The 72,089-nt window shown below is 47.7% G+C and overlaps 1 protein-coding gene, 1 non-coding gene and 1 pseudogene across 2 annotated transcripts; 1 reads left to right on the top strand and 2 right to left on the bottom strand.

Annotated features, from left to right (window-relative positions):
- LOC140218824 (uncharacterized) overlaps positions 1–11,890 on the top strand; it is a 24,525-nt pseudogene extending 12,635 nt beyond the window's left edge.
- Positions 11,891–17,193: 5,303 nt separating this feature from the next.
- On the bottom strand, positions 17,194–71,308 carry LOC126548246 (cocaine esterase-like). Its single transcript, XM_050196398.2, has 10 exons — positions 69,718–71,308; positions 38,907–39,047; positions 38,433–38,577; positions 37,176–37,361; positions 34,116–34,309; positions 33,027–33,192; positions 32,088–32,281; positions 23,326–23,482; positions 21,999–22,128; positions 17,194–20,882 (listed from the first exon to the last, which is right to left on the bottom strand). Exons 1-10 carry the CDS (start codon positions 70,078–70,080, stop codon positions 20,489–20,491), a joined length of 2,070 nt encoding a protein of 689 aa, XP_050052355.1. The 5' UTR covers positions 70,081–71,308; the 3' UTR covers positions 17,194–20,488.
- On the bottom strand, positions 45,198–45,270 carry TRNAA-CGC (transfer RNA alanine (anticodon CGC)). The gene has a single exon. It is a non-coding gene; the product is annotated as a tRNA-Ala (tRNA).
- Positions 71,309–72,089: the final 781 nt, after the last annotated feature.

Raw genomic sequence — 72,089 nt, 5'->3', positions numbered from 1 at the left:
GCATGCATCGTCGTTGGCGACGAGGAATCGCCGGAATTTGAGACGGGTCCGTCCGGCACGCCGCAAGGATCCGTCATATCACCATTACTCTTTAATTTAGTTCTACTTGGTCTACCTGAGAAATTAACAGAAGTAGAAGGATTGCATCATAGTCTATACGCGGGTGACATCACCCTCTGGGTTCCCGGGGGAGGATGTGACGGTCGCGTCGAGTGAACGCTACAGGCAGGAGTAGATGCGGTCCAGAATTACTTGCGTGGAACGGGCCTCGAGTGCTCGGCTACCAAGTCCGAACTGTTAATCTACGAACCCACAAGGAGAGGTCGTAAAATCCTGCGCGACGAAGAACGGGAATACTCCAAAATACGTATTATATCGGCAGATGGTACTCCCGTACCGCACGTAGACAAAATTAGAATCCTGGGGTTACACCTGCAGGCAAATGGCCATAACGGAGAGACGGTGCGAAGACTTCGTCGTTCGGTAGATGACACGATCCGACTCTTGCGTCGCATCACGAATAGACGCAATGGTATGCGTGAAGACTGCGCGATCCGTCTCGTGCAGGCGTACGCGATAAGCCGCATAACGTATGTTGCCCCCTACCTTAAGTATATAGGGTGCGAAAAAAACAAGGTCGAATGCATGATACGAAAGGCTTTTAAGAGGGCGGTCGGCGTTCCACTCAACGCTAGCACCGACAAGTTTCTGGAGCTCGGGCTTCACAACTCACTTGACGAGTTAATCGAGGCGCACGACATTGCGCAGTACGAACGATTATCGAGGTCAAAGGCAGGTCGATGCATCGTCGAGTCGCTCGGCATCGCGTACCACACTCAGCATGGAGAAAAGACGGCGGTTCCCGCCTCTGTTTGCGACCGCCTGATCATCCCGCCGCTTCCCAAGAACATGCACCCGATGCACCACGCCGGGAGACGCAACAAAAGAGCAAGCGACCTTCAGAAGAAGTTTGGTATGAGCAACGAGGCGGTGTACGTAGACGAGGCGCGATATGGTGGAGGGAGAAGCGCACACGCGATAGCGGTTGTAGACCGCACGGGTAAGTGCCTCGCGAGCGCTACAGTGACCACGGGACACACGGAGGCGGCCGAAGAAGCCGCAATAGCCCTAGCACTGGCCCCGGTGCCTAGCGCTGCGATCGTGATCAGCGACTCGCAGGCGGCAATCCGCAGCTTCGCGCGCGGTCGCGTCTCGCGGGAAGCGGTCCGCATACTCCAAATTTGTGACGACGGCGACTCGTCATCGCCCTCGCATCCCCAAAATTCTACAGTCTTCCTCCTCTAGACCCCGGCACACACCGATGTCCCGCTCGCGGGCAACGAGGCGGCCCACGCCACGGCTCGAGGTTTCACACGCCGAGCCGCCGCAGATTATGGCCGCCGCCCCCGCCCCCGAGAGCGGGGCATCGGATCTGCCTGATCGGGACACTACAACAGAAATGCGGCAACAAGAATCACAATGGTCGTTGAGCGATCGCCTGACCACGTTCAGAGACCTCACCCAACACTACAGACTCCAAAGACGCACATTCCCACCACCACACGACAAGTTAAACAGGAATGAGGCCGTAACTTTACGCTTGCTCCAGACACACAGCTACCCTAGCCCCGCGGTCCTACATCACTTCTACCCAGGTTTATATCCAACAGATGCCTGTAAAGCTTGCGGACAACGAGCAACGCTGCGACACATGCTCTGGGAATGTGCCGGCAACCACGGTAATGGGACCACATCCGTTCGCGACGCGTCCGTAATCGCGGCCGTTACCACACTACGGGAAGCCTCGAGCTCGCTTCTCCCCGACGCCGCCCCAGCTGCGGGGGCCGCCGGGGACCTTCTCCATCGGCGTCGCCGCCGCTGGGAGGCGGCTCTCAAAAGTTCAGAGTTGGCAGACCAGCTCTGGGCCGTCCGGCAAGCCAAAGGTGCCGCCCGAGTCCAAGGACTTCGAGCCGCCACCTGAGGCCACCACAACGAAACTGCCGGCCATTCATTAATAAAGTTTCTTCTCTCTCTCTCTCTTAAAGCGCCAAGTAGGAAGGTTACATATGTTTTTCCCTCTGTGTTTCGCAAGACCTATTGATGGAGAACTATATGCGCAAAAATACACACGAGATATATATGTTGCTCGAAGAACAAGAAAAATATTTGTTCTCCAAAGGGAACCGTACAATAACATAGTAGTATGAAAGCCGACACTGCGGCCGCAATGCACACGCAATCACCGAGCGGCATCAAACAAAAAAATAATAATGAAATAGTGAAGGTATCTATTCCTAAGGCATAAATATATGTCATACGCAATTATGAATATCGTTTGAGAGGTCTGAACGCATATACCAGCGCGCGAAGTAGTGCGAATGACCCTTCAGAGAAGTATCGCCTGCAGCTTCCAACGGCGCGACCTTGATGCGGCCCAATCCACTTTGATCGCAGTGCTACCACAGTATTTTTCGTCGCCGCGCGTCTCACTGCAAAGCTCATCTGCAAAGCATGCGCCCGCCCAGCCACTCGTCCCACTCAACCTTATTCTATTACACTCTAGCACGCACCGACATAATCGTCTCTAATGTGCAATCCAGTGAGTCCCTCATTAAACAGTTGCAAGATATTGGCATTTCAGCCAATTAAGCACTTCGCTTGTGCTAGACGTCTTCACCTGCTGTCTTCGAAGCCTTGCAATCGTCTTCTGATACTTGCAAATTTGCCCTTGAATATGTATGATGTCCTTTGGCTGTAGAGTATGTTCAGGAAGGAGTAGCAGAGATTCCTGCAATACGTAGTATGACAGAGGTAGAAGGTAAGCAATATTAGAGCCTCCGAAGCTTTTGATTGCAGATGCCAGGTTCCATCGCGTAATGCGTATTTTTTATATAACGCAGTGAGGCTGCTTCTGGTATTAATGTGTTTCATCAAAAAGATGGCTGTCAAGGAAGCACTGTTATAACTGCTGTTACGATCGGCCAGCAGGGGTAGTCACCTTCTAGCCTCTCTTCCTCTGCGACGAATCGCATCGTGAAACTGACAATGCGTCCCCCTCGGACAGTCCTGCGGCGCCAGCAAGGCGAGACACGTTTGGCGGATTGAGTGTTGTTTGTTGGTTTACTGTCGCCGTCACGGACCAATGGGAGCAAGAAACTCTTGGAAAAGGGTGTTCTATGGAGTTCCCCCACGGACTTTGGTAACCGCCACGGTCGTTTGACAGACGCCCCAGCTAACTGCTGGGTTATCCAAGGAACCAAGACGCGCCAGCTTGAGTCAAGTGCGACAATCCCTGACTACGAAACTCCCCTCCTTTCTGTGTGTTCGGTGAACAAAGGCGCGGGAGTGAATGTGTGAACCCTCGCCCACAAAGGGCGAGGGTCCGATTAGACGAAGGTGGGGCAGCAGATTTCCCTGAACTAGGAATCTACGAAGGACGCAAGGTGTTTAAGCAGACTTTTTCGGCTCCTCAGTGTGCTTCAATTCAGTCATGCTAGACCGATGAGACGTAACGTCCTCCACCCTTCATGTAGATATTGTTAATAAACCCAGTACTCCTCGTTCTCGATGAGAACATGTTCCTCCCTTCAACAACGTCCTCAGCGTGGCTGAGTCGGACGACGGCATGGGCCAGCTACCGCTTTTTACATGCCCGACCTCAACTCTTACACTGCTAAGAAAAAGAAGCTTTCGGCGGTAAGGACTCCATATACAATTATAAAACATGAAAATACGTACCTTCACCACAATGCAAAACGGCTAACAACGCTCAAGCACACATAGCATGGTAGAGAGGTTGAGAGAGTGGACATTTTTGCCATGCTGCATATATTGCACGTGTACGGCTTTACACTCTTAAGCAAAATGACACTCTTTTGCCACAACAATATTCGTCATCTGTCTTGTCCGCATTTCCTTTCTTTAACGCGACGAGCCCGGTACTTCCCAGTAATGAACGGCATATGCGTTATCAGCATGGCATAGCATTCCCGACAGGAAAGTAGCGTGCGCGGCGTTTTGAAGAAAAGCGCAAGCAAGGCAGATGACGATTATTGTTCTGTGGCAGAGATACACCCCAAAGGGTGCAACTTTGTTTAAGAATGTACACTCTTGGGCAAAAAAGTACACCCTTTGGGGTGTATATCTGCCACACGACAATAATCTTCATCTGCCTTCCTTGCGTTTCCTTTCTTGAAAACGCCGCGCCCCCTACTTTCCTGTCGGGAATGCTATGTCATGCTGATAACGCGCATGCCGTTCATTACTGGGAAGTACCGGGCTCGCCGTGTTAAAGAAAGGAAATGCGGGCAAGACAGATGACGATTATTGTTGTGTGGCAAAAGGGGGCAATTTTGATTAAGAGTGTACGGCTTGAGAAATAGCAATATTTCTTTTTGAAAAACTGGCACACCATACTTTTTTCAGAAGCCGTTGCGCGCAACCTTCTCGAATAAACTAAAAGCCATCTGCACCGAACGGCATATGTTCATATGACGCATTTCTTAACGAACCATTTCACTTTCCTTTCTTTTCGAACTTCGTCATTGTTTCGAACGTGCCTCGCAGCTCGGATGCTGCGGCGGCGCTGTTATATAACTGGCATCACCACTCATTGCTGCGCATGATAAAGGAAAAAATCAGAAAACAAGAATGCAAAATGAAATCCAACGTTAGAAATGGGCAGCAGCTGTTTATAGCTTCAAGGTCGCCATACCACCCTCCGTCACTCCTTGATGCGGCTAACAGTGACACAACGAAATATAAAGAGAACAAAACGAGTAACAGCGCTGAACAAAGGGACGGGAGTGAGACAGACGGTCTGTCTCAGTCACGTCCGGTTGTTCAGCGCTGTTACTCGTTTTCGGCAGACATGCACCAACCAAGTTAGCACGTTATTGGAGCGAATGAGTCTTTAACAACATGCAAAATAACTTCCTATCTTAACACGGAACGCTCGGGCGCATTTCACAGAGTAACGACGTCGCGAGACCGGCGACGGGGTCTAACGGGGTTTCGCACGTGCTGGGTCGTGCCGCCTCTCAAGCTGTTAGCAATGGCCGCAGCTATGTCATCGGCAAAGATGTAGGGCCACCTGCTGGAAACGGGGAACCTCGAGCTCGGCCGCGAAACGGCTCGACTGGCCACTCTTATCGTTTACTGTGTCTACGCATAGTCTATATAAGTGTGTTTAGAAAAAGTTTACTTTAACAAAGGACAATGCGAACACTTCGTCACAATGACGGCAAAACTTCACCAGGACGATAATGCACACAAAGTACGGAGCATTGTATACACGGCCCGTTTTCAGAGAAGTGTCCGAGTCCTCACTTACTAACACGTAACTGCATAGACTCGCGAAAACGCAGTCACACATAATCTAATTGTCGCATTAGACAACATGATGTTCAGTATATACAGTGTTCGCAATGGTTATGTACAATGATGATGTCACAGAGACACTTTACATAATTTTGTAGTGATGCTATGTGATGAGTATATACAAAAATGATCGTGTATACGACAGCACGCACACACAGAAATCAGAGGCACCTACATTCTATGCACATTCAATGAACACCTTTGATGGCCTGGCTACAAGAACCAAGCTTGTCGAAAATTATGCCATTCGCGTCCATCAGCCACCGACAAGGAACGGCATGACCATTGTCTAAAAACTCTCTGACAGAAACGACAGTAGCTCAGAGTAGATGCATCGAGAAATGGTAGAAACTTCTGGAGAACTTTATGCAAGTTATATTATTCGGTAAGACAAGAGATAGGTCGAACAAATAAATGGAATGCAGCCGCTAGGATCTCATCTCACGCAGCCTGCGTTGTTCTTCTCGTGATTTGCGTATCTCTGGACAAAATATTTGATAAACGCTCAAAGTAATTGCAACAGAAAGCAAATTACGCGTAAATAATTGATTTACTACGTGCATCTTTTATCTTGCCTCTTTATGGCAGCATTCAAAGCTTAACATATATTGTGCTTTTATGATGACAAATTGGAGTCCGCATTCAATCGGCCAGGAAACCCATGTTGCTCGTATTATCGAAGCTCTATAAAAATTCAGAGCCATTCCACTCTGGGAAGGTGGTTGACCAGCGGAGCTGTACATATGTTGATAGACTATATTGATTTAAATAAAGACACATACCACTGTGAATTGATGTTTTTTTTTTCTCCACCCTTTCTATTTTTGCCACTGAGGTGACTACGGCTTTGTGGTCGCTGTGGTAGACGGATATGGGCTCTACGACGACACCGGAAAGGTTATTCGCCAACGTCAAGTCAATACAGGAGCAATGACGCGTGCTAGGCACACCGAAGTATGCATGCCACTAAATTCCGAACCTTTCCAACATAAACGCCAGGAACCACTTTCCGGCCGGCCGAGACACGTCCACGTTGAAATCACCCCCAATTACGATGGTCGTGGAGTCCGTAGGGGTGATCCAACCAAAGCGTCAATCATGGAGTTTTACAGGTCCGCCCTTGGACGTGCCAAGAGAAACGTAGACTGTAGCGACGATTCTGTTCTGAGTCTGCGCGGTACACATGTCGGCACACCCCGCGGCAACGACCTCGTCCGCAGTGGGCAAGACATACGGAGTGACAAAGTCGCAGCCGGTCTTTGCGTATATGGCATTGCCGCCCACTCGCCCGCGATGCCCTGGTGGTGAGTGGCGAGGGTACGCCTTAGCTATAAAGCGAGCGCCGCGAAAACAAAAGGTATCATCCATCACCCGTTTTGACACTTTCCGCTATAGAACGCAGCGGCGGTACATACGGTGATACGCATTGTGTATGCATATCTACACTCTTAGACAAAGGTACACCCTTTGGGGTGTATATCTGCCACACATCGATAATCGTCATCTGCCTTGCTTGCGTTTCCTTTCTTGAAAACGCCGCGCCCGCTACTTTCCTGTCGGGAATGCTATGTCATGCTGATAACACGCATGCCGTTCGTTACTGGGAAGTACCGGGCTCGCAGCGTTAAAGAAAGGAAATGCGGACAAGACAGATAACGTTTGTCGTTGTGTAACAAGATACGACTCAAAGGGTGCAAGCTTTTCTTAGAGTGCAGACGCACGCGCATTCAGTCATATATACATACACACATATATATATATATATATATATATATATATATATATATATATATATATATATATATATATATATATATATATATATGCGCATGCGCCTAGACGCAGACTCATTTTTAAACGAAACTAGGAGTTTCAGGATAACAAACTGTGAGCTCGCTGCAATGTGCAGGGGAACGCGCCGCCACCAGCGGCGAGAAGCGGACGTGGTGCATTCTGGGTGACGAGGCCGGCGCGGAAGGTGGCATGTCGCAGCCGACGGACGCCGGATAGGTCGACCGCGCCTTGCGTAGGACTACGTAGAGTGCTGCGCTTTCGCTGGCGTGGCGTCGCCCTGCCGAGCGTGCACGCGCGTCAACGCTATGTCGGACAGTATAAAGTGGTGGCCGGCGACCTTCCTCTTCGCCCGGTCTCTCCTTCTCCTGGTCTCCTCGCCGCTCGCCCTTTCCCTCGTCGCTCGCTCTCACAGTTCGGTCGTTCACTGCGTTGTGCGCCGGCTTCGCCCACGGACTTACGCGAGGTGAGACATTAAAAACTGTTGTTGGGTGTTTGCGCATGGATTTCCACCGCATTTGAGGCTTGTTTATTGTGTGCTGTGCTTGGAGCGATGGTGCAACGCTATGAAACTGACAGAAGTAGATGTTTTTGCGCTTTTCGGCACAGTATATCTGCGCATTTGTTTTGCCGCTTCGGTTTCGCTGCCGGCTTCCAATTAGAAGTATTTTTACGCTAGTTTCGTGGACTAATTCCTATTAGTGTCGAGTTCTAGCACAATAATCGGAGCTCTCCGTGTCGCCATTAATGTATACGTAATGTACACGATGTTCATATACCTGCCAGAGCTTTATTTGAGTGCTATTTCGTCCACGACCAGCGTACCTCAAAACAATGTCGCAGCTTGCACCGATCAAGCCGCCTCGCGAGTTATTTCTATTGCATTGATTAGATTGTTTATTTGGCGTTCTAGAGACAACTGCCCGGCGTGAAAGGGCGGCGATGAAGTCAAGGTTTCGCCGGTACACGCGAAAGGTGATGCGTTTGCGCGTGTGCAGCACTGTGTAGCTGCTGATTCAACAACTCGGATGTGTTTGCACTGCTCGAAGTGCATACGTGTGTACTCGCGCGCGCACGTAATCGACTGCAGTGTGTCGAGCTTGGCCAGCTTCATAATTTATTATCTTCGTAGCACGATGACCGAACGCAAGGCGCGTGAAATATTCGCCTGAATAACGCCAGCGTCATAAACGTGCGTGATGAACGCGGAGCATCTCAACTATTCTCGTCGTTTCATCATGACGCTGGCATCTCTGTACGCAGTGAAACTGGTCCTACGCCTTTATGACAAACTGGTAAACAAAGCGTGCGCAAGGACGAAAGTTACACATAGAAATGGTTTCCATCAATGAGCACTTTCCCCCTTTGCGTAGTTTCCAAGTCAATATGAGCCAACAAACTCGTGCAATACATTATTCTGCCGAGACAGCGAAGGGGAGAAAGCCTACTCACAATAGCCAAACCCATTTACACTTGGTAATGAACAGCTTATCCTCTCGCGAAGTATATATGCAGCACCCAACAAAAGCATGGACTTAGAGAGCTCTCAATAGCACAACGATAACGCGTGTTACGTTTTTAGCACCATATATGACAGCACACAGCCTACGCACTGCATAGCTTCCTATACTTAATTGTTGATGATAGCGAAATCAGAGAAAAAAAATCTGAACGAGCACCGAGAATAACACCCATGAATAAGCTTACCCATGCCTGAGCTTCGTACCCCGTCAACAAAGGAAAAAACTCCGTTCGTACACGTTTGCACCTTCAGTACCCTTAAAATCAGTCCCTAACATAAAACAAAACAAAAATAGAGTTCTTCAACAAGGAGGCTAGCCACAAAACATGCGAAATGCTTGCGAATGCCTCGTCACGGCCACTCGGCGGCCAACTGCCAGGGTGGCGAGTGTATCAAGACGTGGAAAAGAAGAAAAACACTGAGAAAAGGGCGCGAAACATACCGCGTGACGGCGCTCAACCAATTGGGAGACGCAGTCCTTTTCTCTGAAACCCCTTAAACTTCAAGAATGCCGCGTCCTCCTCGCGCGCTCTGGCCAACGCCGCGTCGCTATTGGCCTGATAGCATCACGTGGGCCCTCGCGCCGTGCTTCAGCGCCATTTTTGCTTAAGAAGCACGCACTGAGTGGGGAGGAGCGCATGTTGGCGCCGTTGCTACGCTCGAGTGGTGTAGGTGGCGCCACGGTCGAGGAGGCAGCGTGAAAGAGGAGAAACGAGGAGGAGTGTAGGCTGAGGAGGAGAGTCGCTACTTTACGAAGTTTAAGGGGCTTTACTTTCCTCCTGCCTCCTCTCATGCTACTCGCCGCAGCTGCGGCGCCAGGATACAAGTATGTCGGTATACCTTTAGTTTTATTCACGGGGTTCAGCCGACTTTGGCTCTCAGCGCATCTAGCGGAATCGGTGAAACGCAGCAGCCTCAAGATTAAAAAAAAATTAAATTGTGGGATTTTACGAGTCACAACCGCGATCTGATTATGAGGCACGTCGTAGTGGGGGACTCCGAAAGTTCGGACCACCTAGGGTTTTTTAACGCACACCTAAATCTAAGTACACGGGTGTTTTCGCATTTTGCTCCCATCGAAATGCGGGCGCCTTGGCCGGGATTCGATCCCGCCAGCTTGTGTTTTAGCAGCCCGACACCCTATAGCCACTAAGCAACCGCGGCGAGTAGCCTCCAAGATGTCCGCCGCATGCCGCCGAATCTATGAGGCCACAACTTTATTTTCGTGTTTTTTTTTTATGTGACCGTTAACATTGCATGCATCATGGAGTGATTTGATGCGGGCGCTTGCGCCGCTGTTTATATGTTGCGACGACGAGCGCACAAAACTGTTTCACTTTATGTTAGTTTTATTTAAATTCATATTTGTTATGTTTCAATATGTAACTTAACGCAACAATCATGCCAACTGTTAATGAGGAAGTAGAACTTTATCGTTTGTGATATTGTACTTCTAATAATTCACACCAAAAGGAGTATCGTAAATAAATGTGTCATTTTACTTCAATATCAATCAGCTTGCTGGACAGCCAAGAAAACGAAAATAGCAGACAAGAATTTATTGCAGCAAGATTGTGAGAAAAGTGGCACACACATGAAACGGGAAAAAACTGCGAAATGCCAGTAATGGAGAATACTCGGAAGTAAATGGCATGGTGGCAATAAACTTTACACATGCATAAACAACACACACAAGACGTGTTGCAAGTATTCAGATAATAAAAAAGGGGGCTACACAAGCAAGCCAACAACAATTTACTCAAAATGGGATTGTTTTGAAAGGAATAAATGTGACGCTGTTTTTTTTTTTTTACTTCTACGAAGGATGGCGAATAAAAGTAACAAAATTATGTGAATGATTGCGTGCTAAAATAGAAGGGCTGCATAAACAATTGAGCACGCACCGACGTAATCGTCTCTAATGTGTGATGCAGTTAGTCCCTCAATAAGCAGCTGCAAGATATTGACATCTCAGCCAATTAAGCACTTCGATTGTGCTGAGGGTGTTCACCTGTTGTTTTCGAAGCCTTGCAGTCGTCTTCTGATACTTGGAAATTTCCCCTTGAATATGTACGACGTCGTTTGGCTGTAGAGTATTTTGACGACCGAATAGCGGAGATTCCGGCAATTCCTAGTATGACAGAGGCAGAAGGTAAGCAATAATGGAGCCTTCAAAGCGTTTGAATGTATAGATGTCACGTGCCTTCGCGTAATGCATGTCTTTTTTCTGATCTAACACAGCGACTGTCTCAGGTATTAATGTATGGCATCAAAAAGAATGGCTCTCAGGGAAGCACTTTATAAAAGCTAAGAGAAGGAATCTTTCGACGCTAACGACTCCATACACAATTTAAACACGAAAATACGCGTCTTCAGCGGAATGGAAAACGGCTAACGCTCGAGCTCACATTGCATGGTAGAGAGGTTGACAAAGCGCGCATTATTGCCATACTGCAAATATTGCACGTGAACGGCTTAGGAAATAGCCATATTTAGTTTGCATAACTGGCGCACCAGAAGCCGCTGCGGGCATCCTTGAATAAATCAACATAAAGCCCTCTGCACCGAACGGCATGTGCTCATAGGCCTCATTTCTCAACCAACCAGTTCCCTTTATTTTCGAACATGTCTCGCAGCTCGGACGCTGCCGCGGCGCTGTTATATCATTGGCATCACCACTCATTGCTGCGCATGATTTAAAAAAAAATTCAGAAAAGAAGAATGCAAAATGACATTCAACGTTAGAAATGGACAGCAGCTGTTTACGGCTTCAAGGCAGCCATATCACACCTCGGTCACTCGTTCATGCCGCTAACTGTGACACAACGAAATGCGAAGAGAATAAAACGAATAACAGCACTGAACAACGGGATGCGAGTCAGTCACGTCGCATTGTTCAGCGCTGTTACTCTTTTTCGCCAGACACATCCAGACAGCCCAAGTCAGCACGTTCTTGAAGCGAATGAGTCTTTAACAACGCGCAAAATAACTTCCTACGGCCTTACCATAAAACGCTCGGGCGCATTTCACAGAGTAACGACGTCGCGAGCCCGGTGACGGGGTCTGACTGGTCTTCGCACCAGCTGGGTCGTGCCGCCTCCCAAGCTGCTAGCAATGGCCGCAGCCATCTCATCGGGAAAGAGGGCCATCTGCCGGAATCGGCGAACCTCGAGCTCGGCCGCGAAACTGCTCGACTAGTCACTCTTATCGTTTACTGTGTTACTGTACGCATAGTCTATATAAGTGCTATGTTACCGAGAAAGGGGACGAGAGAGGTCAAATAAATGAAAGGAAAGCCGCTAAGATCTCATCTCACGCAGCCTGTGTTGTTTTTCTCGTGATTTGCGTATCTCTGGATAAAGCATTTGATAAGCACTCAAATTATACAAAGGGAACAAATTGTGCGTACATAATTGATTTACTACGTGTGTTTTTTATCTTGCCTCTTTATGGCAACATTCAAAGCTTAACGAAATATTGTGCTTTTTTGATGAGAAAAGAATCCACATTCAATCGGCCGGGCAACACATGTTTGCCGTATTATCAGGTTTGTAGGGACGCTTGACGAAAGTGTTGAGGCATGAACAATCGGCAGCAACTTTTCTCCTCGCCTTACCTCTCTTTCTACTTGCCTCGTCGATTGGGCGGCGACTTTCCTTACGCTCTCTCTCCCTCAGTTGTTTCGGTGGCTATGCGAGCGTGATCTCTTTAGAACTCGCGTGCATGGTGCGTCGCGTTGGTGTAATTTATATTAACACATTCTGCGCCTACAGTTTTGTAGAGTGCTTGGCGTTAATGGGACCCTGAAACGAGTGCTCCGCGTAAAGCATGTAATTTATTATAAGCTTTTAAAAATGTACATCGCTACCGATCGCAGCACGCCACTTGGCTGAGTTTTCAGCCGCGCCTGACCAGGAGACGCGAGTACGAGACGATACGACGCCAGTAGGGCGAGCTATCCGATTGACTGCCCAGGGCGCGTCATCAATTTTTGCAACTTTATGACGAACACATGTTATGGGGAATGTTATGGGAAACAAATGTTGCCTCTCACTTGTTATAAGGTTTTAGAAACGTATATCGCTACCGAGCGCAGTACGTCACTTGGCTAAATTTTCAGCCGCCCCTGACCATTTGACACCAGTATATAGTGCGAGCTATCCGATGGGCTGCTCAGGGCGCGTCATCGATAATTTTTCTACCTTTATCGTGAACAACTGTCGTTCGTAATAGTTGGAATGTGAGTTAATTTGTTTCTATAAAAAGAAAGTAATAAAAAGAGAACGCACAAGGACAATTTACCACTATACTCAAGACTTCCTGCACACAGCAAGTGCCGTCTGCTTGTTTTACAACGTGCTCGTGTTGACGAGAGCTCCGCGATCAGTGTTGGTCTCGATCTTTCTTTTGGCGAGCACCATGGTTCGCCCTTGTTACGTTGTGGGCTGCAAACCTAGCGACTGGCTGCGACATCGCGTCCCTCTGCAAGGCAGCAGACGAGCGGAGTGGCTGCAGCGCATCGGACTGTCGCTGTCCGATCGGCGCCAGGATTTGCGCGTTTGCGGACGTCACATTACGCTGGAGGATTGCACCATAATATTGTTTCGCGTGTGCGGTATTCGGGTAAAAGTAAGCGCGAGTGGATTGGGCCTGGGCGTTTGACGGTATGAACGGAAGCGCAAACGAACGGTCTGTACGGTGCAGCCTACTGGTGGCACAAAGCTCAGGCAAACACAGAACTAATAAAGCAGTAACGAAGTGTATTCTGCTTTTCTGCAGATGTAACTTTCTTTACAGAAGCTTAAGCGTGAATACATTCTTTTTCTAAATGTTTAAAGTGTGTTTGGTTAGAGCAATGTTAGCTCTTTGTTTGGCTGGTTAAGCTCTGCGCCTCCAGGTGGCTGGACCGCGCGGCTCACGTTAAGCTCAGGTACGTCTACGCAAAAGCTCCTTCATCACAGTCCAAGTATTATGGAGGGGCTTTCGTTTACGCCTACACCCATCCTCCGAAACGCCCAGCTGGCTTGTGGTTACCGGAATACCGGACCCGCTCGGCGCTGCGACAGAATGCTTGCAACGCACTTCGGTAGTTCTCGCTTGGCATCGACTGCCAGGCGCGGCTAGCGGAGAGGTTGGAGAGGCTTCGCGCGCTGGCTCCATGGCAACCGGAACTAGACACGACGTCTCGTCATGACGTAGAGCCAGGGAAAGCGGAGCTTAGCCGCGATCACTCGGTGAACGAGTTGAGAAGAAAATGCGTGGCTATGGAGGAGGGTAACTTGTAATCGCCCGTAGCTCTCTATGAGGCGCTTCACACAAATGGTGGTGTGTGTGATTTACTCTGGCCTACGCGTCTACAAAATTTCCCGGAACAGTTTCAGGGACCCTTTAAGTGTGTGAAGTACCTATATAGGCCTTGTTGGCCTGCCAGAGGTGCAGAGGTGCAAAAGCTGTTCCTTGTTCTGCAGCAAAAGGGCCAGGGAAATCATGGTCAGCGTTGAAGCAGGCAAACTAGAAGACGGTAGGGTTTAAGAGCGCATCACTTAGGCGCCCGTTCCTGCATTTGGCGTCGGCGTTCCTCGGCGTAACCGAGTGAACGAGCACAACGAATGATGGGAGCAAACGCGGAGCGCAGCGGGCAATGAAAGACGGCGATAGCGAAGAGAGCTCAAGGAGGAAAGCGGAGGAAGTGGGTATGGCAAAAGCGTCAGCAGAAAAGCGTAGGGCCGCGCAAGATGGGCTGTGCAGCGACGACTGCTACGAGATGGCGCCAGGGTAACGCGCCGGGATATGCACCGACGACCGCTACGAGACGGAGCCAGACTGCGCTCTTAGACAAATGTACTCCCTTTGGGATGGATATTTGCCACACAACAATAATCGTCATCTGCCTTGCTTGCGTTTCCTTTCTTGAAAACACTGCGCTCGCTACTTTCCTACCGAGAATGCTCTGTCATGGTGATAATGCGCGTGCTGTTCGTGACTTGGAAGTACCGGGCTCGCAGCGTTAAAGAAACGAAATGCGGACAAGGCAGATGACGATTATTGTTGTGTGGCAAGATACGATCCAAAGGGCGTAATTTTGTTTAAGAGCGTATAGCGCGCCGTCTGCTCACCGATGACATGCGGCGAGCGCGTCCGCGGATATCATATATGGAAACAAAGCGTTGCATGAGCGGAGGTCTGTCTGCGGCGGCAGCTGTGAATTGCGCCCACGCGTCACCCACGCTACGGTGGCTATAGATGGGTAGGTGTGCCGACCGAGCGTCGTTCGTCACTTTTGCGCATCGTGACGCAGAAGTGGCGCTGCGGGCAGTATAACGGTTCAGCTGCGCGCAGCGACGGCAGCGCTCTGTAGACGAGCAGCGTGTTTGATGGGATCGCTGCCTCTGATTTTAGCTTTGAGGCACGCGTTATAATACCGTTCTAAACAGTGCAAGCAAAGGAGAACTTGTTACTGTCATCTAGTCAGAAAAGACGAAATGTTGAAGTCAATTTTCTAGTTTCACGATTGTTGGTCACATTTATTGGTATAAAGGTGGCGCTCCAGCCCATTGCAGTAAAGACGTAGATGCATTTTTTACGCCTAAAACAATGGTTTTAAACGGCATATTGAAACGTGTTTACGCGGTATTTAGCGAGTTCTAATGTTTGAATTTCCAGAAATCCAGCTATTGTGCTTTAGTGCTGCCTCAGTTACGGTATTTAAATTGTTAGTGCATGGGGTTTGCTGTTTGGTAGCAACAAAATAAAGCAATACGCCTTAGATTAAATTCATGAATGTATTTAAAATACAAGAAATGCTCTCGTAACTTGAGTCAGCAGACACACCAACATAAAGAGCCTAGCGCCAGCATGGCCGCAATGCTGGTCCACCACGTCACATTATTCACAGTACACGCCTGTTCCAGGTGCTTCCTCTTCTCCCTGTTGCATTCGCACGCCATGTTCTTGACCTTGACTAGAAAGTAATGGCGTGTAATTGAATACAAAACCCGTCCCGAATCCTCTTTCGGGAAACTTCCTGCACCCTTGCGCAGTTGTGGGTAGGAAGTGAAAGTGAAGTGGAATTGAAAACACGAGTGAAAGAGACACACACGGGCGTTTTTTTTTCGTGTTGCCATTTCAATGAAAGGTTAAGAGCCTCGACCTTGTACCCAGAGTAAATGAACACTTTAATGCAAGTTGTTATGAAGCCTATGTATTTTCGGACATGTTAATAGGGATTTGGTGACTCGTATAAGTTGTTTTATGGCGCACAAAGAATCAGTGTATGTCGATATCCGCTGCTTCTGGCTTGCGAAAAAAATCGTCAGCAGGTGTCGCGCTGGAACGTTTGTGATTGGTCGACTGGAGCCAGTTTCTTCAACTTGGCGCTTCGCCGTCGCTGTTTCTTCCGGTGGTCACTTTGCCGCATTTTGCTAACCATTTGACCCTCAGTATTTCTTCCTCGTTCCTGCTCCCTCTGTATTTTTCGCGCCTCCGTTCAAGCCTTTATTACCATCGAAAAATCAAGTATCCGAAAAACAATAATAGGTTTGTGAAGATGTATGTTGCTATCGGGTTAATTTTGGTTGCAAGATAATTCAACAAACCATTTTTATCTTTCCTCTCACACCACGTTCGTGGCGTAGCAGTTCCAACGCCTGACTCGCGATAGAAATGATTCTTCGCTTATAGTTCTAGCAGAATTCATTTGTACAAAGGCAGAGCCATCGACCCGAACTTATGCGCTATAACCTGCAACTCGCGTCACAAGAAAAAAGAAAGGGCGCACACCGAAATATGTTCATTAGTGAGATAACGTGCAACTCCGCAGCATGAAAGTGGAAAACTGGAACGAAAGAGCAGCATGATACTGGATGTCAACACAGTGACATTCTGAAAACCTTGAGGCCAGTCCTGCGCCGTTCAAAAATTGTAGCGTGGCCCGTACTGTTATTGTCCTTGATTTGACCCGAACTGCTGCTAGCTGCAGTCGAGGCACGCCGCCGAAAGGATTTTATGACGGACGACTGTGATCGAATCACGTCGCTAAAGGTTTCCATGGGACGTAGTACATAAACGGGCCACAGCTTTAGTTGGAGTCAGGCGTGTAAGATATTCGTGTTGAAAACTGCAAAGGGTATCGCTGCTTGCAAGGGGGAGTACTGGAACCTTTGATGCTGTCCTGAGTTACGCACAGCCTAACTGCTGTCGCCCCTTTCCTTTATGGGGTGTATGGCTTCGCGCAGCACATGGCGACTCTTGCGACGCGTTGAGATTGTCATCGTTGGCGGCAATTTCCAGCATAGCAATAGACACAACTGCGCAGTCTGGGCTATTGCGCAATAGCGCAATAGCCCAGACATAATAGCGCAGTTTGCTGCGTATCTGGAGAGAATATCTAGAAGCATGGATATTAGTGGGTGCTCCGGACATTTCATGCTCAGTTCATCTTTGCTGACACTTCTTGTTGGCAGAAAGTGCTAAATACGCTTCAGTAATTCGAAGAGACGTACTTGAAGTAACAATGTCGCTAAATTTTATTTTTCTTTGTTTTTACAAGAGAAAAACGCACAAGAACATGTGGCGCAACAATGATTCGTGGAGTGGCAGTATGAATCACATGTTAAGGATATATGTCCTATGTACAAACATGCGTATGCATAGAGAAACAGTGGCCAAAGGGTTCGTTGTCAGTGTTAGAGCATTCTCTGCGGCTGAGTCGTATGTAGTGCAGTCTTGATGTGCATGACACAGGGCCAGTGACGCCGCGTTTAGTGAAAATAGTAACAATAATAATAACTTGAGATGGATATGCGCAACACGTGCTCTGGGTGCTGCAATCTAAGTACACTGATGAACAACAAAGCTGTAGTTTTCTAATGTAACCACTTCTGAGACCGTCACTTCTTTTTTATAAAAACTGCATTCGTCCCGTGTAGAATGCCACACAGCTAACGTGGTAATACGCTTGCACATCGCTCAGGCTTCTATTAGGTGGCAGTTAGCATTTCCTACTATACAAAGTACTAACCGAGGAAGATAGACTGACGTAACAAAACTTTGTCGACATAGGCCGTCTCGGCGAACTGGTCAAGACTGAAAAGCACGTACGCAAAATCCACAATCGCATTTGTGCTGAATTACAGCTCGTCAAACATTTCGCTTTCATTTTGAAAGGATGGCGCGACCTCTCGCAGGCATCCCACCACATTGGTTCGAGATCTAGCTGACCGACTAACAGTCACCTGGAGAAATCTAACATGACATTGAGGACGTGTAGCTTGTTGGAATGTATACGAATACACATCCGTTTACGTAGGTTGAAGCATGATAAAGGGCATACGTCGCGTAGCGCTTTAGCTTTTTTGTTCACTACGTGGCGTCCCGTTGCGGAAACAAAGCGTGGAGTTGCATTTGCCGACTTGTAGCGACACGGAAGTTTGCAACAGTCATCATGCACAGTACCTGTACGGATGGTGCGTAACTTGTGGGTTGGGCATTGGGGCGACGGGCGATACGAAACCATACTCCTGCGATATTGCTGCTCACGGGTTTTGCTACGGATGTTTACATTTGATTTCATCCCCTCGACACAATCCCAGTTTCATCTCTCATTTAAGCGTGAGGATCGAACCTCTAAGAGGATCTGTTATGAAATGAAACTATAGCGCACAATAACAATGTGATATTGCTTCAAGGATATGTTTAGGTTGCTCTTGCATCGTACCAGGTTCAAGATTCAAGATACCCAGGGGATATACAGGACCTTCTATACATTTAACAACGATACTCTCAGCGGCGTCAGTGCCTCGTTGACCACTTTCAATAATGCCCACCTTCTTTCCGCCTCGGAGCACGTTTACTTGTGACATTTGTGCTGATGAGTTGCCCCTTTAGCTTCTCAGCTCTGAACTTCATTCCACAACAGCATATCTCAGCGAACATATACTATATAATAGATCGTAATTCACTGTAAAGCCATACCAACAGTTGCGGCAGGTCCCTTCATGACACTTGTTGGGATACGTTCGTATGCAGCGAATGTTTAAAATCTTGTGCACAGATCGCACTAATTCTCATGAACAACACCCATGGCGCGTACTAACGGACTTAAATTCTATGTGCTATCCCACTTGAGGTACTCGCTGTAATTTGAAAAGTATGGTTTGACAATGCTGCGGATGCGAATATCATGAGGATGGCGTGTGAACTAAACACATATGACACAAGCTTTCTTAGCTTGCGGTAACAGAACATATTAGGATTCATTTTTACTGTAGACACTACTATAAATTGTTATGCAATCGTGCGCGAAATATACAAGACTATACACGATAAATACAAACGTGTCTCTGCTGTCTTTTTTTTTTTTTCTATATGTGACAACGCGAGCTCTATCCAACACTCCGGCGCCTTACATTACCCGCCGGCGATAGCCTATTATGGCTAAAAATGCATACTCTGTCGTGAAATGCCACATTTTGTCTGCACGCACTTTGTATATAAGGCACTTACATACAAAACAAAACTATGTCTAGCTTGAATGGAAGTGAGAAAGCTGAACAAAATTATACTCACTTCGACAAAAAAAAAAGAGGAAGAAAAACAAGGAAGAGCTGAGAACGTTGGAAGCGAAATGAAAGTTCCCATCATCTGTCCACTGCGAGTCAGCAATAAAAATGCACAATAGCTTTGTTTCGGAACGTTCGCCCCCTCACACAAACAGTTGCTTTTTTCTTAAAGCTGGCCGAATTACACGCTGCGAGGACAACCGCGGTATAGCAGCACCTAAGGTCGTTCGCGCTAAGTCTACCACTTCTCTCGGAGCGAACCTGCAAAAACTACGTGTCACATGCACCCCTGAAATGAAATCCACGCCTTCTTTAGGTCCATGCCTTCTAACTACAATTTCAATTACCCGCCGTGGTTGCTTAGTGGCTATGGTGTTGGGCTCCTAAGCACGAGGTCGCGAGATCGAATCCCGGCCTAGGCGGCCGCATTTCACGGGGCGTTAAATGCCGAAACAACCGTATACTTAGATTTTGGTGCACGTTAAAGAACCCCAGGTGCAGAGCCCCCACTACGGCGTGCCTCATAATCAGATCGTGGTTCTGGCACGTAAAACCCGATAATTAATTTTTTTTTACAATTTCAATTACAGTAAAGTTATATTACGCTTGCAATGATTTTACGCACCGATGAAAATCAGCGATATGCCGCAATAAGAAAAGAGGCGGTGACCGCCGATCTACAGAATTCACGGTTCACTAGGTTTGAGCTGAAGCTGAAGCACATGGACATTGAAGCGTAAAATACAATCTGCCATTCTAAATCCTCACCTTGTGGCCTCGCCCGACGATCGTGCCAGCGCAGCAGAGCTACTTCTACGCGAAACAGCATGCTTTAGGCAGTCTCTTTGCTCTGCTCAGGTAGCATCAATTATACCATTCACAAGCTTCTTCACTCACTTGCATTTGCCAGAAACACTGACCTATAGAGCCTGTAAGTTTGCCTCCAAAGAGTGGTCGCAACAAACGAATGACCCGTTCGCCGCTCCAAGCGCAAAAATATAATGCCCGGGCAAGCCTATATCAGCACGATCCACGCTCAGTTCTGCGCGTTTGCCGTGTGCCGCTCGCCTTTCTTGCCGCGTGTTGGTTACAAGTGCGCGGACGCTTCCCAGTTGGGCTCCGGACCACAAAGCATCGGAGCGAAAGCATGCGGCGATGTCGCAGCAGACTTCTTGTGGCCTTCGAGTCTGTACCGGTGAGCGTGAGATTTAAACAGGGGCGACGTCCCGTGCCATCGTCAGTAGAGTGTCGATCCACCGGCGGACACCCGGGAGTTGTCCAGGTCCGAGCTGGCGCGGAAGCTCTGGCTCTTCTTCTGGTTGTAGAGCACCACGAGGAGCACGACGAGGGCTAGCGCGAGCGCGATGGCCACGGCCACCATGCTCCAGGCCAGAGTCCGGTACAGGGGCTCCACGTAGCCAGGCGGGGTGACCAGGGCGCCCGAGTGCGAGCCGTCGTCGTCGCCCCGCTGGCCGAGCAGCGCGGGCGAGATTCCCGACCAGAAGCGCGTCGCCTCAACCCGGTATTCGGGGCCTGGCTGGAGCGAACGGCCGATGCGGTATGACGACACGTTGCTGGGCGTGGCGCGCGGCCACGCGGGGTACTCGAAGTTCGGGTACTGCGGTGCCGTCCTGCGCAGAAAAGCGGCGTGAGATGGACGTGGCAGATGGTCGGCACATCAATTAGAGACATTGTTCGTAAAGCAGCGCTAAAGACGAAGACGAAAAGAACGCATACGACAGGGCGGGCGCTGATGTATGCGTCGTATGTGTTCTTTTCGTCCACGTCCTTAGCGCTGCTTTATGAACACTGTCAAGATCAACCAACCCACCCAAAAGAAGCTATTATTGCTGCAATTACAGAGTGGGGTCAAAGTGAAACCTACGTGCTGTGCAAGTTAGTTATAGTCGTCATGGTACGACGATGTCACACGCGACACTGCTGTTTCTCAGCTCTGGCTACGGAAAAAAAAGTGAATGGCACCGATACCGGAACTGCCAGCTCGTGAACGCGTATAAGAAGCCACTTAATTAATTGTTGTGATTTCGAGCAAAGTTGGCCCCGCCATCTTTTTCTTAGGTGCGAAACACTTTACTAACTCTATTTTCTTTTTTCTCTCTTTTTTCCTCCTTTCTGCTGAAGCTAGTTCTTTCCTTGAATATTAATGAGGCCCAATGGTTCCAGAACGAGTGAAATATAGATCATGTTGTGTGCCGTATGGGTACAGTTTCCTTGCAGGCTTTTTAGTTGATATAGCCACCGCGAGTTTAAAACAGGAAGATAATGAATTGGCCGTAGAGATATCGGCGCAAATTTAGAGCTTGCCCCTAGATCATTTGTACAAAGCGAACGGACAGCGGTTTGTCCGCGTCAGGTTCACCGTTAGTTTTGCCACGCGTAGAACGAATGAGCGGCCCCGAAGCACACTTGCAATGGTTATGCCGTTGCGTGTCGCCGTATTCTGCCTCACAGGTGTTGTCATGCGCCCGAGTGCCAGTCACAGTTCATATGCTGGCCTGTGGACGCGATAGCTGCAGGGCTGTCTTTGCCTATTGTACTTCCGACAAGAAACATCTTCGTTACTATGCGGAAACCAGAAAAACCTATAGTACTAGCCCCATTTCTTTTTTTTAAGAACCTTCTCGTTTTTAACAGACAAAGACAAGTATAAGCGACTTTCTATGACGCCTTGTGCCTGTATCCGGATGACCTCTGCGAATGGTGAAAAATTTGCATGCAATGTGTACCCGCTCTTGGCGAAGTCTGTCCAGAGGTTGATAATCCTGCTGCTCACGAGCGAGTCGAGGTTGGACAGTGGCCGCAGTCCATCGGCCGTCACGTCGAATAGATAGATGAGCTCGTCGCCGTTGGACACACCTGTGTAAAAAAAAATAATAAATTAGGGCCATTGTTTATTCCTCTATTATTAATACGTATCCTTGCAGAGGGGCTCGCTTTTCATACAGGGACTTGAGCCACACTTTAAAAACATGTAAATGCCACGTAGTTGGGCAACACCAAGGTAATTGTCGTTTGCCGTCGCTTGGATCTCGAGATACTCAGAATATGTATTTGCATTCCGCCTAACTACATAATTAGCTTTAATTTATTAATAAACTTCTCAAATATTATAATTAGATGAAAAGTGTCGATGAGAAAATTGCAGAGCAACATGAAAAACTCCCGATGTAGCTTTCTGTTGCTCAATACTTGCTACATAAGAGTGTTTTTCAAAGCGTGAAAGAAGCCCGCGAATACACGAAAAATTGTCGTGCGACTGGTCGCTCGAGGCACTTTGCGTGTATTCGCTTCTCTCATGTTTGGAAAAACACTTTTTAGTAGCACGCGTATTGAGCAACAGAAAGCTGTATCGGTAGTTTGCAACTGTACATGTATGATATCTATATACATTTTCTAGACGCGGAATTCAGCTACGAAATGGCTAAGCCCCCTTTCTTTCTATGCCCGCGGGCCTCGTACGTGGCATTGACATTCGTGAGGCAGGCAATGTAAAAATCAGCAGCAGACGGTTTTATGTCTTAGCAGGACTCTGGTGCGAGTTAGTTGGTTCATGATCTTGAGGCAAACCTTTACAGGCGCGAAGAAAACGAGACGAAGGACTAGGAACACGAAAAGACACAGACGAGCGCTGAACCAGTGTCCGCTGCGGGACGAAGGTCTTTCCCGGCGATCTCCATTTACTCCCACTTTGTGGCAGCCGACTCTGTCTTATGCCCCCAAATTTCCTAATCACATCACGTCACCCGACTTTGTTATGAGATGTCGGTAGCTAACTTCCCGAACGTTGCTTAAAGACGCCAAATACCGCATATCAACGTGTGAGCGTGTTGACGCTGCCTTGCCTGCACACACGCATGTTTTTCAGGTCGTCTGCGCACGGGCAAAATAGAGAGTTACACGAGAGCAAACTAAACTAAAACCAACCTGAAGACGGAAACAGCACAACACGCGCGAACACAAAAACACTTAGTAATTCATAGCGCCAGTGTCAGGTGCCTGTACCGCGCACGAACATGCCATTGTCGTTTGTGCTTTTCGGGAGCATATACCAACCGAGGTCGTAGGACTGCCTCTGGAAGCCGAGCCGGGCATCCAGCAGGCTGGTGTCTCCCCGGTACTCGAACACGTACATGTAGGTGGGCGCCTCGAAGCGCGAGTACTTGGCCAGCGTCAGCTGGTTGGGCGCCACGAACATTGCATCCGTCGACATCTGCGCAGAAAGCACGCGAACACTATTGCAACTGCAACTGCTAACAGAATACACTGCGCACTGAATGCGTCATTGTAGGGTGGTTCCACTCGTTTGTGTTGCTTCAGCCGTTTCCGCGTCAGACCGAAACGACGAGTGACGCTGTCCTTGACACGAAATCATGCGTGCTTATCCGCGATGCAGGTGGATCAGATGTCACCACATGACACCAATACACTTCAAGAACCCCGCGAGTCAAAATTAATCCGGAGCCGTATACACTTAAGGCTTAATTCGTAGCCCACTGTGCAGTTTCGGAACGCCAACAACGCAGCTGACGCTGTCACGGGCAAACCTAGAGCGCCGGGTAAACTCGGCGCGCTTCCCTGCCCGCTTACATTGGCCCAATGGAATTCGGATGACTTCGCAAACAAGCGCCCTTTGTTCCCTGCAATCCCACGCCGCCTATACAACACCGCCTTCCACGTAGCTTAACACTGCAATGTCGTTTATGGCTTGGAGTAGCATTCACAAACTCCTACTCCATTCTCAACGGAATGACCGATACTCCTGAATGTGGCGCTTGTGGGTGCAAATTGCGCATCTTGTCTGTGAGTGTTCCCGCGACTATGCGCGAAGAACAACGCTCTCCAGCGCGCTTAAAGAACTCGACAACATAGAATAGGCTTAAAGAACGCTGCTTACTACCGCTGAATAGAGCACGTAGTTTACATTGTGCTCTTCTCTCTTTTTAGACAGAAAGCTGGGCTAGTGGGGGGTTAGTGGGTGGTATAAGGGGACATTGCACTAGCGCGTAAAAAAGGACACGAACAGGAACATGAAAAAAGACACACCGAACGCTAGCTCCACTTACGCTCTCCTTTTCTTTATATCCCCTGACCCGCCTCCCCCAGCGCAGCTTTGACAACCAGAACTGTCTCTAGTTAACCTTGCCTTTCAATATATCCTTTCTATCTCTATATTTCTCTCGGGCCATGGTCCCTATACCGACGTTCGCCCGAATGACTTTGAAGTCACTATATACTGTGTCTTTCGAAAGCCTTTGCACTGCGTGGCAGAGTGTGATTGTTCTCAGACGCCACACCGCACGTTGCGCTGACACTTTCTTTTTACATCTTTGTTTTCTTTCTTATCTTTCCTTACCTCTGCCGTTCCTCCAGTACAGGGTAGCCAACCGGATATTTATTCTGGTTAACGTCTTTCCTACCTTATATATATATATATATATATATATATATATATATATATATATATATATATATATATATATAGACTCGCCTCACTAGATAATGTTCTTGCGTTAAACGTTGCCAGGTTGGAATATGAACCTGGCAACGTTTAACGCAAGAACATTATCTAGTGAGGCGAGTCTAGCAGTGCTATTGGAAGAATTAGAGGGCAGTAAATGGGATATAATAGGGCTCAGTGAAGTTAGGAGGCCAAAAGAAGCATATACAGTGTTAAGGAGCGGGCACGTCCTGTGCTACCGGGGCTTAGCGGAGAGACGAGAACTAGGAGTCGGATTCCTGATTAATAAGAATATAGCTGGTAACATACAGGAATTCTATAGCATTAACGAGAGGGTGGCATGTCTTGTTGTGAAACTTAATAAGAGGTACAAAATGAAGGTTGTACAGGTCTACGCCCCTACATCCAGTCATGATGACCAGGAAGTCGAAAGCTTCTATGAAGACGTGGAATCGGCGATGGGTAGAGTGAAAACAAAATACACTATACTGATGGGCGATTTCAATGCCAAGGTAGGCAAGAAGCAAGCTGGAGACAAGGCAGTGGGGGAATATGGCATAGGCACTAGGAATAGCAGGGGGGAGTTATTAGTAGAGTTTGCAGAACAGAATAATATGAGGATAATGAATACCTTCTTCCGCAAGCGGAATAACCGAAAGTGGACATGGAGGAGCCCGAACGGCGATACTAGAAATGAAATAGATTTCATACTCTGCGCTAACCCTGGCATCATACAAGATGTGGACGTGCTCGGTAAGGTGCGCTGCAGTGACCACAGGATGGTAAGAACTCGAATTAGCCTAGACCTGAGGAGGGAACGGAGGAAACTGGTACATAAGAAGCCGATCAATGAGTTAGCGCTAAGAGGGAAAATAGAGGAATTCCAGATCAAGCTACAGAACAGGTATTCGGCTTTAAGTCACGAAGAGGACCTTAGTGTTGAAGCAATGAACGACAATCTTGTGGGCATCATTAAGGAGTGTGCAATAGAAGTCGGTGGTAACTCCGTTAGACAGGATACCAGTAAGCTATCGCAGGAGACGAAAGATCTGATCAAGAAACGCCAATGTATGAAAGCCTCTAACCCTACAGCTAGAATAGAACTGGCAGAACTTTCGAAGTTTATCAACAAGCGTAAGACAGCGGACATAAGGAAGTATAACATGGATAGAATTGAACAAGCTCTCAGGAACGGAGGAAGCCTAAAAGCAGTGAAGAAGAAACTAGGAATTGGCAAGAATCAGATGTATGCGTTAAGAGACAAAGCCGGCATTATCATTACTAATATGGATGAGATAGTTCAAGTCGCTGAGGAGTTCTATAGAGATTTATACAGTACGAGTTGTACCCACGATGATAATGGAACAGAGAATAATCTAGAGGAATTCGATATCCCAGAAGTAACGCCGGAAGAAGTAAAGAGAGCCTTGGGAGCTCTGCAAAGGGGGAAGGCAGCTGGGGAGGATCAGGTAACAGCAGATTTGCTGAAGGATGGTGGGCAGATTGTTCTAGAAAAACTGGCCACCCTGTATACACAATGCCTCAAGACCTCGAGCGTACCGGAATCTTGGAAGAACGCTAACATAATCCTAATCCATAAGAAAGGCGACGCCAAAGACTTGAAAAATTATAGACCAATCAGCTTACTGTCCGTTGCCTACAAAGTATTTACTAAGGTAATTGCAAATAGAATCCGGAACACCTTAGACTTCCGTCAACCAAAGGACCAGGCAGGATTCCGTAAAGGCTACTCAACAATAGATCATATTCACACTATCAATCAGGTGATAGAGAAATGTGCGGAATATAACCAACCATTATATATAGCTTTCATTGATTACGAGAAAGCGTTTGATTCAGTCGAAACCTCAGCAGTCATGGAGGCATTGCGGAATCAGGGTGTAGACGAGCCGTATGTAAAAATACTGAAAGATATCTATAGCGGCTCCACAGCCACTGTACTCCTCCATAAAGAAAGCAACAAAATCCCAATAAAGAAAGGCGTCAGGCAGGGAGATACGATCTCTCCAATCCTATTCACAGCGTGTTTACAGGAGGTATTCAGAGACCTGGATTGGGAAGAATTGGGGATAAGAGTAAATGGAGAATACCTTAGTAACTTGCGCTTCGCTGATGATATTGCCTTGCTTAGTAACTCAGGGGACCAACTGCAATGCATGCTCACTGATCTGGAGAGGCAGAGCAGAAGGGTGGGACTAAAAATGAATCTGCAGAAAACTAAAGTAATGTTTAACAGTCTCGGAAGGGAACAGCAGTTTACGATAGGTAGCGAGGCACTGGAAGTGGTAAGAGAATACATCTACTTAGGACAGGTAGTGACTGCTGATCCAGATCATGAGAGTGAAATAATCAGAAGAATAAGAATGGGCTGGGGTGCGTTTGGCAGGCATTCGCAGATCATGAACAGCAGGTTGCCATTATCCCTCAAGAGAAAAGTGTATAACAGCTGTGTCTTACCAGTACTCACGTACGGGGCAGAAACCTGGAGGCTTACGAAAAGGGTTCTACTTAAATTGAGGACGACGCAACGAGCTATGGAAAGAAGAATGATAGGTGTAACGTTAAGGGATAAGAAAAGAACAGATTGGGTGAGGACACAAACGCGCGTTAATGACATCTTAGTTGAAATCAAGAAAAAGAAATGGGCATGGGCAGGACATGTAATGAGGAGGGAAGATAACCGATGGTCATTAAGGGTTACGGACTGGATTCCGAGGGAAGGGAAGCGTAGCAGGGGGCGACAGAAAGTTAGGTGGGCAGATGAGATTAGGAAGTTTGGAGGGTCAACATGGCCTCAATTAGTACATGACCGGGGTAGTTGGAGAAGTATGGGAGAGGCCTTTGCCCTGCAGTGGGCGTAATCAGGCTGATGATGATGATGATGATGATGATATATATATGAAACGTTAAACACCATAATTACATTTAAGTCAATATCACGGTGAACATCAGTTGATTAATTCGCTAAATCTTGCTCTATACTAATTTCTATTTAAAAGTGCTCCGCAAGACGTGTTGCCGACTAAGCTATCTTCCTATTGGTTCTGAACATAGAAGAGATGTAAACGAGAGTTCTGCTGTCTGTTCCGTAACTAACATAAGCCTGCTGATTAAACGTCGGCCAACACAGAGGCGTAGAAAGGAAATACAAGAGACAATACAAAGAGAAATACAAAGGTAGGATAACGGAGATTAAGGGCAATATATGCTGAGTGTTTGACGTAACTTGAACGAAGGATGAAATAAAAAAGTGTTTCGCCACAGCTGAATGAAACCAACGGCATATCGTTTGTCGTCATGTCGCGCCCCTTACAGTGTATATTAGTTTCCGCTTAATTAGTAATTTAACCAAAATGAATTATGAGAATATTTTATTATATTCTTTAGGGCCAGGTGAATTTCGTTGCGTTGTGGAGGGGATTCAGAAACGACCGATCCAGTTTTTTGTAGCAGCGTACATGTTGCGCGGCGATTTTTTTCCGTGTTTGAAGAAATACCGCGAAATATGGAACAAAACCACATGGCTGCGCTCATGCGCTATCGTACTGCAGTGCTCTCAACCGCGCTTCGTGCGAAAAAACCGCGCGCGCGGACCGTATGGCGAAGTGAGCGGCCGCGGCATCGGCTTCGCAGTGCGTCAGCATCTTTGGCGGTGGCACACGGAAAGGTTAAGAGCGCTGGTTAAGAGCGCTGCAATACGATAGCGCAAGAGCGCAGTCACGTGGTTTTATTTCATATTTCGTGGGCTTTCTTTAAACGGCCGGAAAAAATAACCACGCAGCATGTACGTTGCCGCGAGAAATTGGATCGGTCTTTTCTGAACTTTCTCTGCAATGCAACGAAACGCACTTGGCCCTCAAGTGAATATTTAAAAATTTTGCATACTTGATCTTAGTTAATTAATTAATTAAGGGGAGCATGAGAATACTCTAAGGAGCGCCACATGACGACAAACCACATGCCATTTGTTTCATTCAGGTGCGGCTAACGAATTCTTTTTTTAATCCTTGGTTCAAGTTACGTGAAACACCCTGCATAAGTACACTATTTACAATCTACATTTTTCCTTGGACACATGACGAAGTAAGCGTCTTCCATCAGGTGGTACATTAACTCTAGAAAATGGCGATAAATATGGGACTATTAGTCACTCCCGCAAAAGAAACTCCCGCAAGAGTTACCCCACTATTTTATTCCTTTAAGAGCGCCGAAAAAAAAAAGAAAGAAAATCCGTTGTGTGCTTTTTCCGCGCAAACTAAGCATAGCTATGCCTGCTTTTGTTTTCAATTTGGTTTCTTGCAGGCATCATCATCATCATCATCATCATCATTCACAGCAGCAGCCTATTTTATGTCCACTGCAGGACGAAGGTCTATTCCTGCGATCTCCAATTACTGCTGTGCTGTGCCAACCGATTCCAACTTGCGCCTGCGAATTTCCTAATTTCTTCACCCCACCTAGTTTTCTGCCGTGCTAGACTGCGTTCCCCTTCTCTTGGAACCCATTATGTAACTATAATGTTCCACCCGTTATGTGTCCTACGCATTACATGGCCTGCCCAGCTCCATTTCTTTCTCTTAATGTCAGTTAGAATATCGTCTATACCCGTTTGCTCTCTGATCCAAACCGCTCTCTTTCTTTCTCTTAACGCTATGTCTAGCATTCTTCGTTCCAACGCTCTTTGCGCGCTCCTTAACTTGTTCTCAAGCTTCTTTGTCAGTCGCCAGGTTTCTGCCTGATTTGTCAGCACCGATAGAATGCATTGATAGTACAACTTTCTTTTCAATGATAGTGGTAACCTTCCAGTCAGGATCTGGCAATGTCTGCCGTGTGCACGCCAACCCGTTTTTATTCTTCTGTAAATTTCTTTCTCATGATCAGGGTCCCCTGTGAGTAAGTGGCGTCGGTAAATGTACTCCTGAAGACTCCAGATGCTAACTGGCGATCTTGAACTCTTGTTCTCTTGCCAGAGTATTGAGCACTACCTTTGTCTTCTGCATATTATTCTTCAAACCCACTCTTACATTTTCTTTGTTAAGGTCCTCAATCATCTGTTGCAATTTGTCCCCAGTGTTGCTGAATAGGACACTGTCGTCTGCAAATAGAAGGTTGCTGAGATATTCGCCGTTGATCCTCACTCCTATGCCTTCGCAATTTATAGCTTGAATATTTCTTCCAAGCACGCAGTAAATAGCATTGGAGAGATTGTATCTGCTTGCCTGACTCCTTTTTTTATAGGTACCTTTCTACATTTCTTGAGGAGAATCAAGGTAGCTGTGGAAGCTGTGCAGATATTTTTCAAGATATTTACGTATGCCACCTGTAATCCTTGATTACGTAATGCCTCTATGACTGATGGTATTTCTACTGAATCAAATGCCTTTTCGTAATCTATGAAAGCCATATAGAGAGGTTGACTGTACGCTGCAAATTTCTCAATTACCTGGTTGATGACATGAATGGGATTCATTGTAGAGTATCCCTTCCTGAAGCCTCTTGGTTGGCTGAAGTCATGTGTTGCCTCTATTGTGTTGGGAATTGTCTTGGTGAATATCTTATACAATGCTGGAAGTAACAATGACATAAGTCACCGGCAATATCGTGCACACTGCACCCAACACCCGCGGCACTGTCCGCAGACTTGCCACAACCAAAACCAGGGTCGGTTGCGGTAAACTGGGCTGAGGAGCGCGGGCACGTTGGCACCGCGCTCACGCTGCTCCAACCGACGTGGGCGCTTCCCGTTCTCGAATTGCGCTGTCTTCCTGCAGTTTGCGCTGCTCTTCTAAGTGTCGTTTGAGATGTGCACAACATTTTCCGCGGCTGTCCGGCCCAGCTTTTCTCTTCAAGTGCACGGTATCCGGGATCTTCGCGCCGTCGACGTTGAACAGCAGCGCCCGTCGCGCTGTAGCCCACTGTCGCTTTCGCGCTTCGTTCAAGCTCACACGGCGTTTGCGGGCGCGTGTCACAGCGCGCAAAGCCTTGAGCACGCCGTCTCATCGAAGGGCCGTGGAAGGGCGTTCGCTGTTTACGAGTTGTCGTGCATCTGCGCACACGAGGTGTATTGACGGCGGCAGCGGGCGCGCGCTCCGTGACGGCATTATTTTGATGCACGGCGCACGCCGGATCTTCCGCCGCAAGTGGCACCAAGGACAACGTAGGGGAAATTACTTGTATTTAGTAATTGAATTAAAGAAATGATAAATTAATGGAAACGAAAGTAGACGACAAAACAACTGGCCGTAAGTCAGTTGTTTATATATATATATATATATATATATATATATATATATATATATATATATATATATATATATATATATATATACAGCTCCGGGAACAAATTATACACCAGTAGGCTATCATTCATGCTTGAACACATACTTTTTCATGCCTGCTTAATGCAAACGTAAGCTTGGACATCAAATATTCAGTATTTCTTCCTATGGAGATCCAAGAAAATGCCCTCTCTGCCGTCTTACAGGAGCCAACAGTCATGCTGGCAAAGCGAGATGTGTCGTAATTTAGCTTTCGCCGGTGAAAGCTTTGCTGGTGATGCACCATCTTCCCCTAACCACTCCATTTGCAGGTGACTGTCGTGAATTAACAGATGACACCGGTCCTATTTATTGTTGCCACTATTTTAGAAGGCATCGTGTTTTCGTACACGATCGTATCAAGAATGCGAATTCAAATATAGGGCGCATCGCCACTGCAAATTTCAGAAATGTCACTTAAAAATTCATTCACATTAGGATACTGTGTCCCGTTCGCAGTCAATTTGCAGTTTAACAAAAGCGCGAAGCTCCATAATAGGAAAATTTAGCCGACTGCTTGCCCGAGCACCGAAACCCCATGGTGCAAGGAGGTCTGAACTGAGTTTCTAACGGGACCTCCTTATGTATATGCGCCTCTTGTAAATACTGCTTCACTACTCACATGAATATACTGATTCTGATTCTGAAAAAAAAAAAAAAAGAACGATCCACCCGCCGTGCTAGCTCACTGGCTATGGCGTCGCGCTACTGAGCACGTGGTCGCGCGTTCGATCCAGGCCGTGACGGCCGCAATCAGATGGAGGCGGATTGAAGAAACGCTCGTGTACGGTGCATTGTGTGCGCGTTTAAAAACCCCAGGAGCTCAAAATTAATTTGGAATCCCCCACTACGGCGTGCCCCATAACAAGGTGACTGTTTTGGCTCATAAAAACCGATAATTTCATTTAATTCAATTATGAAAAAAAAGAAAGTCATGCATTTCTTGCTATAGCTGGACCCCCTCCCCTCCAAAAAAAAAATAAGCCCATGAAAAAAAAAGTTTTGCGCGCTATACGTACGTTGATGAAGGCTCTGATGACAGCGTTCGTGTCGAGCGGGTTGACGTCGCGGAAGTATGTCTCATCCACGGAGTCCACGACATCCGTCGGCGGCCGGTTGTAGCGCAGCGCGCTGCTCAGGAACCGCGGCAGCAACTGGTCGCGTACGTACGTGGCACTGCGCGCCGACCGGTCCCGAAGGTACCCCGACAGCACTGGGCACAGACAGAAAAGGAAGGAAGACAAATGAGGCGTCAGGTCATCGGTGGAAACGCTGAACGCATGTCTGGTGTACGAAAAATTCCGCTCAATTCTCTTCGGTGTTGACTAGGGCACTCAAGAACGGAAGGAAAGTGCCTTCTTTCTGTGGCCACCTTCTAGACATCCGTTTTCGGCACGTTCGCTATAGGCAACACGTACGAGTAAAGTGAGGGCCATACGATTAAACGAGGCCTGAATTCACGAAGTCGTTCACGTATGCGCGCTTTTCTTATTGCGGTCGAGAACGGGCGCGTGCCTAGGAGAAGCAGTTCTCGCCAAGGTAGAGGAGCTCGTGAGTACGCAGCCTACGTATCTCGACTGCCACGAGCTATAGTTTCGTATAAAGCATAAAATAAGCGGCACAGCACTCGCGTTCGAGAACTGAGAACTATGCCTTCAGAGGACTGCTTCAGTACTTAAAGGAACTAAATGAGAACGGGGGAAAGGGAAACCTGTGGTACCAACGCTTCGACAAGAGGACTTGTCTTCACGTGTGCGTATTTGACGAGGAATCAACTAGCGGATACACTGGTATTTGGCTGAGGTTGCCCACTCCCTGGCTTGTACTCTTTTAGCTCTTTCAATTCTGACTTCTCCAGCCAACCTTCGGCCGACCTTCAATGCAGAAGTGACACCAACAGATGCGCGGCGGGCGCCGATCAGAGCTGGTATAATATTGTCGAGTCTTACTGCGCTTACCGGGAAAAAAGAAGGCGGTCTCGTCCTTGTTGACGCCGGCGATGAGCGGCACTCGTCGGAACTCTCCGCGCTCAAGCAAGGCGGCGGGCTCGTCCGGCAGGAACGCCCCTTGCGGGTTGAACTTCTCCACCACAGGCGCCGTCCGCACAGGGAAGTCGCCGAACACCTGGTGCCGCGCGCGCACAAGTCAGGACGGCTTGGAGAGTACGCGCACCCTCTCTGCCTGGCATGCCAGTCGCGTAACGTTGGACGTGTTTTAGATATTTCTTTTTTTTTACTGCCCTACTAGATCCCGCCTGCCCCGAAGGAGATTAAAAGAACGAGCTGTATATTTCACCCTAAGAATGTATTTGATAATTTCACGCCTTTTAAAGAAAATTTGCTTCGGAAGTTACACTTCATACCCTCTTGGGTGATGACTGGCGTGCGTTAAATACGGTCGAGAATCGGTCCTCATACAACGCTGTACCTTGAATCAGGCAAAGGCGGCGATCGCATTATTTTATTTCATTTTATTTTATTTTATTTTTTAGCTGTTGCCGCTTCGGGCAAGAGCTGCACTGGAGGTCGTCTTGGAATTCGTCCGCGTTTACCAACTCGTGAATGGGAGCATGAAATTGAAATTACCATTTTCGACTATCAGAAAACCTCAAAACGCCGATAAGACCCAAAACAGCGGGCAGAGATTAAAGAGATTGACAATGGACTAAGACGAAATGAAGCAAGCACAAATCTATTTGTAATACGCGCGGAACTTGTCGCAAACGCACACGCACTGTTGCTGGGTCTTTAGTTGCACACATAATATTTTTTGTGCATTATTACCAGCTAGCTCTTTTTGCGCTGTTCTTTTATTTTTTATTTTTCATTTTAGGAAATGGAAGCTTTATAACACTGATTCGTCATTTCGGCTAACGCACTTCCCCGCAACTCGCGCTCATCGTCTCTCCAAAGGCGCACGCGCTAGCAGTGCGAGGGTATAGTATATCCGCGATACCGCAGGTCGTCTCCAGCCTTCGCTCGTCTATGGCGGTTACGCGCGCCTCGGGAGCAGCTCGCGAGACGACCGCGGCGGGCCGTGGAACGCACCTTGCTCTCCTGCTGGATGCGCAGCAACTCGCTGCTGGGCGTCTGCATGAGGCAGTCGATGAGCGCGAACGACGGGCCGTCGGTCGGGCATCCCGCGCCCTGGGCCACGATGCGCTTGAACTGCGCCGGTTCGGGCTCCACGGCCCAGTCGCTCAGCGGGCTGCCGCTCTCGGCGATGGCACGCACGAACAGCCCTGGGAACATTTTTCGGTCATTTACTTGGCTGGCATTCGCAAACGCTGGTGACGCTCGTTGCCGGCATTCCCGTGGGCACTTCCGAAAGGAAAAGCGTAGACCGCATGATGAGAAATAAAGCAGCTCTAGCGGTGAAGCAATATAGCGTACGCCATTGCAATGGATCGACCTGAAATCGGAGAACTCTGGGCAAGTGATATGCAGCGAGACACGAACGAAAGTAAGCAAAAGGGTGTGGTACATGAAATTCGAGCAAACAATTACTACAAAGAACTAGAACGCTTGGCGATTTAACTGCAATATGAGAAAAACAGAAGAAAATAATAGATTCTACTACCTGCGGAAGATTACACAAATAGGTGGACATGAATTGCATTGGGAAGCACAATAAATACATTGTTAATTAAGATTATTGTTTGGCTTTGTAACTAATCACTTTAGGATACGTGTTGCAATTAACGAATTGAAGGCAGTGAGTTCGTAAGCTACATTCATTTGCAACAAATTTTGGAACTAGCACCAGCCTTGAGATATGTGCTCTCAAGCTTGCGGAAAAATGCACTGTTTTCCACTTCCTTTTTTCTTTAGCAAAACACATTTTTAGTCAATGCAGGACATATTTAACTGAATCACCAGTGTATTTCGTCGCAAAATTTGGGAACGGGCATATCGAAAATAGTGCCACCCTGAGAATTCCTCCTAAGTAGATATGCCTCGTGATTGTGCAATATGTGCCAGAAAGCGATTGCTTAAAACGCTAGTTAGTGAAAAATAATTTATATATTCAATCATCACTTTCGATTTATTGTTCAATGAATTGATCTTCGCCTTTTTGAGTAAACCAGCTCAAGGAATAGAATTAGGCTATCTGCCACAGGTAAGATTTTAAAAAAAATACCGCCTCCATTCCACCCTGTGAAAGTGGATGTACAGCGAAGCTGCTGCCGACGTTATGCAAGCACAACCGACGTTAGACAAGCACCACCGCCACAAGAGACGTACGACACGCGCGCACGTAGGTGTGCGGAAGTGCAACATGCATCCTCATTCTTCCAGGCCCTCCCCCAAGCGCAAATGCCTTGTTACAATAATTGTATTTTTCTAATTGCGTCAGAGAATTCCTAAAGTACGACTTACACACAAGCTGCAGATATGATAGCTTCGGATTGTAATTCAAACATACGAGAAAACGTGATTGTGTTACGGGGAAACTCAAAAACAAAGCCCTTTTCCAGTTGCCGTTTGAGGTCTGTCTGAATTGCCGCTGCCGGTGGCGGTACTGTTCTAGGATGAGCACGAGTTCACGAGAAATCCCGGCCAACTAGAGGCTGGTAGCTTCGCTGTAAAATGCAGCGGCGAGCTTGTTATAGTAACGTTCTCTTTCAGTGACAAACACACACTGTCTTGCGCATTAAAAGCAACCAAAGATGCTCTTCAGTCGGCACAAGAACCATGTCAAGCAAGGGCCCACTCGGGGGCAACGACCCTCGGCCGTCGTGCCCAGAGGAAGTGCAGATACGCAAGCAAAAATAGGTGACGAACGGTATAGACATGAACAGAAAATCTAATTACGCCGAGCTCAAATAGCCGTACCGGCTTAAAATGTTCGCTCGAACGCCGCTTGGCAGCCATGACAATGCCCGTCTTTGTCTTTGGAATATATGATCGAGAACAGACTGTCGGAAACTACCGCTCACGCAAACAAACAATTCCCTCTTTTACGACATGATGAAGTCAGCGATGACTGCATTTTTCTTGGAGTTGTATCTTTTGTCTTCCGGAGCTCTATAATTCTTCGTGAATGAGTGTTTCAGTTCCCGCTGGAACGAAGCCAGCCCGTTTCATTCCGGCTCTGAAGCCTGGCGCTGAGCCAACGAGCTACGCCTCTTTCCGCCGTGCGAGCATATTCTAGCGCCACTGTGTCAAAAGAAGAGTGGCGGAGATGACTCGGACGTATGACATTTCTTGTTGTTGTTGTTTTATGCAGGGAGCCCATGTTCTCGAGGAATGAATGACACTCACTAAAGAAAATTGGCTATAGACAGAAAAGAGATGACACAAAATGTCACGGCACGTAAACACAACACCAGCACTTTATGTGTCTTTTCGTCCCGTGTGCTTCTGCATGCTAGGCACTGTTCCTGGTCAACCAACTCATCTTGGCCAAATACTTCTTTTACAATAATGCGATGCTTTCTAATTCAGTTTTTCGCTCTGCGGTGTTTCTCTATCTTGAATGTCTTAAATAGCAAAGCCTTATCAAGGTTTTTTTTTCATGAAGCCTTAGAACTTCTTGAAAACTTCTTTAAAGAAGGAATTTGCGAGTTCCTAATGAAAGGGGAACGACAGAAACCGGAGTTGTGCGCGTAACTCTTGGAACACAGATGGCCATAACTGCAGAATCCTGTATGCGTGGACTCTGAGTGCTCATCAGGGCACGTGCGTCAGGAGTTGTGCTTAAGTTATTCGAGACACGTATGCGGCAAATACGTTTTCCCAAGCGAAGTGATATAATTCATGTGGGTGGGCCTCCCGCCGAAGCTTACGGTCGCTCTGCGCACGCGTCGGAAATCATGTACCTCACTAGAGAAGTGTGTAACATAACCCTTATTAAGCACACAGTATGATCATCTTGGGTCGATGAAATGTTAGTTACCCTTAAGCTGTGCGTAAAAGTACATTCCTCAACGGTACTGACGGTACACGCCATCATGCATGGTCGGCGCTAGACTGCACCATACGGCACGAGCCATTTACACGTACTGCGGTGTGATTAACTTGCGGAGCCGCTTCGCTTCCACAGTAAGAAAATCTCGGCAACGTGCTACGACTGACGACGATTCCGGATTCGCACTTGCCGCTCACCTTGGCTGAGGGGTGACAGGATGTGCAGGAAGACACTGACGGCGCCTGAGCCCTGGCCGAAGAGCGTCACCTGCGAAGGGTCACCGCCAAAGTGGGCCACGTTGTCGCGCACCCACTTGAGCGCCAGGTTCTGGTCCAGCAGGCCCAGATTGCCAGGGCAGACGCTGTCGCCCGTGCTCAGGAACCCTATGAGCACACAAGTGTGGATGGGTCGAATGATTTTCTATCTCTGAAGAATAGGGTCATCCTGGGTAACAGTGTGTTCCGGCGCACAGCTCGTAGTTTTCGAGAGAACGCGGAAACAGGCCTGTACGACCATGCATCGTATGAGTGCGCTTTCCAGCATGGCAGTAACGCGACTTCACCGTACAGGAGCAGCGCTCCCATTTGCCTAAGGAACTTGCCTCGCAAAGTCAACACGAACGATGAGCGGTGCTTCATGTCGGTTGGCGTCTCGTAAGATGAACTTATATTTGGCCGAACAACAGACTTTTGGACAGCGCGACATAGGACAAAAAAAAAAAAGAAAGTGGCACAGAACAGAGTGCTGGACAGCTCTCTGTCCTGTGGTTCTTTGTCCTCTGTCGCGCTGTTCAAAATTCTGCTGTTTGACAGGATGTATACGAACCAGCCGAAATGAACCCGCTGTTATATTTGGTCATTTATCGTTGTGTCTTGTTTTCAGAGAAGCGTCTTGAATGGTGTGACTTTCCACTACAACACCTTCAAGGGATGTGGCCTCAGGACTTTAAGAGGTGGTTGTGTTAGAAGCAGCAGTGGAGCCTCCCTTTAAGACATAATGACAAGTGTTTACGTATGAGCTTAAAGGCGCAAAATATCTACAAAAAGTTAAAAAGATGTAGGAAGGTTTCGAATCTACTACTGGGATCACTTTTGTCTCAGACGTCGAAGTATAACTGTTTCAAAACGGAAGCGGCAAGTTTACGCCCTCTTCAATTTCTTTATTCTTCGTCGGCGTATAATCGTCTTTACTTTTCCATGAAAAACAATGGTAACACATATGAGGCCATGTGGATGGACAAACCTCCAAAATAAGTAGCGACTGGCAGAAACGGCGACGATCAAGCACACACTAAGACAATTAGTTTTCTTAAATCACCGGCACAGATCACGGTTCTTTCGGGAACATCTGAGCAGCTATATAGTACCGTGTTTGTTACCTCCCTCCTATCTTGTTTTTTTTTTTTTCTTCGCTGCTTCACACATTGTCATCATGAAATTAACAAAGCAACGTACCAAGAATGCCGAGCCTGTAGTTTATGGTGACCACGACGACGTCCTTGTCGACGAGCTTCTGTGGTCCGTACTGGCTTGCGGCTCCAGTCTCGAAGTTGCCGCCGTGCAGAAACACCATCACGGGGTAGGAAGGGGTCTGGCCGTTCTGCGATTAAGCAGGATTTTCGTTATAAAATAAGTCCGCAAACCGATATAGCCAAGGACTAAATATATGGCAAATGCAAGAGACCTGTGCAAAAGCTGGTCGCTGAACTCTTAAAGCAGTACAGCTAATTCATTTAGCTCTCATTAAAAAAAGTCCATCTCTCTCCTTCTTTTTCTTATATACGTAATCAGAAACTGTTGGAATTTGTCGAAACGCATTGCGTGACATATCCTTTGTGTCTGTAGAAGTAGCACAGATCGTGTAGTGATCGTGTAGTCATGTTGAAAGAGGTGGCATACATAGCCGATGCATGTTTATCTGTCGCTCACCCTGTATCCTGGCGTGTAGATGTTGAGGAAGAGGCAGTCTTCGTTGCCGACGATCCTCCCGCGGTAGTCAAACTGCGGACACGCCGATCGGAAGGCAGTCGCGTCCAGCACTGAGCTCCAGCCAGGGTGTATCACGGGAGGCTACAAAGTAGAGAGAGCGACATGCTCGAATCAAAGGCGGACATGTTACACTGGCCCTAACCCCAGCGTTCATCCATATAATGAGGTAATTGTAATGTGCCTCAAATCTAGGCCTTTGAGGAATAATAAATAAGTAATAACGAAATATATGAAACATGTAAGGTGTTTGACGTTAATCGAGGTCACGAGAGCCTTCGTATTAGCTAGCTCAACGGGAATCCGCCCCGTCATCAGATTGGCTTGGCGGGGCCATTCACAGCGTAAAAGTGGCGAGCAGGTTCACTGGCCCAAGGATGTCAGTGACGGTGCTCCGTGATTGCACTTGTGTCGATGGCAGAGACCGCGATGTGCGTGGTATTGCAAGAAGCATACGCGTTTGTTCGTGAATTGCTGCTTTTCTTGCCGCCACAGCTTCGCTGCAGTTTTTCTCAGCTATACGGCGATGGTGGAGGTTTGAAAGCAACAGCCAATATTAATCATTCCCACAGGCAAACTTTTGCCGAGGCGCATGCTCTGAACATCTGCACATCTTCAATGTGAAACCCATCCGCATCATAACGTTCAATGGTGCGTCGTCCCAACAGATCTATTACATTTGTGGAGAAATTAGAGAACCACAATTACTCTTTACAGTGGAATTTGTACGCCGGTGTGTGTGACGTCAGGAAATTGGACCGCACCCGATTTTTTTGTTATATTTAGCAACATTATGTTCCACACTCTTGTCATCTCTATTGGTATGCATTTCTTTTTGTACACAGACAAGAGCGTCATAGCTCGAATGTCGTTGGTCCTTGCATTGGTCCTTACCTATGAAGATACATTAGTGAACACTTCTATGCGCACTTTCCCGATACAAACTCACAGATTGATAGAAATTTCTCACACGCGCTATATTCTAATTGTACGAAGATATCTTACTTTTGGTTATCTCGTTCGTCATTAGCTTATGCATCTGGGACACCACTCAGATATTTTCTGTATGTTGCTGTTCTCCTGAGTGGCTGTGGCGCCTACCCACAGTGGGGGATTGTCCATGAATCGGGTGGTTAAATTGGGTGTATAAAAACAAGGGAGTTAACAATTTGAACCTTGGAGTTTAAAAGAAGAAGAAGAAGAAGAAACTTTATTAAAGAATAGTCCGGCAGTTCTTGCTGTGGTGGCCTCAGGTGATGGCTCAAAGTCCTTGGATTCGAGCGGCATCTTCGGCTTGCCGGACGGCCCAGAGCTGGTCTGCCAGCTCTGAACTTCTGATAGCCGCCTCCCAGCGGCGGCGACGCCTCGGAGAAAGTCCCCGGCGGCTCCCGCATCCGGGGCGGCGTCGGGAAGAAGTGAGCTCGAGCCTTCTCCAACTCTGGCAACGGCCGCGATTATGGACGCGTCGCGAACGGAGCTGGTTTGATTACCGTTGTTGCCGGCACACTCCTAGAGCATGTGTCGCAGCGTTGTTCTCTGTCCGCATGTTTTACACGCGTCTATTGGATATAAACGCGGATAGCAGTGGTGTAAGATAGCGGGGCTAGGGTAGGTGTGTGTCTGGAGCAAGCGTAATGTTACGGCCTCGTTCCTGTTCAATTTATCGTGCGGTGGCGGGAATGTGCGTCTTTCGAGTCTGTAGTGTTGGGTGGGGTCTCTGAACGTGGTTAGGTGATCGCCCCACGCCTAGTGTGTTTCTTGTTGCTGTGTTTCTGTTGTAGTGTCCCGATCCGGCAGATCCGATGCCCCGCTCTCGGGGGAGGAGGCGGCCACATAATCAGCGGCGGCTCGGCGTGTGAGACCTCGAGCCGTGGCGTGGGCCGCCTCGTTGCCCGCGAGCGGAACATCGGTGTGTGCCGGGGTCCAGAGGAGGAAGACCGCAGAATTTTGGGGTTGCGAGGGCGATGACGAGTCGCCGTCGTCAGAAATTTGGAGTATGCGGGCCGCTTCCCGCAAGACACGACCGCGCGCGAAGCCGCGGATGGCCGCCTGCGAGTCGCTGATCACGATCGCAGCGTTCGGCACCGCGACGAGTGCTAGGGCTATCGCGGCTTCTTCGGCCGCCTCCGTGTGTCCCGTGGTCACCGTGGCACTCGCGAGGCACTTACCCGTGCGGTCTACAACCGCGATCGCGTGTGCGCTTCTCCCTCCTCCATATCGCGCAGCGTCTACGTACACCGCCTCGTTGTTGTTACCAAACTTCTTCTGAAGGTCGCGTGCTCGTTTGTTGCGTCTCCCGGTTTAAAAAGTATTTTTTTTTTGTCATATCATGCATTTGTGAATCTGGGATGAGAATGAAGATTTTCGCTTTGGGGGTTGTAGTTTTTGTACAGGCATAGGCACATACAGGCATAGCAGCGGTAACGACCTAACGACAGCCGGTGGAGCGTAGATTGCCATCGCCATAACATTTTTCATTTTGTTAAGAATTCGCCTCGAGATCCGCATGTAGGCCTTCTCCTTGCAGTTTCACATCAATATATGTTTCACGTTACTAACATATATATATATATATATATATATATATATATATATATATATATATATATATATATATATATATATATATATATATATATATATATATATATATATATATGCGCAGATACAACGCAGACGTTAGAATCTATAGGAAGCGATGTATTCGTGAAGGGTTTACTTAAATGATGCTCTAAAACTAAATGCGAGGCGTACGATTGTCTATACTTTGACCCTACGCAACATGTAATATCCAACAATGTTCATGTTTACGCACCGCATAGGTCACAACTTCAATGTCAGGCGATGTTTATGTACTTCATCGTTCACAAGCTATTCCGAAGTGCAGACAGCAGTCCGCGCGGAAACACACCGCGAGACATCGACACAGCGAATCCACGAAGGCTATGTTTGGTGTTTGTCGAGGGAAGAATGGTGAACGGAGGTGTATACGCAGCGAGACATGCGACACACGTACGACATTGCACGTTTTCTTTACTGTTATGGAGTCTGATTAAAAATTCGTACACTTAAATAATATTGGTACCAGTCGTACTTTTATTCTGTTTACTCCCTTTTCTTCAACCATTTACCACCCACCCACTCCAACGCCTATCCATACTGACATTCCCCCCACATTGGGTAAGTGCCATTATATACTAGAAGAAAACAAGCAGGAAAGATGCAGGGCCAGTGTCGACAACCACGTGCACTGAGCACGCTCTATAGCCCCAAGGTTTTATCCACTCGGAAAGTGCACACCGTCGGTTTTGTTGCTTGAAGAACAGCTCAAGTTCGGGCGCCGCTGCGGCATGCGGCGAGAAGCTCCCGGAGGCGGCGCATGTAATCACCACATGTCGCCCCGTGGCTTTGCCCGCTGGCGACGTAAAACACGTGTCACTGCGTGGCTTCGTGGCACTGGCGACTTATAACAAATGACGCAGTCTCCACAATAAAACGAAAAGACAGTGATCTTAGTCCAACATTAGGCGCGCCCACTGCCGCCGCCTGCGTGCTTTCTACGGCGTTGCGCGGTTGGCCCATTAATTTCGCCCTTCTGGCAGCGTATTGCCATTTTGAAGAATGAATGCACGCGACGCTGAACGGTAATGCCTCTGACACTCCATACCGATACAGAGCCCTGCTCGGCGGGGACAGCCACCCACCCACTCATATATATATATATATATATATATATATATATATATATACATTTACGTTATATCGCCCCTGTACACGGTGTGTATATACTGAAGATTGATCTGGAGCGCTATAACGTAAAGCTATTCCAAACTTTTGTATTCCACTTTTGCAATCAGCCCTCCGCGATTGGTCGAATACTTTTTTGGACCACCCCCACTCCGCCTGTCTGTCACGCGACGTCACAAAAATCGCGATAGCTCTCCATCTGATATGACGTGTACACACTGATTATGCATGACTGGACCGAACAAAAGAAAAATAGTTATTTCTGATTCGACGCCTTTTCGCCATTAGCCCTCGGCTATTGGTCAACAGTTTTCGGGTTGCACCCACTTCACCTGCCCGACACGCGACGTCACAAAACCACGAAGACTCACCGCGTCAAATTAAGCGACGTGTACGCGTTAAAAATGTATTAATATACCGAACGAAACTGAATTTTCTTCTGAATAGCCGCAGGCTGCCCCGTTCCGAAAGGAATGAAAGATGGCTGCCGCCGATCGCTCAGGCGCTGGCTACTCGCACCTGCCAGAGAGTATGGGTTTATTTACCTATAATCAAACTTTTTGCGCGGCCGTGTAACGTTATCGAGCACTTTCAGCACGTTTACGACGTCGTTCAGCCAACTCTTCTTTGCTGAGGATCCGTTTTAGTGTCATTCTTAACCTTCCGTTGCATGCCGCCGCGATTTTCGTCCAGCCACCTCAAGCTATGTAGCGGAAAGCGGACCAATCACAGACGCCGGCACCACTCTCTTCATCCGGTTATCAATATTCAATGCACTGGCTCGGCCCCACCGAATCCCTCTCCACTTGAGCGTGCTCCTCGCCTCTTGTCAGCCAATGAGATAATACAGGAGAGAGAGAGAGAAACAGAGAGAGAGAGACAGAGAGCGAGAGAAATACAAGCCGCTCAGTGTAGGCAATGTTATTCGTTTTTCAAGCAAAGTTACCTCCTATGAACGAGGACAGCGTTTGATTTTTCTGTTCAGACAACCCTGCGTGCCACCGCTCGATGCCTAGCGTCGGCGGTTACGCAAATTTGACGTCAGGAGATTGGAATAAAAACATATTGGAATATTTTTTCGTTATAGGGCCCCTGATCTCTAACAGTCGCTGTCGTTTTGCATTGCCACCTCATTTCTCACTCTTCCTTTCCTTGTCTCTCCCAAACCATTTACCCCATTGTGGAGGAGTAGGCCAGTGACAAGCTTCTCAGGCCGACCTCTCCGCCTTTTCTATCCTTAAACTTTTCTCTTTCTTTGTCGAGGGACGAATGATGATGATGATGATGATGCCCACGACGACGACGACGACTATGATGATGGCTGTAGCATTCCTAAAGTGATTCACTGAAATATCATATCTATAGCGAGACGGGTGTGGTCCCCATTTAATCACTAGCTTAAGAGAGCCCGTCATTTTCCTTTCATACTCAGGAATTGTGGACATTGCTCCTTCGCAAATTTGCTAAACTTCACCGCAAACACGCCAGCGTAACTCAATGGCAGACGCAACTGGCGCCAGAGAACGCGACGGACAAAAAAAGGAGACGGGGACGATCACAAGGCGCTCTCATAATCAGCCTTTTCGTCAGGGCAAAACATATAAAGCAGCACGAAGTGCCGTAAATGCGTATGTTATTGAAAGATAGTACCCTCTCGACGTTATTTTAAACTTGTTGAAACTCTGCCGTGGTTTTCAAATGTAAGCGTTTGAAAATGCTGCATATTGGATTACACTGGTGTGTTGCGGTGAAGTTCAACAAATTGCCAAAGGATCAATGTTGAAAATTCCCGGACATGTGTCCTTCCCTGATCTCTCTTCGTTGTCCTCTCTGTCGCCGCTGGAGCAGACCACTTCACTTTCCCACCTAAATCTTCACACCTCGTGGTGTAATATTTGAAGAAATTGCTGATGGAAGTGCACTGTGTTTAACCCGGAGACTCCCAAGTACCAGATGACCGTCAGGATACCACGCTGCGAGGCAGTCGTGATTACATGAAATCATCCATAAAGCGTGTCATTGGAAGACCCAGTTCCTTTCCGCACTAGAACGCGGTCGCCAGGTTGTATGTCCGGTATGTAGCTGCTTGCCTATTCTGTTGACGTTTTTCTTCCTAGATATACGTAATGCGAAGACGTGGGTTCGCATTCAACCTGTGGGCCCCTCGGTTTCCTTTCTTTCTCGTTCACGCACACACACACACACACGCACACGCACACACACACGCACACACACACACACGCCGCGCGCGCGCACACGCATATATTATATATATATATATATATATATATATATATATATATATATATATATATATATATACGAGAGAGAAGAAGGGAAACCGAGGGGCTGGAATTTTTAATCATGCCCACTTAATGCTGACACACAATGAAGCCAAGTAAAGCATCGGGGAAATTAGGTGTGCTTGATACTGAAATGTAGAAAATAATAAAGAAAAGGGACATGAAAGCGGACGAGAAGATAGCGTGCCGCCGGTGGGAGCCGAACCCACACTCTCCGCATTGCGCGTGCGTTGCACTACCAACTGTGCTACGGCGACATTTCCCCAATGCTTTGCTTGGCTTCATTGTCATTTTGCTTTTTGTCTCATTGTCTTAGCACTTTTCTTGCTCCCAGAAAACTTCAGGTTACCAAAAAGGCCCAGTTCGCAATCCGCTGGAAGTATCGGCACAGTCCCATTGTTGCTTTGAGTGTTTCTTTCTAATGTCGCCGTGTTATGTGATATTGTTGTTCGCAAGGTTGCTTTGAAAGTCTCTTTGTAATGTCGTGGTGTTGATTTGGCTTCTATGTGATAACGTCGTTTTGTGTACATTGACTGTTCTTCAGCTCTACTTGCAAAACTACGTGCAAAGATACACAAATTTATACATGTAATTGTAACACCTGATCAAGAGCCAAGGAGTAGCCGGCGCCGTATTAGTACGCTAACACCTCCTTCTATCGTCTCAATAAAAATAAGAGGCACAATATATTGGCCATCTGGCATTCTCTCTCGCTCTTTTTACGTCCGTCTCCCTTACGCAATGCTGAGTAGCAGGTCAGAATACTGATTCAGGCCGACCTCTCAGCTTCCTTATCAGAATAAATGTCTCTCTCTCTCTCTCTCTGTTATCAGGGGTGAAAATCATGGCGCACCAGCGCTTTTGCAATAAAACGCTGTCGTTGAACACGCCGCGTTGTGCTCCGCAGCAGATACATAAAGGTTTTTCAGTTCGGCTAGTACGTTAAGAAATGAATTTTTTTTTTTAATTTACACCGGTTAGATAGCAACGTGAGCATCTCCATGTACAAGAATAAAGTAACCATCTTTTCATGTTTCTTAAGATAAAAACTACTTTTCTTTGCCGAGACAAAGAAGTTAGGGTGCAACATTGACTCGTGAGTTACCATGTTGATGCCGCATCTTTGATCATCACGTGATCTCACAGTATTCGAAAGGCAATCCACGGTTGCTTTTTCATCGTCTGCGACGACACCATGGCGTCGATGAAATTAGTGTCAATTCTATCGTAAGCTGACGGCGAGGATACAATTATATATACAATAGTCCATGCAGTTTGGCATGCACGTGACTTCATGTGAGTATTGTACGCGATCGCTTCCGACTTAATTTCGACCGGGGTTGAAGGCGAGCGGCGATATAATGTACGAGGGGTCTTCGAAAGACAGAGAATGCCAATCTACCGCGGTGGGTTGTATACGCAGTTGCTGACCACTGCGTCGCCGCTATGCTGCACAGATAGATCCACTCATGTCACACTGCAAATTGCGTGTTCTTGGCGTGTTTGCTACGAATCAGATAGGTAATCTGACCGACAGCTGAACTGAACGCCCATTCTCATCCCATCTGCGCTTGCCTGGCCCGCATCCAAGAATCTTTAGCAGCTGACGCACCACCGCTGTTTCCCAGCAAAGGAATAGAAAATAAATACCAAGAAAACGCTTGCTGTCCGAGTGAAATTGCATGCGGAGGTAATTCACGGCCGTCAACGTAAGGGGGCCGCCCGTCATTTGCTTCCAGACTTCTGCCATTCACCGCGTATTCAAAAAGGAGTGGCACTAACTTGTGCTCCAGCTACGCATTTAACGATTGCCTCAGTGAACGCTGAAGCGTGTATTTTTTTTTTTTTTTTGCAATGCAAGAAAAGAAAAAGAAAGATGAAAACTACTGCACGCAGAGCGTGTGAGCTAGGTTATTTTTTCCTCGAACCATTATGACATGGTGACATGAAATATACAGTGGTAAAGCCGATTTTATTGACTACGACAAAACAGTTCTTGTGACACGGAAGGCGAAACACGCATTCACCGCAGCAGCGGCACATTTTTTCGTCAATTTATGATGATGAGAGTGATAATAACGATGAAATACATGCGTCTGTCAGTCCCGTTCGCCCACCGAACACTTTTTGGTCATGCATCAAATCGGACACCGGGCGACGCCTTCGGTTTATAGTGTTTATGTAGTGTAGTGGCAGCGCTTGAAGTGGTGACTCTCTCTCGCAGTATACCACGAAGCGCGGTGTTGCTCAGGCACCCACCACGGCACACAGTGGCTTGTATCCCACCGCTGGCTCATGAGGGCCACCGTCTTTCGAAACGTCCCAGCAACCGCCTGCCTGTTGACTGATTGTTGTTGCATTTTCGTGTTATAAGCCAATCGTGCGCGGTGAAGCCTGCCATTACATCAGGGTTCGACCTGCAGTACGTGGCGTGCGGTTTTTTTTTAACGCGGTAGAAATATAGACGGACTTCACCCGCTTTGTAGGCATCTGTCTGATGAAAAATATGAACTGGTACAGAAGGCAACGCCGTCTAACACATCGCCTCAGCGCGCTATAGCAGTCACGAGGGAAGATCGTGAGAAACTTGCACGTGCGGCGCACGCACCATATGTTTCAAAGAGTGCCATTGGCACGAGAGACGCATGCGTGTGATCTTGGCTTGATGATTTGAACATTGGGCTGCTGTACGGCAAAAAAGAGGCCTCGATCCCACCATCGGCCACGCATTTCATGATAGCGTAGCCCTACTCTGTCCACCTTGTATAATATCTAACAGAAAACTCGTGGTATGTTCAGCGTACGCGAGCCGTCACAGTGCGCTCGCAAGTTCGTGAGAGACACGAGTTATAGAAACGTCACTTTGAGAAATGAGAGTGTGCAAAGTCGTCCGTGACGCACGCGCCCGCAGCAGGAAAAAAAAAAAAAGCCGTAAGAAAAAGCGCCGTACACGCCATTTACTTCAGATAGGTAAGGCACTATATCCTGAGCCCATGGGCCCCAGCGGACTGTCACTAGGTTTCCGTCAAAATGTGGGCTATCGTTGTTCAATACTTCTGTTAGGGAGAGAGAGAGAAAGAGAAGAAAAAGTAGCCAGGATAACGAAGGTCGCGCGCGGTTGGCTGCCCTATACACAGGAAAGGAAAGTGCATGCATACGGAGAAAAAGAAAGTGTCTATTGTATTCAAAAGAAACGGACATTCTGAACGCTCTGCAGCACGCCTCCGAGATAAGAGACAAAAAAGGATAAACAGAAAGTGACGGTGAAGTTTTGAATAGGAACGCGCCTAGCAGGTTCGCTAAAGCAAGTTGTACTTTTTAGGGCACTTTGTTACAAGCTGCTTTGGAGCAGTCGATCTCTGGAGTGGACCCTACAGGGAATGGTACTGTATGCTAAGTGTTCTTAAAGGAACATGAGTGCAAATATGCGCTGCGAAACGTCTAAGTCGGTAGAGTCCCAGAGCCGTGTCGGCAGGTGGAATTGCTCTGTCCAGAACTAAACCTCAGAAAGAGAGACAGAGAGAAAGGAGCAAACAGGAATGTAGGGAGAATTACTCGTCATCTCGTTTGCTACGCTGTACAGACGGAAAGGAAATGCAGTAATGAACTTGTAATGGCAGAAGGAAAGAGTGGAGTTTCACTGGCATGTCGTCTTGGTCTTTTACATAAGCCTGCCGTCCTTAAAAAATAATCGGAAAAAAATTTAACAGAGGGCGGCTGCAAGACCGTGCAGTGTAGGGACGGTCGAGGCAAAGAGCGGAAGGCTTTGTAACTTATCGAGGACGGAAGAGAGCGCGCGTCTCTATTCGAAAAGCTGGGGACAGTCACAAATGGAATGTTCGATGGCCTCTGGACAAGCACATAGTTCACCAACGGTCACCTCTTCGATGGAGCACACCGTATACGCTAAATGATAAGTAAGCTGCGGTCACTGACTAAGTGAAGGTGCAAAAACAGAGGCGTTTCGGAGCCTGTACCGGTTCCTTGGTCACATTGGTGTGGCATTTGCTTTACCAAGGAACCCGTACCTGGCTCCGAAACGTCTCCGTTTTTTCGCCTTGACTTGGCCAGTAACCACAACTTCATCATCATGCTACCTGAAAAGACAAATTTTCATCGAATCCTTGGCTGCACTAAATGATGGAGCATCCTATCGATAAAGACATCACAGCTATGCCCACAGGCTTGATCGCTAGAGCGATGAAAATCGCATCGCCGTTGCCCAAACAACGCGACCGTGAATATTCGACGCCCGTCGTGCGCTGCCTGGCCAGTGGTTACTGCGAGCGAAGTGTATACAGTGTGCAACCCATTCCGCATCGGCGCTCAGCTGGCGCCTGAAATGAATCGCTCTAGGCTCGCGTGTTCGGAAAACACGGCTTCTGCAAATGATCGACGACGTCCGCGCTGACAGAAAAGCAATTAGCATATCGCTTTCGTTTTTTTGCTCTTCTTTCCTTCTCGAGACATCTCAGGCAGAAATGGCTTCGGAGATGATCCTTTGCGCGTGGGCCGAAATACGCACAGCATAGCGAGGGCGACGGTGGCGAGAGCGGTCTCTCCCAGATTGCGCCACATGTGCGGGGAGATCGCCGGGGAGGACAAACAACGCGTCACGCCTAAGTGCGCATGTAGCAGCGCAATTTTTCAACTGTTTCCGTAACTGCAACTGTGTCGCTCGAAGTGCCAGCAGGAACAAAAGGAATTGGCTAGTTGCTTGCGTAATACGTACAATTGCGTTCACAGGCGGAACTACGCGGTACTGCCAGTCCCGAATTTGTATTCACGCATAACTGCCTATTTGCGCAATAGGGAAACTTCAAATGAGACATTAGGGGGATAAACATTAACTGAGCGGTTTTTTTTATTGTTATAACTCCCATTATGCTAACTGTAAGTAGTTCTTTATTTTTGTCAACGATTAATAGTGTTCAAACATAGCAGGCGTGAGTTATGATTGCAGTGCCGAAAGAAAGAAAGTTCCTTGTGCTTGATGGCCTCAGGAGAACGATCCGATCAGAGCACTCGAGTTCTCAACGGCACCACATTGAACCTCTATACAATGCAACAAGCAGCTAAACAAGAGTACCAATGATGTCATTGTCGACTAAACCAGCAGGGTGTATTATTTATTTATCGTTCTTTTACACTACCCAACCACATATGTTGTCAATTAAGCCGCACCGCAGGCCTTTCGCCAACATATGATTGCTTAGAGTACAGACAACGCCTCAAGTTAAAGCCAAAGCGCAAAAGCCGTTGCTCAAGCCTTGTCTTCTCACCCACGCATCGAAATCGCTATACGTGCAAAACTAAAAAAAAAAAAAAAAAAAACCCAAGAGCTACCGCGTAACATTTCGCCACTGCTTTCTCCATGTAATTCGCTTTTCGATTAAAGCCATATAGGTGATATGGGCAATTTTGGCTGAAGCTTTCTTCATTTCACTACAGCGCCAAATCACACGGCCTAACGAGCACTGGAAGCAAAATGGGAGGGACGCGATAGACATTCGCCTTGGCATTTCTGATTGCTCATCACAAGGCAAGAGTGTGAGGTATCTGAAAATGCCCAAGTGTGTATGCCCCCTCACGACTGGTCATGCTTGCGTTCCAGTTTATAAGCGCGAACATGACTGTGGGTCAGGTCGGCAAAGCTCAGTGCGTAAGATTCAAACGAGCTATGAAAGTCGGTGTTCGTCATTTTTAATTTCTAATTTTCCTCGCATCCCTAGCGGCAGAAGTCGGCGACGCTGGGGTGACAAATTGTAGGCTAGTATATGGCTCCCTCTGGCCGTTGCAAGGTGTCTATATAACTGAACGTTATTCTAACATTATCTGGACGAAAAAAAAAAAAAAAAAAAAACGCTGCTTATATACAGGCGCGCTCGTCGTTGTACCTGGCATGAAGGGTTGTAATGAGAGACCGCGTACTATACAACACGGCCGTCTGTGCCCTATAGGCACGATCACGGTTGGCGCGATCGATTACCGCTGCCGTACCGAACCCGGGTGAAGCAGTGATGCACGCGGGCGCAGTGCTCGCAGCGCCACTGCGTGTAGCGAAGTTTCGCCGATGGCGCTGATTGCAGGCGCGCCCATGCGGTATCAGCGGCGTCCCCTTTTGTCGCCCGCTGCCGGTCGGCCCCGCGCATCCGCCCCGTTGTGTGCGCCGGGCATCCTCGACTTGGCTCGTCTTCCGGAAGCCTTTGTGGGCCCCAAAACGCGAGCTTTTGCCTCAAATGCGGCCGGGCCGTCCGTGGCCGGCGGCTTTCCCCTCCCCCCGAACTCTTCCCCTCCATGCTGTTCATGCATCGCAACGGCGGCTGTTCGTGCGTGCGTGCGCGTGGCTGCTGGGCGGCAGAGTCCGCCGCTGATATACAGGAGAAATAACATATATATATATAAAAGGTGAACAGCGCGAAGACCTTGCGCAGGGAGCCGAAGGACAGCCGGCGTCCCTCACTTGCACGAGCATGCACCCTTGTGTGTGAAAACACGCATAGATCGCGCACATGCGCGCACGGACGGATTCCAATGGCGACATCATTTATACGCCTCGGGTTCGGCATAAGTGGCCGTGGCGCACAGCGCGCATTGTTTCGAGGGGGAAATGTGCCTCCGGGTTCTGTCTGCAGTTGTCCCGTCGCTCTCGACAAAGCTGCAATGAGTTGGCATTAAGGCAAAGAGCAGTTTCTGCAACATATTTTACGAGTGAAAAAAAAGGGGGGGGGGGGGGGCGGGTTAGGGGGATGCGGAGAGCAATGGAGAGGGTCCTTGCGATGAAAACAATATATATTTATTTACTTGCATTGTGGACAGTCACTGTACCTATACTGCACTACGTTCTTAGGTAAGCCCCCCTTACCGTGCTCATTTATATAGTTCCGCTACAGCGCATTCAAAATCGCACTAGCCGCATCCTTACTTTAAGCTCATTGCACTGAGGTACACGTACAATCAGATTGTATCCATCCCTGAAATATATAAATCAAGCATGGTCGCAGCATACAAATCTGTTTATATTCATAAGCCGTCAGCTTTTTTAGAGAAACACTCGTTAATAACAATTCAACTCGGCTTACATAAGAAAATATTTTCCTTTATTTTCTAAATGAAAATTACTTTTCAAAAGTATAGCTGTTCCTCTCTTTTTTTTTCTGCCTTGACGTTCTGCAGTTCCGTTGCCACTCACATAAAATTATCACCTACCATATGCATGTTCAGGAAATAATTACTTTCGTTTTTAATGTATTAATTGCTGCTTTAATTTAGTGATACTTGACGTTCGTTTTGCGTTTCTGCCCATATCGACTCCTTAGCTGTGTAAAACACCAAATATAATGTCTCTGCTCGCTTTGCGTGAGCAGACAGTATCTGCCCCGCCGCAACTTGGCTGTTTCATCCTTTTCCATTCAACCGTACTCCTCCCGAGATTTTCTCAGAGGAGGTGCCCTTACAGCGCAGTGCCTTGGGACCACGTTTTGAATGCGAGTGTTCATTGCTATTTGTGAAAGCACGCAAATAACTTTCTTGAACTGCAAAATCAGATAACGTAAAAATATATTCGGCATTACTGCCAATTTTTACATGACGTACAAATACCATAATCATAGGCCACCGTGCGCTGTCGGTAGTTATTGCATCGTATATATATATATATATACGTACCGATGCTTACCAAGTGGTTTGGCAGAAAACCACGCGCGCGCGCTGCCAAGAGCTTATTGAGTAAATGTGGGATCTCATTTTAAAAGCGAGATCGGGGAAGGCTTTGCTTTACGTTCGCATTTTTTCCTTGTGCAATCACGGACTGAGATACATTCTTCAACGCTCGCTTTGCCTCACCATGTACAAGTAGTCCAGTGCAAAAAAAAAAAGAAAAAAGGCGAGAACCTCGAAACACTAAGACAATTCAGCTACGCGGATGCAGAGCCGTTACGGTTATTTGTTTACTGACTTATTGAAATATGGGAAATATGTCTGCTAAGAAGCGTGCTAGGATCTACTTAGCCGTCAGAGGCAAAACTAAGCAAAGATATAGCTCAGTAAGAGTGATATTTTTCCATGCCAGGTTTTTTGCGTTTATGAACTTGACGTCAAACTCGTTGGCGTCTTCCGTTTCGATGCGTTATCATCGCGTATACCTGAAACTTTTGCTCTGAGACTAATATGACAAGGTCATAAATAAACTGTGCGTCAATCAGCATAGTGAAGTTGAATGACTTCTATGCTCTTTGTCGCCAGCAATAATCAGCCGCCGTAAGTTAACCAGTATATACCTAATTCCCCTCAGCTCAGAGTCCACTCCTTCCTCCCGGTCCACAGCGGGTGTAATTTACGACATTAATTTTGACAATTCTAACGTGAACTTGCCTGTCCTCACCGAACCAGCTAATGAGGGTGCTGTCATCACGCATGCGTCGCGAAAGTCGGCCACTTCTGACATACTGTTGGGCCGTTCGTGCCAAAACCGCTTCAGCGTAGTTAGTGCCTGAAAGTGGTAGATGTCAAGGCCGTCTGTTCCAACTCGGCACTGCGTCTCAAATGCGCCGAGCCTCACGTGGCAGACCCTTGCGGCGCTGCTGCTGTAAAATGCTCCACCTGTAACGGTTGCCATGATGCCGCCTATAAATCTGCACGTGAATCAAGAAGGAGCCCGCCTCGGGCAAACGGTTAGGGTCAATTTTCCCACAGAGAATTTGCCTAAACTAACCGGTGCCGGCGTTGTTGACATCCAGCGTCCTCCTGAAATACGGCTGCTGGAACGGTGTGTGCCCCCTCTGTGGTGACTATATATTTAGTAAAAGAAAGATGAAAAAAAGCTAACCCTGCAAGGAAGACAGCTGGTAGGATTCTTTCTACAAATGATTGACCTGCGTTTCCGAGCTAATAGCTTGTCTAAATTACCTGACCACATAATCTCCCCTCCGGAGTCTGCTCTTACCGCTAGTGAAACGCCCAAACCAGATCGTTAATTTATTTCAATGCTACGCTCCCTCATGGATATCATCCGGGTGATTATATCATGCCTGGAAACCTCACCTGATCGAAGTGCACTGAAAGTAAGGTTCAGTCGTAGAATTCATATAAAGACAGCAAGCGACCATCCATCCTTTCGGGAAAAGGTCAAACCAGCCTCAAGCTTGCAGTGGAATGCAAGGGGATTAAAATCACTCCTTTATGTACGCCATTAGTATTTACACATGCATTCTTATCTATTGTGATCTGTTAGAAGAACATATTGAAACTACTCTGGCTATCCGTATACGAAGCTGTCATGTCCACAACAAAGGGTACCTGCAGCATAGTCAGTGCTGGTTCGTCGCGAACTCACTTATGTTCGCAGGGCACTTACACCTCACAATGTCAATAAATGTGTTTGCTTATCTGTTATGAATGAAGAAAAATAAAAGCTAATTTTACACTCGTGGGTTGTAGTATGGTCGCAAGCTTCAAGGATCTTTTATTGAGAAAGATTAGCAAACATATTGGCGGTGTGTCCTGCTCCATGGGACCTCATCGATGATCTTAATGCGCGTCATTCAACATGGGGAGGCGTATGGACAAATGCGAGAGGACGAAAATTAGCATCCTTCGCCTGCAACCACACCCTCAGTTTAGCTCATGAGTGACGGTAGCCCGACGTTCCTACGTAGCGTGACTTACTTACGGAATCTGCCTTAATTTAACTTTTTCCCCCGTTCATTCTGCAGATGTGCTAGTTTTCTGATATCAAAACTCACGGGAGTGATCACATTCCCGTATAGCGTATTGGGTTCTTGCCAAAGTCCAGGACAAGGTCCAAGTAATTCGCTTCGACGGAATGACTGGACTGCTTTTAAATTCACCGTGAAAAATACTCCCCGAAAAGGCACGTCCTCCGGTTTATGGGAAACAATAATACGTAGTGCGAGCGCTCACGGGTTCATCTTGGACGCTCCAAACTGAGTTGGAGCGACTTGGAGCGCTTCGCTGCCATGTGGAACGACGGTATGCGGGCGCAGAAAGTCGATCGCTTGCCTTAGAAGAGCCGGTCAAATGCGAAAGAAGATCCAACATAGAATCACTGGGGTGACATCTCAAGTTGGAAATCATTTTGCCAGTTAGTAGAGTCCAAAAAGCCACGGTCCCACGTATGTAAAACCGTGCCATGGTCTGCGCCCTTCCTGAATAGCCCTTCCCGTTCAAAGTACTGGCACTTCTTAGAGCCGATGGCATATTGATGTTGCACAGATCTGTGCGAAGATCGCCGGCTTAGGAAACTCTCCAGGCTTTTCAGCCTCCAGTGACATTATCGTCGCTCATGACTGCCGCATGAATCTTCCTTATACTTGAAGGAGATTGAGGTGGCTGTCGCTCTTTGCAAGCGTTCGTCTTCCCGAAGAATGGAGGACGAGTCCCCTGGTCATGCTGTTGAAGCCTGGGAAGTATCCATTCGAACTCGCCTTGTAGCGCCCAACAGCGCTGGCTAGCGTTGTGGGAAAAGCAATAAAAAGGGTGATCCTCGCCCACATGGAGCGGCACGTCGAAAACCACAATGTTTACCTAGACCATATGCGGCCCCATGCGTGATTTTCGGCGGGACCTATCATCGATAGACAATGACGTCGATCTCGATACATGCGTACAGCATCCGAAATCACGTCATCGTCTATCTGCCCCTGTACTACTAGCTGCCAAAGGGGCATCTGAAAACGTATTTTACGAGGACAATATCGGTGCTCTCGAAATGGCTGGTCTTGAGGGTCAATTCAATCGATGGATGTCTAGTTCTCTTTGATCTCCTTCTTTGCGTGCACCGACGACCCAACCACCCGACGCTGCACACCTGCCGTGGCGTTCCACAGGGCAGAGTACTAAGCCTTACCCTGTTCAGCCTCACATTCAGTGGCTTTGTTGAACGCCTATCAACTGCAATCAAGTTATCAATGTACGTAGATGACATAGGTGCTTGAACTTCGCGCTAGACATGTCCTCAAATATGTGCAATACTTCAAAAGGATGCTACTTCGACAACGGCTGCCTTTGCAGTCAAAGTGTAAAAAAAGCCATCAAACAAATGTGCACTGGTGGAGTTCCTTCAAACCAGTGGCACCTTATATGCTTTTTTTTGTAAACAGAGAGGTCATTTCTTATGCTAGGAGTTACATATTTCTAGGAATTATTATTAATAGAGCTGTCTTCTAGAGCCCTCATATGAGCATACATGAAAACGCGCTCGACGGCGATTTCCCTGCTGTTTCGATCTAGACGGAAAAACTTGAGGAAGTTTAGTACATGTTGGAATTGTGCAGTGCACACTCTCTGAGCTTTCTGAGATGCTTTTTGCCCGTGCTGGCCAACACTTGCAGGGCCAATCTTAGGTTATTACGCACAGCGGGCTTTCAGAGTTGGTCTTGCTTTGCCGGCCATAATGCGTATCAACTGCGGCAACTACATCACACTCGCTCGGGACCATCCAATACAAAGGCGAATTGCCGTGTAAGCGCTAAGAGTGCACATTGGACACCTAGCCCAGCCCGTTCTCAACATTTCGCCTCGCGTCAGAAAAAGAACTGACAGCCTTTTTCACTACGAACTCTGCTTATTGTACCAGCCTTTCACTGCACGACTAAACCATCGATTACTCCTTCCTCTGGTTCGACCAGAAATGCAGCTCGTCATACCAGGAATAAGAAAAGTCTCACCTGCCATCTGCTCTTAAACAGTTATCTCTTCTCATTTTGTACCACAGATATACGACCATGTTCATATTTATACTGATGTTCCGGCCAATCTCAGCTATTCGACGGGCGCCATCAACTTCCCAGCAATAGCCACCACCGTCAGTTTCATGACTCCTCCCCCCCCCCCCCCCCCCCCCGGACGACATCGGCGGCAGCGGAACATGGTACTGCACTTCGTCTTATCAACCAAGAACAACCTCGAAAATGGACCGTTTTATGCGACTCGAATGCTGCGTTGCAGTCTTTAATATCAGCCCTGCGGCGTGGAGCACACGAATAACTGGTGTTAGAGGTTAGAGAGTTTTTGTTAACATCTTGGCCGAGAAAGGATGTCATGTCACTTTAAGGTGACTTCAAAGCCACTGAGGCGTCATAGGTGGCGAGCACGCCGATGACGCTGTTTTCTTCGCTCGTGAAGACAGCACGCATGAATTGACCGCGTTGTGAAGGTCAGAGGCGATGCTTGCTCGCGATGCCTTGCTGGCACAAGGCATCGCGTTATCCGGGTGAAACACGTCAAATGTTCAACACAGCTGTTCCGCTTGGACTCATCGCTGCGCCTTCGAATTCCTTCTGGATTCTTCAAACTCGAGACAACCCTGTTTCTCGACTATATGGCAAGATCGATGTCCTTACGAAATATGTTGCCAATTATGTTTTGGAGTGGTCAATATAGCTGCGTGTGACGACTTTGGTTGCGAGTAGCACACTTTCTCTACTATCCTCGATACAGTTATCTTCAGTAGAATTATGCAGCCCTCATTGCAATTGTTCAGACTGCGGGAGTAATGTGCGACATCCTGCGTCTGGATGCCCTTTGGGTTGAGACAAATTCCTCTTGAGCAAAAGCGGCATTGGCAGGCCAACGCGAATCCTGCAACCCTCTGTGCCGCGAAGGCAGCCTCTGTGCTGAGCGACAAGTTACGCGAAGCAATAAGGTATGCGTCATCGCTTTGTATCTTGGCGACTGATGAGGTGGGTATGATGAGGTAAGCGTAGGTGGGTATTGTTGGTATTGGTTGTTGATTAGGGGAAGCTCGTGAGCCCACAGCTAACAGGCGTCATGCAATAGTGAGCCATTATTAGCGTTTAAGAATTTCCTTAGAGCAGCTGGCACTGTTGAGTGGCATTACTTGGCCCACATACAGTGTATGTTCCTCTTCAACAAAAGCCTAAGTAAAGTATTTTGTTCATATTAGTTTTTTTTTTCTTCTACTGACGTTTCGTATGCCATGTAGTAGTGACATTACACATTGTTTCAATGTTTTTGTTCACATTGTTGATTTGATTGAGATTTACCTCGGTGTGTTTTGTCTGGATTTCGACTCTTCCGCTGCAATGTCCTTGTGCAGGCATTCACTGCACCAAACTCTTTTATCTACACAAACTATAGACATAAGGGATGTGTAGAAGTATAATGCCTATAACATTTCCGTTCATAAAACAAGGGATACCCGGCGCATAGTTCACTCGCCTACATCTTTCGCTCTCTCTTTTCTTTTTCAAGTCATTAAAAAATATGAAAGAAGCACTGAATGCCAATTTCATAGCAAAAAACACTATAACGTAGCGGTGACCAGCCCGTATAGCGGTGACCAAACCCGCGTAATGTGAAGGTTGAGGGTTCGGTCCCCAACGGCGACAAGTTATCTTGCCGTCCACTTTCATTTCGCTTTGCCCCCCTCCCCCCCTTCATTATTTTCTACATTTCAATTTCAACCACAGTTAATCACCCTAATGCGTTCCTCGGCTTCATTGCCTGTTCGCTTTATATGATCACTCAATGGTCACACCTAAACCGTTGCGGTAAAAGAGTGAATGAAGGAGAAAAGAAGAAAATGCGAATGAGCATGTTAGGAGAAGGAGTATGAGAGCATTGTACAGTATGCAGTTTGTTCTGCCTTGAGTTATAACCGCGCAATTTGGACACTCTGCAACACAAGCAACAATCAACGGCAGGTATACATGCCTTCATAAGATGAGAGAGAGAGAGAGAGAGAGAGAGAGAGAGAGAGCGCTCTTTGATAAATCATGGAGGGGCTTGCCTGGAGGCATGCCTATACCATGCTACTTCAGACAGGTACGATGAAAAATGAAATTATATGCACCGTTCACGTCACCAGATACTCAACGCATATAAAACACACCACAACACACAGCAAACAAACTAAATTGCCTCATTGGGACCAGTGTATTTAAGCAAGGTTAAACGTGCCTTCGTCTTTGCGAGAGGCTTCCACGAGGATATGTTGCCTGATCGTAGGGCGCTGTAGTATTACCCATCATAGTTGTACTACGTGTGTGATAAGGAGGCGTACTGTGACAGTTTACCACGCCCGCGCGGCGTTCTACGGGTTGATGACCGCAACAAAAAGCCCATATATTCACACAAGAGAGTAGTGCAATGTTTTTCTTTCTTTAAATGGGATTTCAAAAAAAGAAAAAAGGCTGTAGGTGGGTAAGTCTATTTGTTTACAGACACTTTTCTCGGGCGTCCCGTTCTAAAAGCGAGCCAACTGGGGGTGGATACTCGACGCGCCCAGATGAACGACACCGCAAAGTTGGACGGCTGGCGACATGCGACGTTCTCCCCGAGTGTACAGCACAGGCACGCACGACCGCAAAACGTGCGCACCGGCTTGCGGTCTCGGCACAAAAGGATGTTTGCATTGGTGTTGCAAAGCGCGCTCCCGCGCGCGGGGAAAAAATGGCGAGCCAGGGCGCGCGCGCATATGCGCACACACACGCTCACATATAGGTCCGTATTCGCGCGCCCAGTTCGTACACATAGTATAGCAGTATATACGCAGGGACAGACGAACCGCCGTCGCAATCGGGGCCAAAGGGCTCTGCAGGCGGACGACCTCGGTCGTTCGGCTCTCCGGGTACAAGAGGTGTGGCGGGGGACAACGCGCATCTTTGTGTGCGCTCGGATCGGCGATGTCCTCCCGACGACATACAGGCGCGCACAGAGACACACAAACATGGGGGCGCGCGCGCGCGTGTTCGCCGTGTCGTTCCGAGCCATATCCAGCGCGAAAACGGTGTCAAATCGTCACCTCGCCAAGCGGAACCGATGCTCTAAGGAGAGGATGCGCGCCCGGCAGTGGTGCCCGTTTGTTTTAGAGAAGCGACAGAAAAACGCGGAGCGAAAAAAAAAAGAAAGAAAGTAATAGTAATGATAAAAGCCCGAAACGGGGTTCAGTTTCCGCGTGCGGCGGACCGCCTCGCCATACGCGCGTGCCTGCTGTCGCGGCGGCGCGCGTCCCCCTTTCCCTCCGTTCTGTGCCAGCGCCCGCCGCGAGACTTTGGCGACGGTGCATGCGACTCTCTATTTTTCTGGCCGACTTTCAAACCGCTCGCTCCGCGTGGCGCACGCAATGCACGACTTTCTTTTTTTTTGTTTTCCCCCTTTTCTTTTCCCGCCTGCCAGTTTCACGCCGTTTTTGAACGACGAGCTCTCACGCTCCGCTAGGAAGTCATTACTTTCCTCCACGTGTAATCACTTTCCGACGCTCCGTTCGCGCCAGCTTCTCCCATCTTCCAGATTCAGTTTTGTTCGCGCGCCACTGTCTACGGATCAGCTCGCCTCCGTGAACGTCTTGTTCAACGCAACGCACCAGGAGCTTCGGGCTTCCGGATAGGAAACGTCCGATGCTAACTTAATTATCGACTTAACTACGTACACTCAACAGTAAATATCTTGGAGGTTCCAAAGTTCTTTTTAATATTAGTATTAGTATGGTAACACTTCGGCGTAATCTTTAACACGACAAAGTTGCTACATCAATTGATCAATTGAATGAGCGCATCCCGTCCACACAAAGCGTTGCAATATATACGTTTGCGTAGAATTGATTTCAAAGTATGTGATGAGGTAGCCTGGGGTATTCTTAAGGACAACTGCCGAAGTACCGTCATTTCGGTAAGAATGAATCCTATGCTCTCCACGATACACATGTATCCGTGTCTCTGCTTAGACAAATTTTCAGTTGCTTCTTTTCATCATCATCATCATCATCATCCGCAGCAGCAGCCTATTTTATGCCCACTGCAGGACGAAGACCTCTCCCTGAGATCTCCAATTACCCCTGTCCTGCGCCAACCAATTACAAGTAGTGCCCGACAATTTCTAATTTCATCGCCCCGCCTAGTCTTCTGCCGTCCTCAACTGCGCTTCCCTTCTCTTGGCACCCATTCTATAACCCTAATGGTCCACCGGTTGTCTGACCTACGCATTGCATGACCTGCCTACCTCCATTTTTTCTCTTAATGTCAATTAGGATATTGGCTATCCCCGTTTGCTCTCTGATTCGCACCGCTCTTTCTGTCTCTTAACGTTACGCCTAACATTCTTCGTTCCATCGCTCTTTTCGCGGTCCTTAACTTGTTCTGAAGCTTCTTTGTCAGTCTCCAAGTTTCTGCCCCATATGTCAGCACCGGTAAAATGCACTGATTGTACACCTTTCTTTTCAATGATAATGGCAAGCTTCCGGTCAGGAGCTGACAGTGTCTGCCGTGTGCGCTTCAACCTATTTCTGTTCCTCTGTAAATTTCCTTCTCATGATCAGGGTTCCCTGTCAGTACTTGGCCTAGGTAAACGTACTCCTTCCCAGACTCTAGAGGCTGATTGGTGATCCTGAACTCTTGTTCTCTTGCCAGGCTATTAATCATTATCTTTGTGTTCTGCATATTAATCTTCAACCCCACTCTTACACTCTCGCTGTCAAGGTCCCACAATCATTTGGTGTAACTCGTCCCCAGTGTTGCTGAACAGGACAATCTCATCTGAAATCGAAGGTTGCTGAGATATTCGCCATGGATCCTCACTCCTAAGCCTTCCCAGTTTAATAGCTTAATACTTCTTCCAAGCAAGTTGTGAATAGCATTGGGATCTCTCCTTGTCTGAACCCTTTCCTTATAGGTATCTTCCTACTTTTCTTGTGGAGAATTAAGGTAATGTGGAAACTGTAGAAATTTTCCAAGATATTTACGTAAGCGTCCTGTACTCCTTGATTACGTAATGCCTCTATGACTGCTGGTATCTCTACTGAATCAAATGCATTTTAGTAATCTGTGAAAGCCATATAGAGAGGCTGATTATACTCTACGGATTTTTCAATTTCCTGATTGATGGCATGGATGTGATCCATTGTAGAGTATCCCTTCCTGAAGTATTTGATTGTTTGCGCCCTCCAGCAACAGCTACTGTAGTTACTTCTGGCCGCTCCGATCTCACCTGATTAAGGAACAACTATGATATGTTTAACGTGGGTCGACTTCGAAAACAAGAGCGCGAAACGCCCAAGCAAAAAGAAAAAAAAGTTGGTCTGGAAAATCGCGAGGCATTAAAACAAATGTGTACTTAATGATAGGGATATGTTCACCTAATTATGATGTTCTATAAGAAGCGCCCTCTCTATAATGAATGCGGAAGATCTTGACGCATTTCCGAGCCATCTAAGTGCCGCTACCGAAGGTCAACAGGCTTAACTGAATACCACAATCTAAAGGTGGGAAAACCCCAGATACGCATCGTTCACTGAAAAAACAACAACGCCGGTCTGCGATCGATCTCTCCGACAGATTGGCACGCCACTCGCCAAATATATACTTTCCTTGTGGCGATATATTTTGGAGTTGCTTACGCGAACCGCGCCTTTCATTCATAGAAATGCGCTCGAGCGCCGTGAGCGATTATTTCCGACCTTGACGGGAGATCCACGTTTCGGTTGCACCTTTGATGGAGTCGTGTTGGCCGTTATCTGATCAAATATACGATTGCTGACGCTCGGGCTTTTTAGGCGAGGATAACTTTACGCAAGAAAGATATTTTTTTCTCGGAAGTTCGACATAGTGAGCAAGACCATCACTTTTTTTTGCTTCTTTTTTTTTCTCTGTTTTTATCAAGGCCAGAGTGTCTGTCTATAGCGGTAAACAGCGCCGGTATGGGCGAGTTTGTCTATTAAGCATGCCTGCAATGGCGGCCAGGTATAGTTTTGCTGCGCGAACTCTTGTGGGTAAGAGAGAGATAAAACTTAATATATTGTGTCCTTGATGGGGTTAAGGGGTGGCGGGGGTCGGGAGACTAACCTCCAATCCCCCCCTTCCTCAGACGGCGGCCAGTCCTTGCTTTCTGGCGGCGTCTGGCGGTAAGAAACTCGAGAGCTACCACAATGCTTGCGGCAGCTAGGAGAAATAATTAATAAGGCGCGTATTGACAACGCAGGAGAGTCTGGAACGCTGGGCTTCCGAAATTATTTAGAACGCTTGAGATCCTATACGGCGAGGAAGTCGTCGGTAATAATATACCCCTATACACTGGAGGTTGGATCACATACGGCAGACATTACCAAGTTGTGACTGGCAGCTCATTGCTATCCTTGAAAGGAAAAGTGTTCAATCATTGAATTCTACCCGTGTATATGCTAACATATGTGACAAACTTTTAGGTTAACGAATAAGTTTGAGAAGTGGTTGGGGACCACGCAACGAGCGATTGAACAAAAAATGATGGGCATAACGTAAAGAAACAGAAATACGTACAGCGGGGTGCATTAGAGATCAGACCGGGCTAGCCGGTATTCTATAGCTGAGATTAAGAGGAATAAATGGATTTGAACAGGTCATGTAATGCGCAGTAGGGCAGATGACCGATCGTATATGATAGAGGTACAAAACGGGTGCCAAGAGAAGGGAAGCGCAGTCGAGGACGTCAGAAAACTATAGGTGGTCTGATGAAATTAGAAAATTTGGAGGCATAAAATGGTGTCAGTTGGCGCAAGGCGGCCGGAGTAATTTAGGATTGGTGGGAGAGGCTTTCGTCCTGCAGTGAATGAACAGGCTCCCTATGCGTTCGATCGAAGTAGCCGACTCTGTGGCTATCGAATAAATTGCAATCCTATACGCCCGACTGACCTCGCGATTACAGCGACCGCGCACCCGCGATACATATGAGAAAAGTATGATAAATTAACAACAGATATATTTTAATATGTCGCTCGATAACATTGTTCTATATCACAAAGTTCACTACGTGTTACTGCGCGTATACACTACGGTTGTTAATTTTGCTCAGTCATTGACGAACCGGTCGTAGAGAGAGACGTGTGTACGATTAGCACGATGTAAGTAAATGTTTCGTTCCCTGGGTACGAAAAAAAAAAAAACCAAGCCGTTCATCTCGGGCTCTAAAAGATCGCCGCTCAAGGTAGAGCGTGTCCCTGCTGTTATCTTCGCCGCTCGACCCAGTAATAGATGAACAGCGCGCTTTCCCGTTTCTGATGGCGCTTCGACTCCGTGCGCAGTGCGCATGGATGCATATATGTTCACATCCGTGTTTTTTTTTTTCCTTGTATATTTCGCCGGTTTTCTCTCTGCCGGAAAAAAAGTAAACACGGCATGTGTATACCATGCTGGCAACATCAAATTTTGACGTCTCTTACCATTCCCTACAGCTCCTTATAGGCGTATTAACGTTTAAAACAACAATTAATATGTTAGCTAATTAACTAACTGGATGTTCCGCACGAAAACAGAAGTGGTTTCTCAACTGGATTCCAAACAACACGCAGGCCGCCACACGTGCACCACGACGACAATGCCCTGAATCACGCTCAAATAAATGAACCTGACTGCGACGCCGGACGCATACTTATCTATACCCACCTTCAAAGCCGTGATAGCTGCGCTCTCAGAGGTCGTTCGTAGGTATAGCGCGTGGTATCGCGTAAGAGCGTGCACTGTTCCGACTTGCAACGTCTTCATCGATAAGTGGTTGACAAGAGTGCCGCTGCCGCGAACGTCGTCGATGGGTTGCCGCATTGAAAGGTTTACCGGGTCGTGCACGCGATCCAGTTCGTTTGCTCACATCGCGCTCGAAGGCAGCCGGCCGAGACGCTTTAGCGTAGGGAAGACTTCTGGCTTTCGCGCGGTTTCCTTTCAGCGAGAAAGAAGAAAAGGAGAAAAGAAAAAAACGCCCATGGTAAAGGGAATGTTGCGCAGGAAACAACTTAATTTGGTATTTTCGACGGTGGTCTAAAGCCTTCCCACTTAAACAGCTAAAAAAGCCAACAATTAACAATATAGTTAATTAATTGTAGCTAAATAATTTATTATGCACTTAGACACTTAGACGGCATATAGAAGATATCCAGAATTCTGTGTGGTGACTGCGAACGTCATCACATAATCTTTCTCCCCGTCGATTCGGCATGTTTTTTTTTGTTTTTTTTCTTCTTTTTAGATCCTGGATAACGATGACTGGAGTACCCTTGTATAAAAAAATCTAGTCGCAATTTGGTGGTAAATGCGAGAGAAATGCGCTATATATATAGCATTACGTCGCACCACTTTGAGGTCCCGGATGCATGATTTAAATCGCGTCCACCACAGTGCAAAGTGTTGTTCAGAAGCTCAGTCGGCACATGTCCTGCCTCTTCGAGGAGCCAAGTGCAACTCACGGTGCTCCGGAGCAGACCGCTTCTAGAATATGCTAATATAATCTGGTTCCCATTCAGAAGCAGTGGTATCGACACGCTTGAAAACCTGCAGCGGAAAGGGGTTGGATTTATTTCTTAGCCGTTATCGACGCCTGCATTCCCCGAAAGAATTAATATCTCGTGCAGGGTTACCTACGCTCCAAAGACGAGCTAGACATCATCGGCTAAAGTTTTTATAGATTAATGTTTTTGCTTCGCAACTGTCTTACGATACACCACACAGGATACGTTGAAACTAAGAAAACAAGACAAACACGTCCCACGCAAGATATCACACTTCAAGAATATTCATGCAACAACAACACATATTATTATTCTTTTTTCCCATAGATGCATAAGAGAATTGAATGGTCTTGACCGGCTTATAGAAAAACAGTATTGAATAGATGACTTTCTAGAACTAGTACAAAGAACACTTTAGTTTGTGCGTATACCGATGAATTTGCAAGCGTATCGTATTTATGTTTTTCCTATTCTTGTATATAATATTTCTTTCCCTGATGGCGCGCTTCAGGTTCTTGTATTTGTGCTTAAAGTAGTATTTATTCTCTAACTTAGGAAGTTATGTGCATGCTATATTCAAAACACCCCTCCTGTATTAATCCTGCCAAAAGGTTGACACTAGAACTAAAGAAACAAATAAATAAATAAATAAACACACCCATATATATATATATATATATATATATATATATATATATATATATATATCCGAGGGAAGCGTTAAGAAATTGAAGACGGTTCGCGTTATTCTTGTGGCTCATTATACTATGGCACCGTATACGTAAGAAAGAAAGAATGAAGTGAACGGATTCAACGTCTCATAGAGGCATTGGAATAGTGCTAATTGATTGAGCGATTAATTGATGGGGTTTAGCGTGTTTGAAAGCATCACAGAGGCTATGAGAGACGCCGTATAGTGTATAGGGCCCTGGGTTCATTTCGAGTATTCAAAGCTGGGTACGCGAGCATTAACTGCGACAAAGATTAAAAGCGCGCAACCGGGTTTGCTGTTATCCGTCCGTCCATCCTTTCCGCTTCGCCGTCGTCATCGTCGTCAGGCCACCTCTTCCTCCGCAAACATTACTGCCTTTAGTCACCATCTCGATGATACCGCCGCTCCCTGCGTAGGCGCCGCTGACTTCTGAATACGCAGTGGTGCATCTCAGCCATGCCAGGTGCGCGTGCTTCGCCGTGTGCACAGAAGCCGAGGGGCAGCGCAGGAAACAAAGGAGCGGAGGTGCGTTCGTCGCTACTCAGACATGCGAAAACCTTCCGGCGTGTACACACGCGTAGAGCCCGAACCTGCATGAGTAACAAGGCTGTGGGTTCTGTAAGCGTCAGCGCTTATTCATACGAGCAGGGGTGTGTCCGGCCAACTGTACGCGAAGGTCTAGGTCGCGCCTCCTTTCGGCAGCCGCGGTGAAGGCAGCGAAGGTGGTGGTCGCCGCAGAGCGACCGTCTCCGTTGACTGCGCTTGCGCAACGCTGTAAGCCTGATTCACAGCCACAGGTGCCGAGCGGCGCAGCCATGCGCGCGGCAACGCATCACTCGCGGGATCGCTTAGCCAAGTTCACTGTGACGAGTTACGCAACTTTCTGTCGTTTTAGTTTAGTTTCCGGAGCCCGCGCGACAGCCTTCGAAGAGACGCCGGCGGTATACCGACCTTCTCGACGGGGGTGATTCGGACGGATACACAGGGCTCACCTGGTTGGGCTCACTGCCTCACTCGCAAGGGCTCACTGTCTGGCCCGTGTTTCCGCTCGGTTTCCTTTGACGGGTGCACGCTCGCTTGCTGCGCAGCCTACAACTTGACGGCAGACTTGCTTGAGAGTAATAAGTAAGCATGATTTTTCCTTCCAAGTTCACCTCAGTTTCGCAGCACTCCTGTCGAAACCGAGTGCGCGTCTGCAACGCGCGAGGTGTCAAAACACGTGAGAAAGCTAACGTATAAGGTCTGCAGTGCGGCGAGGCATGCCCACTGGTTTCAACACGTGGGTTCGCTGAGCGCCATACTGGCACGTCACAAGGGCTAATATCCGCTTTGGCGTTGTGCTGCTGGGCATGAGGTCGCGGGTTTGGTTCCCCGCCGCGGCATTCCGATGAGGGCGAAACAAAGAAGACCTGCAGCTTTGAAGACTTCGCGCTTTGAACTCATTCACAGCGACAGTAGTTGGCTCCCACATCGGACACCGCCGTCTTCCTAAGAACGTATTTGCTGCCATGCATGGAACGTCGCGTTCGTCCACTGTACTGCCGGTAACGTTTTTGTACCTGTAATTTCCTCCTCCACTAATGAAGTCTGAGTATAATGGTGCGAAATTACAAACTCAGCTACGCGTATATTCTGCATTTATCCTGCACTACGTGCCTATATTTCTACGAGTCATTAACTATTCAAGTGCCGTGAATACGACTTGGGTGATAGTGCACCTGTTCTTCTTTTACTCAAACCGTCCTCTACATGAGCCGATCGGGGTGATTTATTCCCCAACCTGACCTTGTGTTACTATTTTTTTTTCTTCTTATTCCTGCGACCTTTTATTTATTATTTTTTTGGTCTGGGAGCACGTTCTACGCTATGGATCACTCGTGTACTCAAATCTGATGAACGCTGCGTTTACACGCGATATCTGCCTTCTAATAATAAAAATCTATTCATGTTCCTCTGTTGCTTGTATGTATTGAATTATGGAGTTTTACGTGCCAAAGCCACGATTTCATGATGAGGCACGCCGTAGTAGGGGGACTCCGGATTAATTTTGACCACCAAGAGATTTTCAACGCGCCCCCAATGCCCGGGACGCGGGCGTTTTAGCATTTCGCCCCCATCGAAATGCAGCCGCCGTGGCCGGGATTTGATCCCGCGACCTCGTGCTCAGCAGCGCAACACCATAGCCTGCCATAAGCCACCGCGGCGGCTGCTTGTATGTATTAATTTTATCTACGATGCAGTACTCGGCTCCACTTCCAGGCGCCAGCGTCTTGTATTTATCGTGTATTTACATGGGAACAAAGCACGTCTTCCCGCACTCCCTTCGTTGACACATGTGGTCTTCTTCGATTGACGCGCGTTAATGCAAACCCAAACAACCATTTCTAACAGCGCAACTTTGTGTCTTCCAATGGTATCTAGACGACAAAGAAAATAATAAAGCGTGCTATATTATCATGTGGCCTTTTCACAACATATAAGGGAAAATACGGATATCAGGCTGATATTAGATCTTCGTGTCCTCTAGTACAATAGCCTCAATATTACCGATGGCATATGCGTCATGGTAGTTTAAGTTTGTTATTTGTTGCTATGTAGTAACGTGGTGCGCTATGTAACTACGTGTACTTGCATTGGTCCACTCGTCTTCAAAACTGTTAACGTCTGTGCCTACGTGTCAAGTACCTTTATTTATTTATCAAACTGTGCACCTTTATACATGTCTGCGCATATTCGTGCATGTTCTCGTACTATCTTCCGTGGCTTCCTAAGCTTGGGTGTGCGTAACCTATATTTGTTCATGCTCTTTGACTGTATTAAGTGCTTTTCGGTACATTTATGCGGTCGATTTCATTTTGCTTGCCATGCGACCATGGGAGTAGCCGGTGTCACCCTCTTCTATCAGTCATGCAATAAAAAAAAAAGGAAATACCAAAACATGCGCAAGATGAAACAGTGGCACACAGTTATCCTCAATATTGCAGCCGTGTCTGTATAGGACCCGCAGACGCGCAAGTCGCGCATGAAACGCATCCTTCCGTGTAATTCAAGAGGCGTTTGTCACTGGCAGTAGGAACCAGTCATGTGAAGAAGATTCTTTTTTTTAATTAGACGAGCATACAACCCAGATGACAAATGTTAAGTTGTTGCATTCGCTTTCATATAAATAGTTCGATCAAAATATCAACTTGTCAGAGGTAAAACTATCTAGACAAACGCACTGAGCTGCAACGTCTCTTGTGCTAAACAGGATAATCTTTGCAAGATTAGAAACCACAACTACACCTTAGCCCTGTTTATATACCGCATTCATTTGTGTAGGCTCAGCACGCTGATGATTTATAAATATGTTCTCTACACTTGCTTCAGAGGAAGATCTTGTATAGAATTGTGGGGGAAAGAATATTGTGCAAGGCGCCGGTCTAATAGTGACATATATGCTCTCGTGATACGAGTGTTACATAGTTAAATTAAAAAGGCGATCAACTGATTTAGATAACGTGCCATTTGAGCGTCTCCACATACTTCTGACGATGCCATTTCGCCTCACCCCGTTTATCAGTTGTGCAGCTGGATCGCTCGCTCTCCCGAGGTCAGTGGTCGCCGCAGCGCTATGCTGAGGACGCGCTCAAGTGAGCCCGCCACGGGTGCAGTGCGAAGCCCCCGTAAATGCTTCCCGTACAGCACACGCACGCGTTGTGCGCTCCTGTACGGGTAGCATGTACGGGCATGCGCTGTACAGTGTGGTGCAGCGGTGCTCACCTTGAAGCGCAGCGGCCCGAGGGGCGCGGCAGCGTAAGGGACGCCGAGGAAGGCGACCAGGCCCCGGCCGGAGGGCGTGCGCAGGACGCGGCCTCGCAGCACGCCCTGCGGTATCGTCAGCTGCACCATGCGCTGGGGCCTGAAGCTCTGCTGTTGCTGAGCGGGCCCCTGGGGGTGGCCATTGGGGGGCAGCTGGAGCGCCTGGTTGATGAGCTCGGGGCTGAGCTTGATGCCGTTGGGCAGCGGCGGGTACCGGTGCACGGGCTGGAACCGGGTCCTGGGGAAGTGCTGCTGCTGCTGCTGCGCGCGGCCGGCCAGCGCCAGCAGCAGCAGCGGCGGCAGCAGAGCCGGCGCGAGCATCATGCGGTCGTCGATCGGCGGCTGGCCCGGCAGCGGCGGCCTGTCGTGCGGTCCATGCAAGCGCGTCCGCTCGGGGATGCCGCGTTTGGGGCCGCCGTTGTTCGCTCTCTGGTTATGGGGCCGGATGGGAAGCCGGGAATACACCGCGGAAGGTGAAAGGGGAACCGGGCCACGTGACGCGCCCCTCGCGTCACGGTGGCCTGGCTCCACACCCTTCGCCAGCCCGTCCTCGTGGTGCGCCGCTGCCACGCTCGCACACACGCCGCTGACGCGCCGCCGGCGAGCGTCACAGCCGCCGGCCTCGCCTCGAAGCTGCGCTTTCGGAGAAGTCCAGTGGACGACCGGGGCGAGGGGGCTCGATCGGCCGAGCACGCGCCTTTCTTTTCTCTCCGCAGCGCTCACTCTTCACGAGGCAAAGCCATTCTTGCGTGATCTGCTCGTGTGTTTTTTTTTTTTTTTCTTGTCAAGGGCTTTAATGCTCGCGGTCTTTGCGGCCAGGACGCTTAGCTGTCCGAACAAAAGCGACCGGGTACTCTTCAGAAGACCGTTCTTGAGACCGGTCGAAGGCCAAGGCCTGCTAAGCGACGATTGCAGCGACGGTTGGTGTTGCGTGAAATTTGCGGCGGCGGTGCGCACTGCGTTGTCGAGATCTCTTCAAGGAAAGCTATTTCCGCATTCGAAAACTATTATAATGAATATGCAAAACGCGACGCAGAAGCGCACATTCGCATCGGCTGAAGCATACTTTCCCGCAGGGCTACCATTCGTAGCAGGGGAGAATCTGTCTGAGTGTAAATACAAGTAAAGGCCGTAATGCGTGACCAACCGAGATTATTTGCAACGAGGCACGAATAACGTCGAACATGGAATTCACATTTGCGACAAATTTGGTTTATAGCTGTTTACGCGGGAAAAACCTCATCACATTGAGCTCGACGATTTTCTAAGAGGCTGTTGGGCTTCCTGCAATGAGCGAAAACAATCGACCGTTAGTCCTCCCAGTGGTCCATGAGTGAATAAACATCTGAGGGGCGAAAATAATTAAGGCTTAACTTAGCTTTTCATTTCGTTAGTCATGCGATATAATCCTGATTAAAAGCCTTGTGCAAGATCGGCAGCGTTTCTTCTTTTTTTTCTTTTTGGTACATTTTTTTCTCACAGTCTACAATGCGATATTTTTTTTTGCTAAATTCATCCTCTGTAAAATAATCTGAAGCATACCGGAAACAAAATGGAAGAAGTTAAAAAATGTAGCAACCCAAGAATTAAGTTCAGTATGTCGCGCATCTTCTCTTCGTCAACTTTCAACTACTTCCCACATTAAAACGCTCGTAAGTGCATCAGACGATGTCATGGTGTCGTCTGTTTGAGAAAATGACAGGACTCGGGCAATTTAACAGAAACTTTCAGGGTTGCCTTGATTCAGGCCTTGAATGCTACTCCGCAGAGTTCCCTATGGAAATTTTAGTAGGAAATTCAATGTGTTGCTCGATGTGTACAAGACTAGGATGGTAGTGAGCGCGCTCTCTATTTTTCGACAAGCAACTGCACTAGCTCCGAGACCCGCAAGAGCCGAGGCGAGTTCTGCTTTTTCCATTGAGAAACTCCCTATTCCCACGCTTTTCACCGCCGTAAGTGCTATAATTACCGCACTTCCGCAAGCGAATAGTCTTCCTGAAATCAAAGCGACTTTGTCGATGGACGATTTGGTGATTAAAAGCGCCGTCTGTGGGTCGCCAAAGGCTCGTAATGAACAACTTCTTTCAAAACGCAGCCACACTTCAATGTAATGTTAACGACCTGAGGTCCAAGAGTGCAGATTTCCGGAAACTGGTGGCACGGCATGCATTCCCCCCTGTGACGTGCCTAGCGGAAGCGGGGGTGGGTGGTGTCTCACGCTTACCGATCTGTGTTGCTAAGACATCATCTAGATCTGCTGTTCTACAGAGCGATTATTTGTGTGCGTAAAGAGCCTGTCGTTAGTTAAGTCAGGAGCGCCTACTCCAGATATT

This window comes from Dermacentor andersoni, chromosome 1 (genome assembly GCF_023375885.2).
Source record: "Dermacentor andersoni chromosome 1, qqDerAnde1_hic_scaffold, whole genome shotgun sequence".
Classification (NCBI taxonomy): domain Eukaryota; kingdom Metazoa; phylum Arthropoda; class Arachnida; order Ixodida; family Ixodidae; genus Dermacentor; species Dermacentor andersoni.
Note: the sequence above shows the minus strand (reverse complement) of the source record. Positions and strands in the feature narration are given on the sequence as shown.

Coding starts and splice junctions, on each gene's coding strand:
- LOC126548246 (XM_050196398.2), bottom strand. CDS start 70,080: ATGATGCTCGCGCCGGCTCTGCTGCCGCCGCTGCTGCTGCTGGCGCTG. Junction 38,578..38,906: donor TCTACACGCCAGGATACAGG/GTGAGCGACAGA, acceptor GCTTAATCGCAG/AACGGCCAGACCCCTTCCTA. Junction 34,310..37,175: donor CCTGTCACCCCTCAGCCAAG/GTGAGCGGCAAG, acceptor AAATGTTCCCAG/GGCTGTTCGTGCGTGCCATC.